Below are 72,089 nucleotides of genomic sequence, written 5' to 3'. Positions count from 1 at the left end.
GCACGCGCACTGGTGAAATTAAAGGGCACGTAGGGTGTCGGCTCCAGAAATAAACTAAAATGATGAAAGAGGATTGGAGAAGATGAAGAAGAAAAGCTGCTGCAAATGAATTTTTGGACTGAAGATTCCAGAAAATAGCGGTGTCACTTAATAGGACAAATAGGTTTGATCTTACCAAATGTCTATTTTTCGTACTTTTTCGACATGGGACTTCCACTTCTAGCGCCTAGCGTGTGGACCGCAGATTTTCAGGCTAATGGGGACAAAATATTTTCCCCATACATGTGATTTAGAAGCTTTGTGAGCTTGTCAGCATTGTTATGTGCTCATGATTTCCTCCTATTGGTTTCTGCAGTTGACTTTTAGTACCATTTTAATGTCGTAAACAAAGTAACTGTATAATTATAGTAAAAGCTGTTTTTGCATCATCGAATTTAATTTTATATTTTATTTAATGTTGGTCCCGTCGTAACCTCTATACAGCTAATTGTTTTATTGTAATTAACAACTTTGGGTGATAGCATGCCCCACATTTTACGCTTTTGAACCACCATCACAAGTTTCAGAATCAGTTTTCAAATCGATTGATGAAGAAACCTCGATCACTTACAATCTGTAAGGTAGTGCACACCATAAAACTGTTCAGCTTGGTTCAAATGGCTCTGAGCACTATGTGACTTAACTTCTGAGGTCATCAGTCCCCTAGAACTTAGAACTACTTATAACTAACTAACCTAAGGACACCACACACATCCATGCCCGAGGCAGGGTTCGAACTTGCGACCCTAGCGGTCACGCGGTTCCGGGCTTTAGCGCCTAGAACCGCTCGGCCACCCCGGCCGGCTGTTCAGCTTGTTTCAGCATGTAAATTGTATTGGATTCAATCAGAAATATAGGTGGCATTTTTATAGGAACTTTCAAAATGTTTCCGCACTGTTTCGGCACATGACTACTGTAAACTGCAATAAATCGTCAAACACACAATTTCAGTCCGTTTTTCTTCTTAAAGGCAAGTCATGTAGCGCACAAAAGAGTATTCAAGAAACATTTAATTCCGATTAGTTCGATTAAGTGTAATAATTTGGCAAGCTTCTCATTGATGAATTCTTCTACATTCTTAATTCTGTCTGTCGTAATATTAATAAAATTACTTGCCTTGTCAGCTGCATGTTCACGCCATTGAGAACTCAGATACATATTACAGATTGCTGAAACTTTTAGGGATTGGTGAATCGCCGTATTATGAACGCACCACTATGACTACCATGCGTTATACGTGGTCGAAAAAGCACTCACAGCTTACAAAGCGCAACTTCCACAGCTGTAGAATGAACGAACCACAGACGACGGAGGTATTGCAGTCGAAATGATCTCTGTATGTCATCTTCATGATTCTTGAAATTATAATTTTTGTCAGCTTGCCATGACAACAAAAATGTCTTATGCTTCAGAGAATTGTCAGTGTCTCTTACTTCAATTTAATTTTCAGCATCGGATATACTGAACAGAAGACTACTGAAGCGGCTCGGACATGCAATGACTTACGTCGAAGGGTGTGAAAGTCGTTCTTCTGATGCTCAGGACGGCGACATCCCTCCCACCTCTCCGGTGTCGGTTCGTAGATGGCTTGGCAGACGGAAGAAACGTTGTGGGCACCCGTAGGGAAACAAACGGTGAACATGAGCAGTTCTTTATCAAATCACTGGCTGAGTTCCTCAAGTAAGTCCATCTCCTCCTTTCCCTTCTGTCACCTGCTCAGCCCCTGCAAGTTCATTTCCTCTTCCTTCTCTAGCTGTCCATATCCTGCTCCCCCCTCTCACTGTCCCTCTGCTCCTACTCCCTCTCTCTCTATCCATCTCCTCCTGTCTCCTCATCACCACTCACTCTATTTCCTCTTTCCTTCCCGTTTTTTTCCCTCTCCCCCTCTCTCTGTTCATCGCTCCTGAACTTAATGCATGCATCATCTTTCCCCTCTCTGTCTGCGCACATCCTCCTCCTTCCTTCTCCCTCCACTTTATCACTCCCACCCGAACAGGAGATTGCTGGTTCTTATCCCCACACTGTTTCTATCCAGACAGTAAGTAACATGCGTCCAAGTTCGGATGGAAACGGAAACGACCCAGACGTTTGTGAGCAGCTTTTTACCCGCGGCTTTGCCCACGTATGCACACGGTACATATATTTCATATGTTTAACTCATATTTTTACCGATATTTCACCCGTATCTCTAGCGTATTTCAACCTGCACATTCGTTTTCATGCAGCTCAGTGTTTAAGGTATCATATCTCGTGGACTATGTGTCGTAGAACGATATAATTTTGCAAGTACATCCAGTGGTATATGTGGATTGTGTGTGCGAAATCTATTGCGAATAGAAATAGTAGAAAAGATAAGTTGAAACCCCATGCATGATGCGGCAGTTTACTGCCTCAGTGTTAACGACGACATGTCTCTGGATCTGAGGTGACAAAATACATGAAATACCTGCTAATATCATGTTGGGCCTCCTTTTACCTGGCACAGTGCAGTAGCTCAGCGTGACATGGACTCGACAAGTCGTTGGAAGCCCCCTGCAAAAATATTGAGCCATGCTGCGTCTATAGCCATCCATAATTTGCGAAGAACCTAACGGTACTCCGTAAGCATAAGCTAAACACAGTTGGAGGTAACGTGTTTGTTGCTGTTAGAAGAAGTTTATCTAGTCGCGAATTTGAAGTAGATAGTTCCTATGAGTTAGTGTGGGCAGAAGTCATTGTGCTGCGCGGAGTGGCCGCGCGGTTACAGGTGCCATGTCACTGACTGCGTAGCCAGTCCCGTTGGAGGTTCGAGTCCTCCCTCGGGAATGGGTATGTGTGTTTTTCTTAGCATATATGTCTAGGGACCGATGACATCAGCAATTTAGTCCCTTAGAAATTCACACACATTTGAACATTTAGAGGTCATTGTTGGCAAGCGGAAAAAAATAATAATTGGAACCTCTTACCGACCTCCCAATTCAGATGATACAGTTTCCAAAAGGTTATCAGAAAACTTCAGTTTGATTTCAGACACGTACCCGATTCATATAATTAAAGTTAGTGGTGACTTCAATTAACCCTCTGTATGATGGCGAAAATACGTGTTTAATTCCGGAAGTGCGCATAAAACATCATCCGAAATTGTGCTAAACGCAATCTCTGAAAATTATTTCGAGCAGTTATATCATGAGCTCACGCGAATAGTAAACGGCTGTGAAAACACATTTGACGTCTTAGTAACAAATAATCCTGAGTTAATAACGGGCATCAAAACGGATGCAGGGATTAGTGACCACTGGGCTGCTGTAGCGAGATTGAATATTGTAGCTCCCAAATCCTCCAAAAGTAAACGAAAAATATACCTATTAAAAAAATCAGATAAAATTCACTTGATGCCTTCCTGAGAGACAATCTCTACTCCTTCCTAATTAATAATATAAGTGTAGACCAGATGTGGCTTGAATTCAAAGAAATAGTATCGGCAGCAATTGAGAGATTTATACCAAGTAAATTAACAAACGACGGAGTTGATCCTCCTTGGTACACAAAACGGATCCGAACACTGTTGCGGAACCAACGAAACAAACATTCCAAATGTAAACAGAGGCAAAATCTCCAAGATTTGTGATCTTTTACAGAAGCTCGAAGATTAGAGCAGACTTCAATGCGAGATGCTTATAACAGTTTCCACTACGAAACATTGTCTCGAAACCTGGCAGAAAATCCAAAGAGATTCTGGTCGTATGTGAAGTATGTTAGAGGCAAGAAACAGTCAATGCCTTCTCTGCGCGACAGCATTGGAAACACAATCGAAGACAGTGCTGCCAAACCAGAGTTACTAAACACAGCCTTCCGAAATGCCTTCACAAAAGAAGACGAATTAAATATTCCAGAATTCGAATCAAGAACAACTGCCAACATGAGTACCTTAGAAGCTAATATTCTCGGAGTAGTGAAGCAACTTAATTAAAGCAAGTCTTCTGGTCCACACTGTATACCACTTAGGTTTCTTTCAGAGTATACTGGTGCATTATCTCTATACTTAACAATCATATACAACCGTTCGCTCGATGTAAGATCCGTACCCAAAGACTGGAAAGTTGCACAGGTCACACCAGTATTCAAGGTAATAGGAGTGAACCACTTAATTACAGGCTCATATTATTAACGTCGATATGCAGCAGGATTCTGGAACATATAATGTGTTCGAATATTATGAATTACCTCGAAGAAAACGGTCTATTGACACACAGTCAACAAGGGCTCAGAAAATATCGTTCCTGTAAAGCAAAACTAGCTCTTTATTCGCATAAACTGTTGAGAGCTACTGACAAGGGATTTCAGATCAATTCCGTATTTCTGAATTTCCGGAAGGCTTTTGACACTGTACCACACAAGCGGCTAGTAGTGAAATGGCGTGCTTGTATAATATCGTCTCAGGTATGTGACTAGCTTTGTGTCTTCCTCTCAGAGAGATCACAGTTCGTAGTAATTGACGAAAAGTCATCGAGTAAAACAGAAGTGATTTCTGGCGTTCCCCTAGGTAGTTTATAGGCCCTTTGCTGTCCCTTATCTATATAAACGATTTGGTAGACAATCTGAGCAGCCGTCTTAGGTTGGTTGCGGATGACGATGTCGTTTATCGACTAATAAAGTCATCAGAAGATAAAAAAAATTGCAAAACGATTTTGAAAAGATATGTGAGTAGTGCGAAAATTGGCAGTAGAACCTAAATAACGAAAAGTGTGAGGCCATCCACATGCGCGCTAAAAGGAATTCGTTAAACTTCAATTATACGATAAAACAGTCAAGTCTAGAGGCCATAAATCCAACTAAATACCTAGGAATTACGATTACGAACAACTTAAATTGGAAAGAACACATAGAGAAAATGTCGTGGGACGGCTAACCAAAGACTGCGTTTTATTGGCTGGGCACTTAGAAAATGTAACAGATCTACTAAGGAGACTACCTACACTACGCTTGTCCGTCCTCTTTTAGAATACTGCTTCACGGTGTGGGATGCTTACCAGATAGGACTGACAGAATACATCGAAAAAGTTCAAAGAAGTGTGTCCAGCGTACGTAAACATATGTGCTGTTGTGTACGTATTTGTATTATGTAACAAGCATCTGTGAGAAATATGTCTATGGTCATGTCTTTTTTGACAATATGCTGTGTATTTTTAAATATTTTAGCGATGACAGACGTTCACAATGTGCTGATTTTTATCCACATGACGTCTTGTGCATAAGATCAGCCTAAAGTGAGCAGATTTTACTACAAAAAAGATGGTGTAAGACCCGCAGATGACAGCTAAGACTGTTGAAATAGTTGCCTTCAGTGAAAATAATTTTTTTTGCGATCTTGGCTTTTAAATGGTTTTAATTTTTGCATTTCATTCATTTTTCAGTTACAAAAGACTAAATAACATTGTGAATTTTTCAGTCTATTCAGTATGTTTTCGCGCCTCACAAAGCACAAAATTGTAGATAAACTACATTTGCGCACCACCGCTCACTTATACCTTATTGTCGACTGCAGAAAACTTGGGAGATAACGTTATTCGCTACTGAGATCTTTCGTGCCTCATACCTGTCAGCTGGATTTCCTGATAGAATGTTACAGAGACGTTCATACTCAGATGTGGTGCTTATTTGCAGAGTTGCAGTACTGGTTACGGAATTAATTAAATGAAGCCTGTTGTACAGCAATTACTCAGTGAGTGCCACTCACTATTAGATCGCGTAAGTTGGCAGTAATTTCAATTCTGATCACTGATATTCCTACTGACAAGTACCGATCAATAGCCACAAAGTACAAATGAACATTGCCTTCAGCAAATGAAAAGAAGTATAACATAAAATGCTCCTTAACATTAGCGACTGACAGATGCTAGCTATTAGTTGAATTTTGGAGTAAGCACTTGTAGAATTCGTTTTCTTGTGGAACTGTTTTGTCACACCAATAGCTACCTGATGCTCATGAAGTTGTCCACACCTAGTGACATAGAAATTGGGAGGATCGTTTCTCCGTTTCCTACGAAGGGAACAATACCGACATGCAACTCTCGCCATGACTACCCTTCATAATGGAATCACCTATACATGTAGTAGCTTCGTCACACAGTCAATCGGCAGATTCATTTCATTATATCTTATTAGTTTTGCATGGTGTTTGCTGACATGTAATCATTCTTTCCTTACTAGTCATGCATTAAGTACTAAATCCCAAATGCACTGGCTATTGAAATGTAAATTTAATTTTGCACTTTTCGTTTTATAGGCACAATATTTTATTTAATTTTTCAGGGATGAAATAAATTCTAACATTTTATTTCATTTGTATATGTTTGTATTTAATGTCGATTTATGACACAACAAATCATTCTTTCAGTGTTGGAAAGAACGAACAATGTACGTGCTTTTGGGAAAAATACAACAACATTTCTCAAGAATGTATTTGTAGATGTTGAAATTAAATTTATGGTTCGTCTGCTTGTTGTCATTGTCACGTTACTTCCGTTGCCATCTTGCACCAGTTACGGGTACCGATATAAAAATATCGTGGTTTTGTATTTATATTGCATCAAACACAACGCCCGTTTGCGAAATATCGATATTCATGTGTCGATCCTGTAGATTTGGTTATGAATCAAAAGGAAAATATCAAAGTGTCTCAACATACGTTCTCTCACTTTCGAGAACCTCTGAATGCTGACAGCCATATGCTACAATAGTTCCAAGGTAGTTACGCTGCATTTCTCACACATCTTCAAAGAATAACATTTCTTAAAGCAGAATTATATCCTTTTTGTAATTTAAGATCCAACAATCTTATCGAGTTTTTCAGTATTCTAGTTTATTTTACAACTCATTTTACATACGTTTTATAATATTTACACGTAATTTCATCAATATTATCAGGTCATTTTGGTGCTAATTTTCCAGGTATTTGAGGACATATAATTTCGGGCCTTACAGGAACAGGTCCTTTTTCATATTCGTAAACTAACTCAATTCTCACTAGGGTCAATTGCCCCCACCGTTCCCCTCCTACCTCCTTACGCGCACCCAAGGTGTGAAATCCTAAGTTCTCGTCAGCTTTCCTGCATGAGGGCTTCTGACCTGTTAGGTCTAGTAATTGGATTGGTCTCCGTAAGAGGAATCGTTCTCTGAGAAGTCTAGTAAGCATAATGGCACGCGCCTTCTCGGTATTTCCAGAGGTACAACATTTATATGTCCGGATCTCCGCCATAGTAAGGGCAGTTAACAGACAAACTGTGTCCAGGTACCTGTGAGTCTAGCAGGAGAAAAGTAGAAAAACAGAGTGTCGTTTCGGATCGCATTGGAGCGCTTTGATGATGTCTGCTGTGTATGAGTTGCACAGAACTGGTCCTAATACTGAAGCCTGAGATGACCCCTGCAATGTTGCATCTTTCATAAGATAGGGATGAGTAATTTCTCAGAGAATATTCTACCGAAACTTCATCTGGATTGATCATTTTTTCGCGAAACCCTTGCAAGAACGTTTTGCAAGGTATTCTCTACAGCTACATACACACCTCGAAAGCCTACATACTACTAGTCATTTCCTTTTGTGTTCCACTCGCAAACAGAACGAGGGAAAAACGACTACATATATGCCTCCGTGTGGGCCCTAATTTCCCATATTTTTTATATTCATTCTCCTTAAACGAAATGGATTTAGCCGGCAGTGGAATCGTCCTGCAGTTAGCTTCAAAGCCAATTCGCTAATCTTTCTCAATAGAGCTCCTCGAAAAGAACGTGGCCTTCCCTCAAGGGATTCCATCTGAATTCCCGAAGCATCTCCATAATACTTGCGTCTTGTCCAAAGTTACCGGTAACAAATCTAGCAACCCGGCTCTGAATTTCTTCGATGTTTTCCTTTACGACATGGTACAGATCACAGACACTTCTGCAGTACTCAAGAACAAGGTCGCACTAATGTCCCATATTCTGTCTCCTTTACAGATGAACCACACTTCCCAAAATTCTCACAATACACCTAAGTCGACCATTGGCCCTCACATATTCGTTCCATTTCACATCGCTTTGCAATGACACACCCAGATATTTAAAAAACGTGACTGTGTCAACCAGGTCACTACTAATGCTGTGTCAGAACATTACAGGTTTGTTTTTCCTACTCATCTGCATTAACTTACGTTTTTGTACATTCAGAACTAGCTACAATTCATCACACCAACTAGAAATTTTATCTAAGTCATTTTGTATCCTTCTACAGTCACTCAACTTTGACACCTTCCCGTATACCACAGCATCGTCAGCAAACAACTGCAGATTGCTGTCTGCCCTATCCCCCTGATCATTTATGCACACATAAATTAATTCCCTGGGCCACTTGTAACGATACCCTAATCCTTGATGAACGCTGTTCGTCTATAATGTTAAATAGTATCTTCAGTTGTTGAAGCACATTGAAGAAGATTTATGAACGCTGTTCGTCTATAATGTTAAATAGTATCTTCAGTTGTTGAAGCACATTGAAGAAGATTTGTAAAGAACCCATCTAAATATAATAATTTGTCAAAACTGTTGGATACATCGAGTTGTAACTTTGTAGGTATATTTAGCAATGTGTAGATATTGTATGTTTAAAATTTCTGACCAGATGATTAATTAGTTTCGTTTTTACCGGACTATCTCGTTAAGTATATTACTAACCTCATTTGTGCAACTACTCACTACTTTAATTTTTTTTTGTCTGGTCTCTCTCCATATTCTGTAGTCAACGGATTTTTCATTTCATTCATCAGGTCCTGCAATTCTTCCTCAATTTCACTGCGGACATCTATGTTTTAAGCGAACGTTATCGTCGATAACCCCTCACGTTGCATTTTAATCCCACTCTTAAACCTATATTTTGCCATCATTGCTTCTTCCATGTATATATGTCCCCGTCTTTACACCCTTTTCGTCTAAGTACTTAGTATTTAGAACACATTATTAACTCAAAATACTCAGAAGGTATAGCCGACCAGACCTCAAGGACAGTGACCCAAGCTTGTTATCATCTTCTCGAAAACTGGTCTGTGGGATTTCCTGTTAAATGTAGCCTAAGAAACTTGCACTCAGGGAAATTTGCACACAAATAAGGTCCTATTTACTTCTAAATACAAGTTACAGTTTTTAGTCTTAACCATTTCTCGGTAATACACTGATTTCTGTTTTACATCTACATCAACATCTACCTCGATACTCTGCAAATCACGTTTAAGTACCTGGCAGAGGGTTCATCGAACCACCTTCACAATTCTCTATTATTCTAATCTCGTATAGCGCGCGGAAAGAATGAACAACTGTATGTTTCCGTAAGAGCTCTGATTTCCATTATTTTATCGTGGTGATCGTTCCTCCCAATGTAGGTCGGAGTCAAAAAAATATTTTCGCATTCGGAGGAGAAAGTTGGTGATTGAAATTTCGCGAGAAGATTCCGTCGCAACGAAAAACGCCTTTCTTTTAATGATGTCCACCCCAAATCCTGTATCATTTCTGTGACACTCTCTCCCGTATTTCGCGACAGTTCAGCTCAACATCACTGTCCTGTCTTCTTTGGCTCTCCATACGATCTACGTATTTAATGGCCTCATGGATTATCGTGGATGGTAGTTTGTACATGCAGATCGAATCTGTAACCATAGACACACACAGGGCGCACGAACTGAGCACTATGAAAGTTAGAATTGTACTGACAGTAAGTGTTCAGTCGGTCATCAACTGGGGAGGACAATGGTGACTGTCGGAGTCCTGGTAGACGATGTCTCGCAGGGAGCGTTTCCGGAGCACGATAACTCTCTCAGTGTACCGGGTGATCAAAAAGTCAGTATAAATTTGAAAACTTAATAAACCACGGAATAATGTAGATAGAGAGGTAAAAATTGACACACATGCTAGGAATGACATGGGGTTTTATTAGAACCAAAAAACAAACAAAGTTCACAAAATGTCCGACAGATGGCGCTGGACAGCTAAACGTCAGTGACTGCGCATGACAATCGTCATGCTTAGCCTCCCAGGTCACAGACCTCAGTCCGTGCGATTATTGGGTTTGGGGTTACCTGAAGTCGCAAGTGTATCGTGATCGACCGACATCTCTAGGGCTGCTGAAAGACAACATCCGATGCCAATGCCTCACCATAACTCCGGACACGCTTTACAGTGCTGTTCACTACATTATTCCTCGACTACAGCTATTGTTGAGGAATGATGGTGGACATATTGAGCATTTCGTGTAAAGAACATCATCTTTGCTTTGTCTTACTTTGTTATGCTAATTATTGCTATTCTGATCAGGTGAAGCGCCATCTGCCGGAAATTTTTTGAAATTTTGTATTTTTTTTTGGGTCTAATAAATCCCCATGTCATTCCAAGCATGTGTGTCAATTTGTACCTCTCTATCTACATTATTCCGTGATTTATTCAGTTTTCAAATTTGTACTGACTTTTTGATCACCCGGTATATGTAGGCTGTCACTTAGTGAGTAGGTAACTTCTAGTCGCAGAGTTCACAGATTTTAATAAGAACGCAAATTTCACTGGGTGCAGTTTCGATATATCCGATGGCTCTATGTGATCCTCATTGTGGATATCGCCGGTGGTCAAGCTTTTGCAAAGTTTAAGGGGTCCTCCATTCGTCGTCGGCGGCCCTCTGTGTCGAATTGGGGGCCCGCCCGATCGGCGGGCGTCGGCCGGTGTACCGGAGGAACAGCACGGCACAGCACGGCGCTAACCACGGCCACAGCGAAGGCCGCAGGGAAAGGGCGCCTGGCCGGGCCCGCCGAGGGCAGGATAAAAGCCTTTCGCTCTAACGGAACGGCACAGCCAGGGCGAAGCGGATCGAGCCGGGCCGAGCCGAGCGCTCCCGCCGCCAGCCATGCTGGGGCAGCGCCGTCCCCGAGCGTCTTCAGAATTGACAAGTCGAGCGGAAAGCGACCGGTCGCTAATGGCAGGAATTCCTGCGCCGCCGCAAGGTCACGTGTCTTGACGTCGGCCCGCGCCCGCCGCCTGAGCTCACACCGGCGCACGACACAAAGGAGTCTCAAGGACGGACTGCCACCTCCAGAGGAGAAAGGGCAGCTCCGGATCATGCTAATAGATTCGGAACGTACCATTTCGCCTTGAAGTTCTACTGTGGTACGTAGGTCGCGTTCCCAAAATTGGGATACCGACTATGATGTAGATTTCAACACATGGCTTAATTGTTTCATTACTGTGGAACTGAACCTTTCGCTTGTCAGTTCTAGTGAATTTTTCAACAGAGACCTGATGAACAATAGCACTATGTAAAAGCTGATCAATGTATCAGTAGCCATAGTACCAAACCATTCAGGCATTCGACAAGTCCTCCGAGTTGTGTATGTGGTGCCAGAACTTCCCCAGATACAGATAAGATTCCTTAAGGAATTTAGCGAGTTAGTGTGTAAAGGTAAGCATGTATTAGTGATCATTGGGCACGTCTCAATTATGCAAAAAAATGGCTCTGAGTACCATGGGACTTAACACCTGAGGTCATCAGTCCCCTGGAACTTAGAACTACTTAAACCTAACTAACCTAAAGACATCACACACATCCATGCCCGAGGCAGGATTCGAACCTGCGACCGTTGCGGTTGCGCGGTTCCAGACTGAAGCGCCTAGAACCGCTCGGCCTCGCCGATGGGCTCAATTATGCACCTTGGATCGTCCACACATCCAAGGTAAATTCAATGGCCTAATATTTCACCGCTCCAGCGATATGGATTCAGGGAGCGGCAGTGATACTCTATGCCTAGCAGACAGATCCACATGAGAACGGCCGTTGGCCTCCTACAGCAAAACAAATTCGTTTCACAGCATTGGAACCCCTTCATTAGTATAACATTCGCCAGATCTCCACTTTGGGGTTTACTACTAACGATCGCTTTTACCATCATCACATTCCTCTTCTTCATCACCTCAGTCGTCATCAGTATGAGATCATCACCTCCTTCGTCACTATTGGATATCCATTAATCACTGTACCAGGGTAATCCTCGTAAGTCATGGCAATCACCATTAAAGACCCACCCAAATGATCCTCCGCCATTCTCGCCAATGCCACAGCTGCTGCCTGTTCGTCCCTCTACCACTCCCCTCCCCCCCCCCCCCCTTCCCACATACACACACTGCGATTATAGAGTCCTGAACTTTGCTGTGACATGGAAATGACAGCATCTTCTACAGTAATGTATCTTCCTGATCTCAGTATCTTAACCTTCAGTCACCAATGGTATTTCCAAAATAATCGACCACCCTATCTCATCTTCCCCGGCATTTTATTAGGCACAGCAAGATGTAATTTCGCAGCTTCATCATCAGATGTGAGTCCAGCACTATACACAGACAAACACATGCGCACACACACACACACACACACACACACACACACACACACGTTTGTATCAGATACTGTACTCTCACCAGTAAATGTAGATGTTTTTTTGACATACTGTTTCTATGAAAACCTTTAACTGTGTGCAGTATCTGTTTGCACAGGTTAGCTCAAGTATTTCAGAATTGATGCTCTTTTGCCAACATTATAAGGAGCCATATTAGTAGTGACCCTCCTATCAAACTGACAGAACAAAAATAAATAAATCTGATGTATTCCCTTTTTTTATTTGTCACACAATACGTACGTTGCAAACTGCATTTAATATCTTTACGCTTTCACACATGCACAAAAATCACTTTTTACTTTTGCTTACTGTACAGAGGCCCATCTCATAGGCTTTCATTATTAATATGTCCTGTTTCCAGCAAAGTATGTAAAACTTTCTTACGAGGGCATCAAGTCATTTGAAACAGATATTACACTCCACTTGTAAATAACAAGGACAAATTCTTCAACGATGAGTCAATTGGTGACCCAATTATCGAATTTATTGGTCTATGAGCTAAAACGTATCTACTTGACACTGAGTCAGGATGCATAAAGTGCACAGCAAAAGATATGAAACAATCTCTTAAAGAGTGAACCATTCATAATTACCAGCAATGCTTGATGAATTCTGATGTTAAAACTACTATACATTAAGTTATACAAACGCAATATGACTTTTAACAGCTGAGTCCTCATGAAGCGATTCTAGACTATCATAATTGATTTTAACATTTTTTGTAGATGGCTCACACATTATTTGCAACTTTGGCTACTGAACTACCTGTAGCAGCCCTCTTCTTCGCCAATATATTGCAAAATAAAGACATAGCAGCATCTGGCACCTCTTTTTTCCTAAAATATGGGGAAATGGCGATATCACAATACAGCATAAATGATTCTGCTTTATCGCCTAGCCTTTCACTTTATCGGCAAGCTGATACATTAGCAGTCTTGAACCATGTCATATATGGCTGACTTGACAAAAATGTATGTATGCTTTTCGCAGATAAGCCAGCACAAATTGCGATCTTTTCCAACAGGCAAAAACACTTCGTCAGTGGGTTCAGATTTGCTGAAGGCTGCCTGCCCGAAACCAATGGCAAGCCAAGCCAAGAGTCAAATGTATTAGTGAGAAGCGTGAGCTGTGTAACGGAATTCCAGTGATTTCCGAAATTGTTTATGGAGACATCCAGCATCAGTTACATCATTAACGTTCATCCATAACATAAGCAATATGATTGTTAATTACGATGATTAATGGAGCACTATTAAGACATCGAACAGATCATTCGAATACTTTCTAACAAATAACTATTTTTCACAAAATTCATATTGTTCAGATACTTTTCAAAAGAGCAAACTGTGCTGTTTCTGGCCAGTTTGCCTGCAGCGGCACAGCAGGACTCAGTTCCATGCACGTCCCCACGATGTTTTCCCATGTGACTTATGAGTTGTGCTCAGATCATGTCTGCCATCTGTGTTTGTAGTGGCCGGCCGAAGTGGCCGTGCGGTTAAAGGCGCTGCAGTCTGGAACCGCAAGGCCGCTACGGTCGCAGGTTCGAATCCTGCCTCGAGCATGGATGTTTGTGATGTGCTTAGGTTAGTTAGGTTTAACTAGTTCTAAGTTCTAGGGGACTAATGACCTCAGCAGTTGAGTCCCATAGTGCTCAGAGCCATTTGAACCATTTTGTTTGTAGTGTCAGCACATACCTTGGGGTATCTTTCACTTACAGTGTAAGTGTCGTTGATGACTTTAGATTGAAAAGAGCACTGTTCTTGGGAGAAACTTACAAAATCAAATCATTCCAAACGCAAAAATCTTATAAAGTAGCATGAACCATTGACTTTGCCATCGGTGGTATAGTCTGCAGGTCATAGATTCAAAGACAACAGCAGCCTTTTCAATAGTTACAGGGACCACAGCTGGATGAGTGAGTGATCTGGTTTCGCAACGTCATTCAAAGTAGCCTTGCCTGTTGTGGTACTAGAACGGCTGAGAGCAAAGGAAAATTACAGCTATAATTTTTTCCAAAGTCATGCAGCTCTACTGTATGGTTAAATGATGATGGCATCCTCTCGGGAGAATATTACGGATGTAAAATAGTCCCCCATTCGTATTTCTGGGCAGGGACTATGCAGAAGGATGCTGTCATCAGCAGGAACAAAACGGTCATACAACAGATCGGAGAGTAGGAAATTAGAGCCCTTAATCACACAGGTAGTTAAAAAATCTGAAAACGGAAATGTATACGTTGAAGTTAGATGTAGTGGAAATTAGTGAAGTTTGGTGGTAGCAGGAACAGCACTTCCGGTAGGGAAGCACAGGATTACAAATACAAATTGAAAAAGGGGAATGCAGGAGTAGGTTTAATAACGGATAAGAAAACCGGAATGAGGGTAAGCTATTATGAATAGCATAGAGAACACATTCTTATAGCCAAGACAGACAGGGCGCCAACAACTATCACAGTAGAACACGTTTATATGTCAACTATCTTCGCAGATGATGATGAGATTGAACAAATGTATGAGGAGATAAAAGAAATTATTCAGGTCGTTAAAGGCGTCGAAAATTTGATTGTGTTGAGGTACTAGAATTCGACAGCAGGCAAAGGAAGAGGAGGAAAAATTAAAGGTGAATGTGGACTAGGGGAAAAGAATGAAACAAGAAGCCGCTTGGTAGACTTTGACACAGAGAATAATTTAATTATTGTAGACACTTTGTTTAAGAATCTTGAAAGAAGTTTGTTTATATGGAAGAGACCTTGAGAGGCCAGAATGTTTCAGATCGATTATATAACTTTAAGACACGACTTTAGGAACCAGATTTTAGTTGTTAAGACATTTCCATGGGTAGATGTGGACTTTGACCGTAATGCATTAGATATGAACTGGTTAACCCCGTCAATCATGAATTACTTTCAAAATAGAAAAAAATATCTTTGCACTTTTTAATGTCTTTGTGGGCCTATTTATGGTTTATTTGGGGAAAACTGGAATTTGTCATACTTAGTCTAAAAAATAAAAAGATATCCAACAATTTGGACATAAGGTCTCATAGGTAGTTGAGAATGAGTAATAAGAAATCAATAGTTACACACTTTACGACAGTATTTACTGTGAAAGTTTTTTCCAAAAGTGGAATTCTTAGAAGATACAGCAATATATACATAATATTAATAATTTTAACTACTGACACTATGATTTACAGAGCAATTAACATGTTGAACAGTTACAGAAAAAATCTTATTAACATTTTGCATCTTTTTTTAGGCAAATGTGAACACAACATTTTGAACAAATTATTATTGATTTCCCTTGACATGGGGTGTTTTTACATCCACTTCCGTCTTTGCATTAATCTACCATTAGGAGACAGTTAATGTCAATACATTGTATATCTGATGGAGGTAGTCTCACTGTTCTGTACCTTCTCTCTTCAATCGGTTTTCACCTTCTTCACTGTTAGGGCTACCTGCTTTTCCCTTTGTATTTATCCTTGCCCTCACAGACTTTCAGCTACACTCATTCGAAAATGCAGTAAGTCGAGCATCTCTTTATCTTGATTTTTTTAGCTGAATTGTGTTTTCGATATTCTAAGTAGCTGTTGACTAAGGCAAAATCAGTAGCATGCATCCGCATTCTTAGAGTCCATTGTCTGGATCTGATAATGATTCTGTACAGCCCAGTCAGCTGATCAAACAAGTCTACTCTGCCCATTGCTTGGTTGTACGAACAACTTCGGGATGGGGGGAAGCTAATTTCTACATATGATCTCGATGATTTATCCCATCGCTCAACAGTGTCTTCTTCAACCACCCTAAGAAAATTTGAACCCAATACCACAGTCCTGTTATTAAGCCACTTTGTCAGCACTGCATTATTGCCTCTACTGACAATCTGATCAGAAAATCCTCTCACATTCTTTCTGATATCAAGTCATTTATCAAAGTAAATGTGCAAAAGTGTTTTCTATGTCTTAATACTTCAGGAAGACGATAAGAAGAGAAGTAACTGTCACAATACATATTTAAAGATTAAAAACACTCTTGATCTCAACTTTTTAATTTTATTGGAGTGATTGGTTTCGATTCTATTTGAGAACCATCTTCAGACTCTGAAAAAAACATATTACCAGATAGAGGGATCATTATAATAGTAAGTATATATAACAAAATGTAGAACTAATAAATAAATATACCCAGAACGGTGGGTGGACTCCGTAGGGCAAGTTGCGCTTACCCTCGACGCTGGAATAACTGCTAATCGGACGAGGAGACAACGGTTATTAAATAGGCTTGGTCATGCCCACCGTCCTGAGTGTGACATCATTGCTAGCCAATCAGAAAGACGTCTATGATTAGATAAGCACAAGAAGTAGATTACAAAGTGAGTTATAGTTAAATTACATCGTAACATCATTATAAATGATTCTTCGTCATAAAATACTTGGTTTAAGGTCAACTAAAAGTATGTTGCCCTCTAAAGTCTATTTTGCGAAGATGGACCAAATGGTGGTTAAATCGACAGGAAGACGCTACTCGAAAAGATACATCGATCGGCGTCCTATTCCGATGCGGCAGTCGACAGAGCTGTAGATGAAAACCAAAGTCCTCTGTCGATATAACATGTTGCAAATAACTTTAGGTGATGGTGGTTTTAACAGTCATTCAATGAGTGCATGAGGAGGCAGTCTTCACATTAGTACATAGTGAAAGACATAGATATTATAGAGCAGCATAAAGTACTATATTCAAGGTCTGTTCTATCTAGTATCGATTACGATTTTATTAGGTAGAATGATGGCAATATTCGTGTACACTAAGGGAAATAATCCTGTAATGAGAGATGATTGACACAAATATGTGACATAAACGTTACACTACGTATAGAATTTAGAGGATAGAACCTCTATAACCAGGAGGCCATTAGCAATATAGGGAAAATGAGATATTATTTACTAGAATTGACATACAGCAAATCCAAGTTTTATCATAAACGTAATGAGGCAACAGCAATGGTTATATCAAAACATAAAATATGAAAGACGTAGAAAGTATAAAAACAAAATTATGTCCTTGATCATAAAATCGCTAATGATCAAGGACATAAAACAAGTTGCGATCAAGACTCTTTTTAATCTTTAAATATTAATTTTAAAGATCGACGATGCACCTAAACCAAATATTTTCTCGTTCTCTTCATCAAGCTCATTAGTACTACTGTGATAAATTAGGAAATCATAAGCAACACCAATTCTACCAACCAAAAGAAAGATATTAATTTCCCAAGGACACGGATTGCCTTCCACATACTGATTGATCAGAAACTGACCTTTGAATAGAACCATCTGTTCGTCAGTACATAAAGATGCTTAAAGGGAGAGTTCTAAACATCTTCTTCTGATGGCGTTGTACAAAGGGAAAACGCTATACAATTTGTCAGTTGAGTCTACAGGGCGTTCGAAATTGTTAACAATATGTAGAGCATAGCACAATCGGAAAAACCACTCTCTCATCGTAGTATCTAAGAATAAACTTGTTCCAACAAACTTGTCCCAATACAACCCAACTTTAGGAAGTCTAAGTTTTCTGTCGCTGCATTCAGACCAGTGACTGATTTTATTTCATCTGGGTTAGTCGTTTTGAACTTTGTATACCGAACCGTAATGCATATATATTTGTGTTTCTCGAAAACATTTCCCATTCTTATTCAATTATGTGTTTCATAAAGTAACTGCAATTCATTATCAATAAGGCACTGTTTCTCAACGTGATCAGAATGAGGTGACCAAGGCTGATGACTATATTTCATTTCTTTTTTCCTGCTGAGATAGTCATATTGTTGTTCACTATCAAGTATGGTCTTTGAATGTACAGGTAGCTCATTTGGCTCTTCCTGGCCTTCACGATCATTATCATGAAATGAAGCTACCTGAAGTGCATCTTCTGTGAATTCCATCTGTGTTACCAAGACATCTTCGGTTGCTGACATTTCTTTCACATCCTGTCTTTGGAGACAGGCAAACAGCCACAGGAATGTTTTCAAGATTAGCTTCATCGTCTGACATATCAGTATCAATACTGAGAACATCTCCTTCTGCTAAGAAGTCCAGGAGCTTCTTGACGTGATCTGAATTTGTTGCATCACAGAGCTTTCTGTGATCTATAAACAAAACCGAATTTTAGCGAAGTACCACATGAGTTGAAAATGACATAAATACAACTCTTATTACCGGACGATGTCCCTAAAATAGTTTGATAGTTAATATTTTATGCTAAGAAGCAAGAAAAGGAATGAGACATTACTGGAAAGAGTGTAACAAAAGAACAGTGTGTTGAAAAAGGCCACTATATCAAAACCTTCGCTGCAGCTTACTAGATAAAACATATTGCCACTAAGTACTGATGTCCAGAATTTTGAACGTCGACATTTAGAGTCGTAATAGCTCAGTTATCTTCATAGTGTCTCGTCCCTTACGTTTAACTCAATCTTTACAAATGACCCTTTCTCAATATATTTCTTGAACATCAGAAAATGTGTACATTGCAGTAATTAATACCGATACGTAAATATATCTCACCTGGAGCATTTCGCAGCGGGTCCACCATCAACTGTTTTCCGATGTAGTACACCATTCCAGCAACAAAGAGCAGCAAGAAGCACGGAAATAAATGTGACAGATGTTCAGTAAACAGGGCACTGGTTTTCAGTGGTGAATGAAATCATTTGCTGCTATGAAATATATAAAAAAAATTCAGTGTCCAATATATTGGACGCCAGATATGAGAAGGTTAAAGCTGAAGAAATTGCAAAAAGGTAGAAAATTAAAGAGATAGGATCTGGATAAGCCGAAAGAACCAAATGTTGCAGAAAGTTTCAGAGGGAACATTAGGAAATGGCTTACTGGAACAGGGGAAAGGAACACAGTGAAAGAAGAATGGGTAGCTTTAAGAAATGGAATAGTGAGGGCAGCAGAGAATCAAATAGGTAAAAAAAATCAGGCCTAGTAGAAATCCTTGCGTAACAGAGGAGATTCTGAATTTACATGATGAAAGGATACATCTTAAAATGCAGTAAATGACGCAGGTGAAACGGAATACAAACGCCTAAAACATGATACTGACAGGAATTGCAAAATGAATAAGAAGGAATGGTTAGAGGACAAATGTAAGTATTTAGAAGCCTATTTCAGTATTGGAACCATAGATACCTCCCACAGGAAAATTAAAGAGACCTTTGGAGAAAAGAGAAGCAGCTGCATGAATATCAAGAGTTCAGAAGGAAAACCAGTGCTAAACAAAGAAGACAAAGGTGAAAGGTGGAAGGAGTATACAGATGGCCAATACAATGTGGGTGAACTTGAAAGCAATATTATAGAAAGGGCAGAGTACGGACAAGAGGTTGAGATGGAAGATACGTTACTGTGAGATGAATTTGACAGAGCACTGAAAGACCTAAGCCGAAACAAGGCCCCACGAGTAGATGACATTCCGTCAGAGCTACTGATAGCCTTGAGGGAGCCAGCCGTGACAAAATTATTCCGTCCAATGCGGAAGACGTATGAGAGAGGCAAAATACCCTCACACTTCAAGAAGATCGTAATAAATGCAATTCCAAAGGGAGCAGGTGCTGATAGGTGCCAAAATCCCCGAACTACCAGTCTAGCAAGTCATGGTTGCAAAATACTAACACGAATTATTTACTGAAGAATGGAAAAACTGGTAGAAAACGACCTTGGGAATATCAGTTTGTATTTAGAAGAAATTTAGGAACACTTGAAGTGATACTGACACTACTATTTACTCTAGAGGATATGTTGAGTAAAGGCAAACCTACGTTTATAGCATTTGTAGTCTCAGAGAAAGGTTTTGACAATGTTGAGTGGAATACTCTTTTTAATATTCTGAAGGTAGCAGGGGTAAAATGGAGGGAGCGAAGAGCTATTTACATCTTGTACAGAAACCAGAGTCAGGGAGGCATCAAAGGGAAGCGATGGTAGAGAAGACAGTGACACAGGGCTTTAGCCTATTCCCAATGTTATTCAATCCATATAGTGAGCAAGCAGAAAAGGAAAGAAAAGAAACATTTGGATTAGGAATTAGAGCTCAAGGGGAGTAAATAAAAACATTAGGGTTTGTCGGTAATATTGCAATTCTGTCAGAGACCAAAAAGTCTTTGGAAGCGTAGTTAAATGGAGTTGAGTGTCTTGAAAGGAAGATACACATTGAACATCAACAAAATGAAGACAAATATAATGGAATGTAGTTGAGTTATATCAGGTGATGCTGAGTGAATTAGATTAGGAAATGAAACATTTAAATGATTTTACAGACGAATGCTGAAGATTAGATTGGTAGATCATGTAATTAATGAGGAGCTATTGAATAAAACTGATGAAAAATGAAATTTGTGGCACAACCTAATTGGAAGAATAGGTCAGTTGGTGAAACACTTTCTGAGATGTCAAGGGATCACGAATTTAGTATTGGAGGGAAGTGTGTGTGTGTTAGGGGAGGGGGGGGGGAGGAGTTAAAAATCGTAGATGGAGACCAAGAGACGAATGCACTAAGCAGATTCAGAAGGATGGAGGCTGCAATAGTCATTTGGAGATGAAGAGGGTTGCACAGAATAGAGCAGCATGGAGAGCTGCTCCAAGCAAGTCTTTGGACTGGAGACCACAACAACAAAAAGGACCATCGACGTATATAGAGCTGTTATGAAGAAGGTAGGCTATGGAGTAAATTTTGCTCCTTCTTCAATTCACATAAATTTGTAGTAATTTGGCCATGACTTCATACTTAAGTCAATAGCGGCTCTTAATCATGCGCCTGATTTGTTGGAAATTTGTTTGAAATTTCTACAATTCACACACATTTTAGGCAGTGGATTGTGGACAATAACATTTCCGAAATATACTGGCCTGCTCAGAGTTGTGATCTTAACCCAATGGATCACCTTTGCGATGAGTTAGAATGTTGACTTCGCTCCAGACCTCAGCATCCAACATTACTACCTTCTTTGGTTGCGGCTATTGAACAAGAGTGGGCTCCTATCCATCCACAGACATTCAGACACCTTATTAAAAGTGTACCCAGTAGAGCTCAAACTGTTATATATGAAGGCGATGGGTGTAACACATATTAATTCTCATTAATTGATGCCTGGATACCTCTGATCAGAGAGTGGAAGGCAGTTCATTACAAGTATGCTGAAACAATGACGACATATAGGGTGAACTTGTTACACATCTCTTCTGATGCTTATCTGTAAGTGAATATACGATAGAGCTGTACTGCCAGATTGGTACATTTTATAACAAGTTATTTCTGCGTAGTAGCCTGCCTAGTGTCATGCGGTGATTCTTATTTTGTGTTTTCCTTAGGGAGGCAATGCAGAAAATTGAAAAAAAAAACAGAGGCATAGTAACAAAACAAATATACACTAAAGCATCTAAATAAGTAATAGCTGGTTCTACACTGCGGAAGGCAACTGGCAAATACGAAGAACACAAAAATTTTCTGTCTTGGTCACGCTTTATTATTTCTTATTTAGATCGCAAATATGGGATAAGTTTCATGACAGTAGAGTGGCTCTGTCAAAGAATCAGAGTTGGTTCTGGTGTTAATAATATCTATAGTTACACATAATTCTATAGTTTTATTAACTAAGAAACCTTATTTTGTATAAACTGATTGAATGAGTATTTTAATGTGAATACATTGAATCAGTATGAAAGAAAGCTGATTTATTTATGTAGTCTCTTACCATCAGTTCATGGCGATATTAATGAGATATTACATTATTCCCAACTTCAGACACTAATGCAACTGTACCTAACATTGGATATAAAAAATCTTTCTAGGTTTTTTTCAGAGGAGGAGATGTGTCAACAGCTACAGACGTTGGTTCATGAAGGACAGCTATTCTCAAAAGAAAAGAAGATGATGAAGAAGAAGATGGACGAAGATTAAGAATGATATCAAACACAAAGAAACAATGTATTTATGAAAACAGAAATGTGAGATGTCAGAGGAGATGAAGAGGAGGCTGATTATGATAAGGAAGATGATGATGGCACAGAGAGGAAGAAAACAATGATTGCGAAGGAGAAGAAGAAGGACAGCATGAATACGATGGGGAAAATGATGTCCATGACTGGAAGATGGTCTCCAGCAAAGTGACAGCAGATGTCAGTAGTCTCAATGGAATAAGGTGAATGAATTTCTGGAGTAATTTTCTTACTAGTTCTGAAAGTGGTGGGCATTAATTCACATGATATAGACATAATACCTATCAAGGAGGAACTTCAAGTACCATTGATTACTTTTTGAAGTTTCTGATGGTTCTCAAAAATAATAAAGTGAAGTATTCAGCTCCAGAATGGTAAGCTGCATATCAGAACATTCCACCATTTGAAAGTCATCGACAAAAGGTGTATTTTGCACATTCGAAAGTTTTGGAAGCACTTCAAGTAATTATTGCATATCATTTACATGTCAAACAGCAAGAGGGCGAGAGACGGTTTTAGATTTCAAAGGGGAATCGTATATACATGCAGAACTGTAATACAAATATTTCAAGCTGGTCACCACATAAAATATTTCTAGGTTTTGTCAGAGGAGGACATATAGATCGAAAAAGTGTTGAAGATCACTAGAATGTGTGTTAAATTTGTGTTTTTCCACAACGTGATAGCATAAGATATCAAATGATTTATGCTGAAAGACAGAGTTAGCTGTTATTTTACTGTAAGTGTGAAAAACGTAAAAAATATTTAATGTGATTTATTGCCTGAAAAAATGAAAAAAACCTGGTACAAATGGCTCTAAGCACTATGGGGCTTAACATCTGAGGTCATCAGTCCTCTAGACTTAGAAATACTTGAACCTAACCAACCTAAGGACATCACACACATGACTGCCCGAGGCAGAATTCAAACCTGCGACCGTAGCAGCGCGGTTCGAGACTGAAGCGCCTATAACCGCTCGGCCACAGCGACCAGCACGACGTCGATTTTGGTCCCATGAGGGCATATGTCACTGGGGGGTAGCAAATGTACTGATACCGATAAAGAAAAGTACCTTGTAATAAAACTTATATCTTGACCTTTTTTTTCTTTTCGTCCTTCCATTCTCTCTGGTTTATATCATAGTGCTGATGCCTCATTGAAGCAAAGGTCCTTCTGAATTTTTGATGTTGTAAATATTCTAAGTTAGACTACAAAATAACTTTTGTTGCTGTTACTGATTATGCAATACACTGATGAGGTACAATTCTAGGTGCTTATGTATTTTTATTAGCTAATAGATGTCTGTAAGAAAGAAAATGTGAGATATTAGCAATACTACTTGACATAATCACATTTTACTGAAATATAAAGCAGAGAGGGGGATGAAATTCGTTAACGTAATTTTTTCATGTGGATACACTGGTTTATAATTCGACACTACTGAATATGGCAGCCTGTATACCAACTCACTGTTTTGCTTTACATGATTGATGCTGTGTTGTGATCGACTATTTTATTTTTAATGCTTACTAAACTTTTTTAATTTTGCCCACGTATCATCTTTATTCCATTATATGGTGTGGTAAAAATAGTGCACTGTCATCGGTAGTTCATTTTAATGAATACGAAAAATATTTTTTTAAATGTTCCCATCACCACTATCTTGCAATTGCTGTAAGAAATGTTTTTTTCATGACCCCATCACCTCTATCTTGCATTTTCTTTGATTGGCTGTTTCACTTTTTAATGCACGCTAACAAAATTTAAGTTGTCCTTCCAGCACCATTTTGTATATTTAATTTCCGTGCCAGTGCCACGTGCTCTTTTTTTAAAGGGGATGTCACTTGTGATCTCATAACAATGATGTTATATAAAGGGCCGTGGCTTGTTATGTCTTGGTTAGGGAGCTGCTCACGTGGCAACGCAATTGGAAGCAATATGACCCAGGATTGCCATGGATATACAACTGTCATACGTATGCTTCTGTTGTGACACCTTCCATGGTAGAGTACCCAAGATAACTCACTTTACAAAAACGAAAATTATATAGCTCGAGGAAGGACGAGGTGACTAACAACACCCATCGCTGCTACCGCTCATGCTCCGATGCCTAGTTCTGGAAGTGCTCATCCTTGTAGATCCTCATACCAATGTATTCCAAAATTTGTAGTCTGACGTAACATGTGTCTTCAGTGGAATGCTGGAAAAGCGCACTGAGAGAGGCTTGTTCCAAAAGGGAGTAGTGAGTATTGTTTTCTTTGTCTGTCATTTGAATGTAAAGGTTCTGATTTTATGTTTCTGCTTAAATCCAATCCACGTACTACCGATGTTAATCTTCCATTGTCTGACATCCCATATTTCTGGATTGTGGACCCATGTCTTCAATGCTTTAAATGGCTCTAAGCACTATGGGACTTAACATCTGAGGTCATCAGTGATCTAGACTTAGAACTACCTAAACCTAACTAATATAAGGACATCACACACATCCACGCCCGAGGCAGGATTCGAACCTGCGACCGTAGCAGCGCGGTTCCGGACTGAAGCGCCTAGAACCGCTCGTCCACCGCGGCCGGCTCTTATTCTTTATACTAACCAGTCTCGCACCCACCTCAATAAATCTGTTCTTAGCATAACCTAGTCCCACACAAAATTCATTGTTACAAAAATTAAATTATAAATGTGAATTCTATTGAGTCAGAATTGCAGAGATAACTTTTGGTGCCCAAAGAATGGACCGAGACAAGAAGTGTTCAAATTGGGAAAAACTCACACGTAATGCATCTACAGAAGAAAATTTTAACTGCACTTATCATTTTCTCTAATTTACGAATGGTTCTCCTTCTCTCACACAAAGCGTAGAAACAGGTTGTCTTCCACATGAACATAGGCGCGGGTAGCCGTGCGGTCAAGAGCCTTGTCACGGTTCACACGGTTCCTGGGTCGGAGGTTCGCGTCCTCCCTTGGGCATGGGTGTATGTGTTGTCCTTAGCGTAAGTTAGTTTAAGTTATATTAATTAGTACGTAAGCCAGGGGACCGATGATGTCACCAGTTTGGTCCCATAGAAAAGTACCACAAATTTCCAAATAATAAACTGTATGTCTCTTCATGCATTGTTAATGTCTCAAGTTTGTTACTTTCATTATCAGAGTTTAATATTTTTTTGTGGTATTCAAAAAATTTAAAAACCTCTCTCACACCGGCCTGATTTAGCTTCCCTGATCAGGATAGTAAAAACATGCGTACGTTAAGGGAATTTTCATTCACAAAGCTGGCGTATCACATTCACACAGTTCAATACTGTTCTATCCTGATTAAATTGAGCTTAACTTAAATTCCATAAGGCAGTGAAGCAATTTCGAAGTCTCGGTGCGACGAAAATTGTCAGTCGATCTCCTGAAAACATTTGTAATAATTATTAACTTTCGGTGATCACGTGGGGAAGACCGGAGATCTGCTGGTAAGACCGTGTTAGCCTATTTATTTGAAGTAACTGGATATCTTGAGCATACAAAAAGGAAGGTTCGTCCAGTGTAAATCAGACGTTCCCCACTGATCCCGTACAACACAGCGTAGTAAGCAGACACTGTCAATAATAATCAGTTAAATAACACGCGAACACACTTACTTTAGTTTAGTTCATGTATTGAATTCCTTCTCATACAGAATCTCATCAAGATGGCGACTAGCTCAACAATACATACACGTACATCCTCCTTCTTTCACGGCTCATCGGCAAGCATTCCCTCATTCTTTTCATAAGAGAAAACAGATATCAGAGAAGCTATTCCATGGAGTAAATGGGCGCTACAAGGAATAATAGGGCTTGAAACTACTTTGCATTCATAATCATCGTATATTAAAGTTTAGGAATCCGTAAGACAAGAAGAAATATTTCGAGGTATGTACTGAGTTATATAATTTACAAAATTTCTGAAAATATCGCGGAGAGACCGCTGCAAGAGACATTACAAGAGCGCATGCAGATAATAGAGCTATTATTTTAATTTTTTATTTTATTTTATTTATTTATTTTTGAGATAAGTAACCATTTTCCTTCCAAGGCCTTCGATGTGTGTCTGTCAGTACGATTTCGATGTGTGGGTGAGTGCTTTCAAATGCACTGACGTAGATTAGAGAACTTTTTCTCCTCGAAACTTAGCAGTACAAACCTCCCTGTTTCCGTTCCACACAGTCCCAGTAACATAGCATGCTGCAAGCCTAGGGTTTTCACACTTTTTTTTAGTGCTTTCTCTAGAGGCTATCGAAGCGGTATGCTCCCCCTCCATGCAAAAAGAAATGTGGTTGTTGGACGTCTCGAAGATATTGTTTTGAGACACACTTGCGACAGTCGCCATTGTATGAGGGTGTCTATTCCAGCAGGACATGGTTTAGTCTACGTCGGGTTGTTTTGTGTTGGTTAAAATGTTCTATCTATCTATCTTCTCAGCGATCACAGGCCCTGTAGACCACGCGCTGCATCAACGATCTGCTTCCACCGCCTTCTCTCGCAGCCTCTCTCCACCCTGCGGAAATTCCTAATGCTGCGATGTCCTTCTCTATGTCATCTTTCCACCTTGTACGAGGTTAGCCCAATGGTCTTGTTGCCTGGAGAGTTCCTTCAAATGCTTTCTTGGTGATCCCGTCGTTTTCCATTCTGGCCACATGTCCAGCCCATTGCAGTCTCCTACTTTTTAATTTATTAATCATAGTGGGTTGCTTCATTAACTGATAAATTTCTTTGTTCTTTCGAATTCTCCATGCACCTTCTCCAACACAGGTGCCCAGATTTTTCTCATTACTTTTCTTTCGAAAACATTCAGTTTTTCTCTTTCATTCTTTGTAAGCGTCCAGCTTTCTGAGCCGTATAGTACTATGGGGCAGATAATAGTGTTGTATATCTTCATCTTTGTGGTGACTGACAAAGCTTTACTTTTGAGTGGGTTGCTTAGTGAGTACAGACATCTTGACCCTGGGGCTATTATTTCATTTATATCCATTGTTATGATATTTTAACTGTTGAAACGTGATCCAAGGTATTTAAACAGGAAAACTTTCCTGAATTTAGAATTTTGGTCAATTTCAAAGCAAGGATTTGGATTTATGACTCGACCTATTTCCATATATTCGGTTTTCTCTTGGTTAATCAAAAGCCCGATTTTGCTGGCACTGTGCCTGAGAGATGGTTAAAATGTTGTCATGGATAAAATTGCCAGTACTCTGATGTGCAGTTAATAATTAATAAAGTTTCTTCCCCCTAGTGAAGCTCGGGTTTCAGTAAAAGTAAAAATTAGGTTACACTTACTTTACTTTCCGTGTCCGGAAATGGACTTCAGAGTTCTATAGGTTATAACACAATGTCTTCTGATCGTACTTTGTCCTTGGCAGTATCCGTCCATGTGGACTTATCAAGTTAATTTGTTGCTTAGTTCAGTATTTTCTGTCTTGCTGTGGTTATTTAATACCTTAGGTTTAATAGAGTGCTAATTTGGCGTTTGTTAAACTTGAACGACCTATTCCATTGTAAGATAGTTTTGCATACGACGGGGTGATGCTTCTTTGCGGGTGAAATAGCACGTATTATTCTTCCATTAAATGACCTTTAGGGAGGTTTACAAGTACCATTCAAAGCACGGTAAGTTGTGTTTGCTCCCCATGCTATATCTATGGTAGGTTGAACCTATCTTTTGAGTGATTTTGTATCAGCGGTATACGGTTCGGCACCCTTGCTATTACAGGCAGCTAAATTCACTCACAATGAGTATGATGAAGCAGAACATCCACGATAATAACTTTATCTACCAGATTTTGTTGGGATTATTATGTCGTATTTCCGCTCGTTGGGGCTGGCTCCCTTATCTATTCGGGCTGCTCTCCCTGGTACTAAATGTTCTGAATATAATGAACAAATATATACATGATAATCTTTCCCTGGCAGAGGCTCTACGGGAATAATTGGGTTTTACCGGAAGTGCTGGGTTTAGAAGAATTTCTCCTTCCCGTTGCGACTGATTATTTGGAGTGATTCAGTATTACCCTTTTTCATTAATTCCAAAGCATCATATCCCACACCTTTCGGATCAGTGATTCTTGATGGTTAACTTAGTCAATTAGATAAATATTTCTTGTGTATAATGAATCATAGTGAATTAATGTTCGTTTCTGACGTACAGCTTTTTCTTTTTTCAACTATAGTTCTCTGCAATAAATGTCGAAATGTCGATTTTATTATTGGAGTTGATCCCCAGTTGATTCACCCACTTTCCACCCTTTATTCCAGTTGGTATTTTATATGTATTTAAGAATTACAAGATTCCACCTCTAAGAGACCTTCTTATAATAAGAGCGTCAGAGAAGTGTGTTCCTTGTCGATATGAGTGATGACACCCATTACGTATTATGGAAACATTTCTATGCGTCTTTCTTGCATTCACAGCGCCAGGTTTGCACCTGATGGCCAAACGGGCACTAATTTTTATGCAGCGTGAAACAGTTCGGCAAAAACACATTAGAACATGTACCAATTACAGCCCAGCCTGGATCTTTATGGGTAGCTGCAGTTTAATTATAACCACTCGGTATTTGATATATTATTGTAATAAAACATTTTATTAATTGTCTACAGCAGTTTTTAGTAAATCTCTTCAACATAATTACCGGTAAAAACTGGGCAACTTGCCTTCCGGGCAAGTGCCACTCCAGCCCTCCCTGGAAGGTGCTAGACGCTGCCTTACCATCAATACGAGAAAACACTGTGCCATCGACTGGCAGTCAGTGATTTCAACTGCTGACGGCGCCGGCGTAGACAGCTGTCTAAAGCTCGAGTGTTTTATTCGATAGGACGTGGCTTGTAAACTTATAGGATTTTATTGAATAACTGTGAATAAATTAGTGATCTGAGGAAAAACTGAAATACCTGAATAACTAGCTGTGTAAATGGAATACCACAAATTTCATCTATTTTCACACTGACGTAGAAATTAGGGAATTCGTTCCTTCTTATAAAAAATGATATAAATGCAGAGTTAAAGCATAATCTGAAACTTTTCCGATTTCTCTCGCTCTAGGCTATATACTCTTAACAAAAATATAATACTGTTCTATATTTAAGTGAATAAAACATGAAATTTAAAAATCTAAGAAAAGAGCAGTCAAATGTTTTGTGAAATGAATTGTAAAAGTAATAAATGAAATAGATAAGATAGGCATTTGAGGCATCCCATTTGCTGTAGGCCTACATGATTTCAACCATCATTTAGAGGTATGTAAAACGTTTCAATAACTTGTTTTATTTCTTTCTTTTCGACGAATCATTTCATTTGACCCTCTTTTATTCGAAATCTGTCCATGGAATTGTCTTAAGATCTATAGTAGCACCAAACTCTCTCAGCCTTGACAGTTTCCTAACTTAACAGGGAATAAAATCGAAGATGTTCATACCATCAACGGTATTGTGCGGTAAGGTCTGCATGCTACCACTACAAGAGCACACAAAGGGGCGGAATGCTGTACCTTTCCGCCGTTTCCACGTAAGATGTGGAAAATCATTTCGTCTTTATTAGCAGATCATCCTTCCCTCTCTGCCTTGCCTTTCTTCAACTGCCTGTGTTTTCCCACTTCGGACTGTTGACTAGCGAATCACGTCGGCAGCAGGTACAGCCAGCCTGTGATCGGTTGCCTCTGCCTGGCTCGAATGTTTACTGTATCTAGTGCAGTCTCAAACAAATCCAGGACGTATAACGCTCAGGAAAGTATCTGAAAATTTTTGTACATTTTTAACTACACCATAAACCCGGCAGAACACGAACTGAACGGTACTCGGCAGGTACTCTGCCCCTCGGTCCCCAAGGGAGAGCAGCAACTCAAACAAAAGTAATGCTTGAAATCTTCATGAACGCTGCAGATGATCATTCTCCGTTCTGGTTCGTTATGCCCCGACAATCAGTGCCCTTAACCGTACGTAGAAAGCAAGCTAATAAAGAGTACCAACCACATGAGTCTTGGGTCGTATTGCCACCCAGCAGATGTGAAAAATGCAGATATGTTGTTAGTACCTAACCCATCATTGCGATGTATCAGAACTGTCGCCGTAGTTGAATTAAGCCCAGTGAGGGCAATAAGGGTAATTAATTAACCATGCAACATAATATGTTAAGTGACACTACGAAAGTTTCTACTATCCTAAGTCGAAACAGCAAGTTAAAAAGCAGTCATATCCTCCCCCTTGTTCTACAAGCATGGGACGCTAGGATGAACCATAACTTCAGCGACTACACTGCCTGACAAAAAGAAGGAACTGTTGAAGGGGAGAGGGAAATGGAATGGAACATCTTACGTTGAGAGTGTGTGTGGTGTTATTGCAGTTATTGCTAAATCGAGACAATTGTCAAATAACTTAGAAGTATGAGTTCACTTGTATGTACGATACTGCAGCCTTTCTGGCCAGGATGCTTGCAGTGATTAGGATTGGAAGGGGGTCAAAGCCACTGTATGCTCTACTGGGGTAAGCTGGTCCACAACTGTTATAAATTGCGTCGATATTCTGGATACTGCTTGTGTGACGAAGTTGACATCAGAGATGGTCCCAACCAGACAGATTCCCTCGGGAACAGATCTGGAGACATTGCTGGCCATGGGAGCCCCAGCATCACACAGACAGTTCATAGAGAGAAGTGGCACATGTGGAAGAACAGTGTCCCATTGATAAATGTCACCACGACACTGCTGCATGTAAGATAAGACATGAGGACGTAGTTATCATCGATATTTTGTTGTGCATTCAAAGTCCCCTCAATCATTACCAGCTACAAACTACTTTAATACACGTCTCCACAGACCGCTGCCATACTCGCTAACTAACGTCATCCACTGCTGCAACGCCATTTACCACCAGCCCATGCTTCCTGGTTACAGCACCACTCCAGACGTTTGTGTTGTGATGTTGACGGCAGCCTCTGCGTGGATCGGTCATTTCCCCTACTACGAATCTCCAACCAAGAGAGCAGGATTACATAGACTGTTGCTGGGTGTACATTACTTCGTATGGCAGGCACAAATGTGATGGGGTTACATTGTGCTTGGTTCACAATGAGGTGATACTTCCTTGTGATGTTCAGACATGAACGACTAGAACCCTGACAACGAGTAGCTTTATTTCTCCATGCTGCCCTATGTTGTACCATTGTCACATCCCAATGTCATACTGATATACGTGTTGTAGTGACACACACACACACACACACACAAAACCTTTCACATAGGTATAGCCACAACAGTTTAGAATTCGTAATTTTTGCGTAAAGGTTTGTCTTACATTAAGTTGTATATAGTTGCAGACGATAAACTGTAAAGAAAAAGAGACACTATAAAAACGTTAATACAGCAAGAAAACCGCACCATGTGGTAAGGAGGTATGAATACACAATTTTATGTGCACCTCAAATACCTTTAATTACGATTTAGAAACTAATATTTGTATGTATTTAAACAGTAAAGAACATTACTTACGATTAACAGCCATAACAATAAAAAAACCACTGCTGATGCTGTAACTGCAGTGAAACATGTCTGGGACAAAAAGAAAATAGTGTTCTGCTAAAGGTGGACCCCACTCAAAAACATATGTTATTATTAAAGCAAACACAGGCAAAAGAGCTTCAGTATCAAGATGATTATTTCGACGCCCTGTCAGGCATTTCCAAGCAAGCTCTACAACTAATTCCGGAACACCACAGAAAAGTTACATCAAACTATTTGAAATATAAAATTCAACATAACTATTTGAAATATAAAATTCAACAAATTCACATAATGTAATACCTGACTATATACATGTAAATGTAAACAGTATATCAGCTGCAGCCCAACGTGGCAAACACGAAGGTGAAATTGAGTGGCTGAAGCATGAAATTAGATACCTACATACAAAAAACAGGAACTCAATGCTGAACTAGTCAAAATTCACCTGGAACTAGGAAATCACATCAAACCTCAGAAATGTTTAATAATATCATGAATAAAGTCAAACAAAACACAGAAACACAAATAAAAACCAAATGGAATAAACAACAAAAGCTAAATGCCCTCTTACAACAAAATGAAATCATTACACATAAAAATAGAAAGCAAAGAAACCTCACATTCCACAAGCGTCTGGTCAACCTTACTGACATACAACTATCTAACCAAGAAATAAATTTTCAAGAAAAAGGCCAAAAATACAATTTCAACACACACATTACGCACAAGACAGTGGAGAATCTCATCACAGAAAGTGAATACATAAAAAAAAAACAAGAAAGAAACAGTAACCCAATCGTCAATGCAGGTCTGTCAAGAGAATTAGTTGCAGAAGAAATAAGATAAATAATAAAGAAAACAAGAACAACATATTGACAGGAACAAAATCTGAAGATGAAGAAATTTGCAGAAAAATAAAAAACAAACTTACAAACAAAATCGAACTCATTACAAGAGCAAACAAGGGCAGCATGATGATAATTATAAAACAGGATGAATTCAAAGATAAAACCCTAAAAATTTCTGGAAGACAACAACATAACAAAGCTAACCAGTGACCCAACACAAAGATACCAGGAAAACACACAAACATTTCTAAAAAATATCTCACACATATTCAGAAAACAGAAAGCCAAATGGCTGAAACAAAAGAACCCCCAAGCACTCATACTGAACAACCTACTAAAGCTCCACAAGGAGGACATTCTGATGCACCCCGTTGTCAACTTCAGAAGTCCACCCACATACCACTTAGCCAGAGAAATGCACACATACTAACAGAAACACTACACATACACAAATTACAGAAGCGTACACAACACTGAAGAGGTGATATGAAAAAATCAAAGCCATCAATGTACCCACAACAGCCACACTAACATCGTTTGACATCACATCCATGTACACCAATATCCCCACCACAGAAACCATCAAAATCATAAAACAACAATTAGAAGAATGGACAGAAATTACCAAACCCCACATAAAATAAATAGCTACCATTCTAAAACTAATCACATAGTAAAACTATTTCTCATTCGACAATCAGTTCTACTCACAAAAAGACGTACTTCCAATGTGGTCACCAGTCAGTGGACTTCTAGGCAACATTTTTCTTAATCACATTCAGATTAAAATATCTAAAACAACAGGAGGACCCAAACAATACTGGATATTATATTGGTATCGTTATGCAGATGTGTCATATGCCTTCTAGATGAAACACCAAGTCGCACCCAACAACTCCGTAGTGATATGAACTAAGTCCACCTAAAAATAAAATTCTCCTTAGAAACAGAAAACAACAAAATGTGAAATTTCCTTGAGATCACAATACACATAGACAACAACTAACACCAATTCTCCATATTCAGAAAAGTAACCACCACCAGCACAGCCATTAACAAACATTCCAATCATCCAACTACACACAAACTAGCTGGTTTCCAATATATGCTACACAGACTGAACAAAACTCCTAACTGAAAGCAACTATGACAATGAATTACAGACAATCAGACAAATAGCTGTACAGAATGGATATGCCACCATCACTATAGATAAACTGAACTGCAATATTGAAACAAAATTAAAAAAGATACCTAATGTGGTGTCACCGCCAGACACCACACTTGCTAGATGGTAGCCTTTAAATCGGCCGCGGTCTGCTAGTATACGTCGGACCCGCGTGTCGCCACTATCAGTGATTGCAGACCGAGCGCCGCCACACGGCAGGTCTAGAGAGACTTCCTAGCACTCGCCCCAGTTGTACAGCCGTCTTTGCTAGCCATGGTTCACTGACAAATTACGCTATCATTTGCCGAGACGATAGTTAGCATAGCCTTCAGCTACGTCATTTGCTACGACCTAACAAGGCGCCATTATCATTTGCTATTTATCTTGTGATGCATATACCGTCCGACCGATGTTCATCAATTATGGATTAAAGTTAAGTATTCCAGCAGCTTCGTTCTTTATTTGCTAGTCTCAATTACTTTACCTGTTCCAGACCTCACGCCAGCCTGCGTGAGCTTAAACGCGTGCCTTTTGGCTACCCGTCACTGTGGATTGGCTGTCTTGCCAGTCCACAACACCTAACACACAAAAGCCTTCTCACCAACTTACAAACACACAGAACACCCGAACGAGCTCACATGAACAAGAAACAACCACAACGACAAACATGTGGTTCACTCTCACCTACAAATAAGTAGCCCACAGAATAGGAAACATACTCAAAAAACAAGGGCTAAAAATAGCCTGTAGGACAGTTAACTGAACACAGAGGAAACTAAGGACAACCAACACAAGCACAGACAAACACAACGCATCTAGTATTTACCAACTAACATTCAGGACTGCAAATCAGTTTATATAGGACAGACAAGGAGAAACTTTAATATCAGATACACAGCACTCAGGAGAGCATTAAAAAGGAACAGCTGTCACTCCACATTTACTGAACGCCTTATGGACGATAAACATATCCCAACAGACATCAACACTGATTTGAAAATTCCCAAATGCAGCAACAGCCACCCACAAAAACTAATAATTGAAGAAAAGTTATAGTTGAAGGAAAGCAAGTAATAAATGAATACACAGCTCTGTTCAATGGAACTCTGTTCTCTGCCCTCAAAGAATTAGTAGATAATACCAATCTATAGAATCCCCTCCACTCCTCACATGCACACACAGAAACATACATACATACACACACATAAAACTAAATAAATAAATAAATATATATAATTATAATAATAATAATAAATCCACAAACCTACTCTCTCACTCCCTCCCTCCCGCTCTCTCTCTCTCTCTCTCTCTCTCTCTCTCTCTCTCTCTCTCACTCACTCTGTCTCTCTCCCTCTCCCACTCTCTCACTCTCTTTCTCTCTCTCTCTCTCTCTCTCTCTCTGAGAAATTCAAAACAACCGCCAATGACATCTTCAACTGTTCCACTGTTTGCAATCTTGTTTTCACACCGTCTACTGTTCCACTGTCCGCCATCTTGTTATCACAGCTGGTAGACAGTGATAGTGCCAACTCGAAACACAGAACTTGGAAATGAAGAAGATGACGAAGAAAGAAACCATAAGTGAAACATAATATAAAAATTACATTTGAAACTACTCGAAATTCTTTGTGTCTTTACAGGCAGAGAGCACCTTGCGTTTCAGCTATCTTTTTGTAGAAGATGCATCGTGACGTTGGCAGCAGGTCGGTGATGCTGGCGGCGAAATTATTGTAGCACCGTCAACGAAGAAATTACAGCGCATACATCCTTTTTTTCTGTGCGTGATTCTTCACACTATGATATTATCCTCTGTATCATTTCTTTAATCATAGGTCGGTTAGATGTATTTGTTGCTGTATAAATCCACGTCCGTACGTGTACAATTAAGGCTTCCTTTACACACAAGTTTATGTTTCTAAAGAATTAAAATTTCTGGCGTAAACTGTACCGCACGTCACAAAATATAAGAAAGTCTCCTCGGTGACAGTTATGTCTTAACACGCGCGGCAACTCATTAAGTTGTACACGAGATAATTAAGTCAAAGTACATTAGTTCTTGCAGCTCAGTGACATGTGAAACAATCCGGTTCTAAACGCGACAATCACAGACGATATGCGTGAGTATTGTCATTGCTATTAGTAGTACGCAATGAAGCTCACAGTATAAACAGTCTAACATTTAGTTTTATAACGTCAACGTCGGAAAAGAGGGGCTACAAATTTTTAAGTGCTTCTGTCTAGTACTATTACACAACACACACACATACACCATGACGCTGCACTCATACTCAGTATCACTGTTCGACTGCAAACTAACGATACCGCTCTCTCATCGCAGGTCAAATGGTAGTCAATAATTCAATAACAGTCTTAATTTGCATTTATTATTGTTATAATACCGCCAACCGGTTTCAACCCGACGTAGGTGTCATCTTCTGGGCGTTTACACCATTGGTCGACTGCTGATGGTGTCACTCATGTCTACATAACGGCAGGAAACTATCAGACATGAGTGACACCACCAGCAGTCGACCAATGGTGTAAACTCCCAGAAGAAGACACCTACGTTGGGTTGAAACCGGTTGGCGGTATTATAACAATAATAAATGCAAATTAAGACTGTTATTGAATTATTAATTAATCATACTAATCGCTGCTTATCTAGACAACCATGTTGTCCAAAAATCAAACGATAGTGTTGCATATTACATTTGATTTCACACGGCACATTTCACATAAGCATTACAAAGAACTATGTACAACTGTACATTGACGCTATTGCATATACAATTAAAAGAGATTCCTGTAGCAATATTCATAAAGCAGACACACAGTTCCATTTCATAGCAACGAGCAAAATAGCAAACTTTCAGATCTGTTCAAGATATCTGTAGAGAATAAATGAAGCAGAAGTAAAGAATGGAAGAAAAGAAAAAAATCTCATAATCAGCATAAAATATATTATGAATTAATATGAAATTTACCGAAAAATAATAAAAAATCGTAACCTATAGAGAATTGGTGCTCAAGAATTCAACGAATGAAGAAATAATTTTTTGTTATCAAAATCAGCAATAATTAGTGTTTGAATTGCTGTGGTTAGAAAAAAAACTAGAAAAACAAATAATTATAGTATACTTATATCTTAAAACTGTAGACACATTTAGCTAGTTTCCAACTACAGTAAATCTCACTTCTTATTATGCAGTTTCAAGTGTGTTTATAATCTGCCCATATTTGGTACTATAATCATTGAGTACCAAACATAGTAAGCTTCCATGTGCACCTGAACATGCTGAAACAGTAAGTTCCATTACACTTTGTCATTGCATGTATGTCCTCTATTTCATCTCATGTCTGTTAGAAGTTACTGCTCAAAAAAGAATAAGCTGAGAAGAGGTTGTGCTACCTGAAAAAGAAAAAGAGTGAAATGAGGGCATATGTTCCAGAGAAGTACATATATTTTAAGGAATATACAACAAAATTGTTGGATGTGAACTGGTTCAATGACAGACAGAGTGATATAATGAAAGTTTGTCATACAGATACAGATTCTGATATGAGGTCTAAGGGAAATATGCATGAATGTAGTGAGTAAATGATTAGCAAATGAAAACATTCAAGCATTATATGAGAAGATGTAATTTTGTTGATGTGTTGATAGAGAATTTACATTATCAGAGGAAGTGTCGGTTGGTAGGTCAGAACTACAGTCTAAAGGATTTCTTGAACAGAGTGATGCATATTGGTAAACGGGAGGCTAATTGTTTCCAGAGGGAAATCAAAGCTTTGATGAAGACCATGAATTGTGGAACTCAGGAGGAATGATTGAGAAATGATCAGTGAGACAAAGAAAACTCCAAGGGGTTCATTACTCTTTAGTGAATATGTGCAATGGCATGCCTAGAGCCCCAAGCTGTTAAGAGTGCTGTTTCTTTTTCTTTAATTTTCTGCAGTGCTTCCTACTTTTCTACTACCTTCTATATCTGTCAAAACAACTATTGAACTATCTAGAGCAAGAATGAAGGAGATAAAACTAGATAGGAAATATTCACAAATGAGACATAATTTTCTGATGATAATGAACAGAAAAATTAGTGATACAGGAGAATAACATGTATAAGCTAAGTGTCTGTGAGCAGTTTTATGTAGGAAATTTGGGAGCTTTGATAAAGAGCGAGATATAGTAGTGTGGCAATATTTGAATAGCTAAATTTGGTTTCAGCTTTGTAATTTGAACAGGAGTAACAAAGAATTTTGAGTACTTTGTTACTGTGTAGAAGTAATGACAGAAAATGGAAGGAATTAATGGCATATAGTAAGTGTGTGGAGGAGAGTAACTGAGAAGTGATATTGTTTTGTTGATATGTGGGAATGAAAGAATAAGAAATGATTGCTGGATTAAGTCACGAATTTTTATGGACAACAGTAAGAAAAAGTATTAGATAATTACTAAAATAAAGTAGGAGTAGATGAGAATAATAATTAATGAGGAAACAGATAATGTAAGATGAGATATAGGGAAGCACAGAAGAAGGAAGTTGGATAAGAAAAGAAGTAAGGACTGTTATAAGGTGAAATTGTTAGGGACTTTGCCATAATGTAGTCAAGAGGAATGACTGAATTCAGTACAAGGCTGTAGTTGACATCTTATAAATTGTGGTACATATGTTGCATTACATCAAAGTTACTTACGAATAATATGATTTTACAGAAAATTACGTATGTAGCTACCAATACCTGGAAATATATCAAACAAAATTAATGGAGTACTGGAAAACACCAACATACGTTACACTAACCGAACAAGACATAATATAAAAACAAAATTATACTTAAGAAAATGCAAACCAGCAATATATTCAAATTCAGGAACAAAAAAAATTCACTGCAAACACTGGGAAAAGTTTTCCATAAGACAGACAGGCAAACACTGCACCACTAGCTATCGAGAATATGTTAGACTGACAACAAATCATCCACTTTTTTCCACTACATTACAAGTGAATGGCACTGAACAGTCTAACTGGAAAATGCTGTCGATATGTAACACCAAAAGGACCGCTACTGGATGCACTGGAGGAAATTGAGAAACATTTACATACAGGAAATTATCCACGATTAATCCTCGACAAATAAACTGACCTAAAACATAAAGTATTTATCAGAAACTTTATTGGCGTTATCCACCAATATCCAGGATAAACCATAATATAACGAGAGTCAAAATAACAACACAACAACACAGATATCCATTCAGCATAACACAATAACGTAGCTGTTAGAATTGTCAAGAAGCAGATGCAACCATGCAATATCGCTGATCATCCGACATGTCTGCTGTCACGAAATATCAGCTGAAAATTAAGTTTATTACTGGGTATTACAAATGAAATGTCAGAACACAGCAGACAAGTGAATACTATTACAATAGAAACGAAAAAAATCTGTAAACAATACAGAGGAGCAGCAATGACAAAAGCACTTATCATCCTTCGCAGCTGCTGTCACTAAATGTGAACTGCAGTTTAAGATTTATTTCTGAACACTACTAAATGGAAAGTCAGAACATACTGAAAACTTATTATTATTGGTACATTAACGTAAAATATAATCAGTAACGAATAGACAGCAACAGAAACAACGATACTGCATGAAGTCAGGACTCGAAAACATTTGTAAAATCACATTATTATAAATAAATTAAATGCCATGCAAGAAATGTGCCAAAATATATAAGACGTTCTGTAACAGATAATCTAATGATTGCTGTATAGCCGAAATAGGGTTATACTTCCAATAAAAATAATATTGGTAGCTGCATAAATTGATGAAAGGCATTTATTATGTAGCAGGCTCAGAAGATTAGAAACTGAAGAAAAGGTAGTTATAATGTAACATGAAAATTATACACAGCAATAATACCAATAAAAAAGTGTGAATAATAACTTGAGAAACTAAATAAGAAGGGGGTTGTGTGACGTTGCCCATACATATATTACTGTATTTGCCCACTACCTATGTCCAGAAGAAATGAGTTGAAGTAGAGTGTGTAGTTTTCCTTTTTAAAGGCAAATTATGTGAATTTTATGAATGTGGTAGTTAATGAATGTAGTACTTGTGATCAAGATGCTGGACCCATTGCCAATTTGGTGACTTAATACGATTTAAGGATTAGTGCCTGTGTGTACGAGTTTGTAGCACTCTAGATTCAAATATTGATGTGGTAATGGAAAGGTAAGCTGGCACATGGTGTGGGATGAATAGTAATATGAGGATACAGCCAATTAATAACATCGGTAAACAGATTTTAATTGCTATAGCACACTACTGAGTCATTTTCTTCACAACAGGAACAATGAACTGTACGATTCTCAGCAATATAGGTGGAGAATCTAAGGTCCATAAAGCGAAACATGTCTCCTCGGACTTAAATCGGACCATCTGAAGGTGAGTAAATTTCATGCGACGTCCATCATTCGTATGAAGCAGGGACACGGATGTTACCTTGCACATTTGCATCGAATGTCTGGAAATGCGACTGATCTGTGTCGTATAATACTGGCGTGCACAAAGTACAAGGAAGCAGAAGCACTTGTACGGGAAATTGATGGCAAGGGGTTTCCCTATACCAACATGTGTTCTCTTCTTATGCTACAGATTCAATATAATTTCTTTGAAACACCGCCATTCTCTCCCACTGCTATCCAGAAGTTCGAAATTTGGCTTGGAGGTGCCTACAACATTTCATTGTAATAGCGCAAAAGCGTGGCTGCCTGTGACATACCCTCAGAGTCGACGACACTTCAAACAACCATTTGTCATCCAACCAGGGAAAAATGCCAGAGCTCAGAAGTTCATGTGAGGTATAAGGTGGGTTAATGATATCACGTTGGTTCCACAGTTCAGCACAATTTGGCACAACGCCACCGTGAACGTGTCACACGATGGGATGGTTGTCTACCCTCGTAACCACATCTCACCCCTTCTCCTTACGCCTCGGGGTATGGTCAGATCCGCGACACCCAGCGTTTTCTTAAGGGCAGACGAGGAAAAATTTCCATACACACTGCCGCTCTGGATCGACACGAGGGGGCCTCAGTGGGTGACAAAGAGGACAATAAAACCAACCCTTTCCCCTTAAGCGTTCATTTACACACATCTCGCGGTGTAAAAGGACGCTTTGTAATGGTACTTTGACTACCGCGCCTCTGCCAATACAAAGATATAATTCACGATCGCGCACGCAGAAGAGCGCTGCGCCAGCGACCGATTTTTATAAATAATTTTGTTCTTTTCATTTTACTTTTACATAGGTGTTTGTTTTTTAACAACTAATTGATTATACTCTCTCTCTTGTCTGTGTATTTTTCAGCGCTGTGTTGAATGTGCTTTTGGATGGAAATTAAAATTATATTACAATTTGATCTAAAAATTACCAACACATTTTTCAAACATAAGGACATTCATAAATATACTTGGCAACAGAACACCAAAGAACTTCGTTCTATAATAGATTATATTATCATTAGGCAAACAAGTAGTTTCAAAGCAGTAGATGTCAGATCTTATAGAGGAGCCCAGTGTGGATCAGACCACTATCTAGCTAAAATGAAGTCTTTCTGGCCATGGAAGAATGCAAGGAGTGATACAAGTAACATAAATAAAACGAACCAGAATGAGAAAGATGAAAATTTACCTTTTAATATTGACAGCCTACAAGACGAAAGTATCAGAACACTCTTTGCGGCCAGGATGGAAAGGAAACTGGTTGAATCATTTGAAGGAAATACAGAAGAAATATATAATTATATAAAAGCTAATGTGAAAATCATAGCAACGGAGGTGTTGGGTAAAAAAGATAGCAACCACAATCGTGCAGCAGAGTGGTGGTCAGAGGAACTAGAGGTCCTCGTTAGAGAAAAACGAAATGCGTTCCTTCAGTGGTTGAATGATAAATCAGAAGAAACAAGATCAATATACAAGGAAAAGAAGAATGAAGTGATGAAAAAAATATGGATGGCAAAAAATGAAGCATGGGAAAGAACATGTGCCAAGGTGAATAGCAAATTAGGATTTGCGAGAGCAAAAGAAGCATGGTCAGTATTGAAAGGGCTTCGACAGGATACAAAAAGCAAAACTAATCTCCAACTGGTAACACAAAAGGAATGGTAAGAGTATTTCCAAAAATTATTAAATGAGGACAGAGAAGAAACTCTAGAAGAAGGTACAGGGGAAGATAAAGGACATGAAGATGATGAGATCCAGATTTTAGAAAGTGAAGTACTTCAGGCGTTGAGAACAGGAAATAATGGTAAATCACTGGGACCAGGCAATATCAATCTGGAGTGTCTGAAATAAGGTGGTAACAAAATTGTGAAACTGATAACACAGCTCTTCAACAAAATGATACATGGAGATTCAATACCCAACGAGATGAAGCTAGGTTACATTAATACAATATTTAAGAAAGGGGATCGCAAAATTTGTTCAAACTATCGAGGAATTTGTGTTACAAACACATTAATGAGAATTTTTGCGAAAGTACACTGCTGGCCACTGTAAATGCAACACCAAGAGAGACAAGAGGTAGCACAACAAAATTTATTTTGTAGATAACATGCTGACCAAGTATCAAATGATTACGTTTACAGACGTCTGTGACATGTGGTTCCTGCCAGAATCAGTAGCCAGAGTAGCCGCCATTGTTGGAGATCACCGCTGCCACACGTCTCGGCATTGAGTCAAAGAGACGTTGGATGTGTTCCTGGGGTACAGCAGCCCAAGCAGCTTCCACACGTTGCCAAAGATCATCTGGTGTGGCAGCTGGGGATGTAATCTGGGTCACTCGTTGAGCAACCATGGACCACATGTTTTCTATCGGCGAAAGATCCGGAGAGCGAGCCGGCCAGGGAAGCAATTCAATCTGGTTATTGACGAAGAACCTTTGGACAATGTGTGCCACGTGTGGTCGCGCATTATCCTGTTGAAATATGGCTGTGGCCGAGCCCTGAAGGTAAGGAAGGACAACTGGCTCCAGCACCTCGGATATGCAGCGCCAGCTATTTAAAGTACCGGCAATGCGTACTAGAGGTGTGCGAGAGTAATATCCAATACCGCCCCATACCATAATATCCGGTGCAAGACCAGTGTGGCGGTGCATAATGCAGCTGTCCAGCATCCTCTCTCCACGGTGTCTCCACACTTGAATCCGACCATCGTGGTGCTGCAGACAGAAGCGTGCCTCGTCAGTAAAGACAACGTGATTCCATTCTGCCGTCCACATCTGTCTGTCATCACACCATTGGCGACGGAAATGTCTGTGTTTCCGCGTCAATGGTAGACGAAGCAATGGACGTCTTGCGGACAGACCACTCTGCTGTAAACGGCGTCGAATGGTACGCGCAGACACTGGATGATGCGTTACAGACGCAATGTGCTGTGCTATGGTTCGGGATGTCACTGAGCGATCCGTCACTGCCATGTGCACAATTTACCTATCAGCACGTGCAGTGGTGCACCGAGGTGAATGCGATCGACCACGTCGGTCCGTCGTACCCTCCTGCATCCAACGCTCACATATCCGCATTACACTTGTTTGGTTTCGTCCAACACGACTAGCGATTTCTCTGTATGATAATCCACAATCTCGGTAAGCCACTATCCTTCCTCTGTCGAACTCGGATACTTGATCAAACGATGTTCGCTGTTGTCTACGAGGCATAACTGATCGCCTTGTGAAACAACCACAGGGTAAACACACGTGCCGAACGTACACTCGTCGAAATCGCCAAGCCTTAAATGGCGCTATGAGGTGGCGCCACAGGCGCGCGTGATGTGCGCCTGTGCTGAAATTCTAATCAGTTGCATATCTCATCGCTGCAAACCCATGGTGTAAATTTCACTTGATTCGGATGCTTCCTTCAGGGTGTTGCATTTACGGTGGCCAGCAGTGTAATTAAAAACAAACTGGAAAAAAATTTTAGAACCCAAGAAGAACAATGTGGATTCACGGCTGGGAGATCATGTATAGACCATATTTTCACATTACAACAGATTTAGGAGAAACATAGGGAAAAATAAAAAATATTGGATTAATTTTCATAGATCTAGAAAAAGTATATGATACTGTTCCAAGAAAATTACTTTGGAGAGTACTACATATGGCAAACATAAACCCTTCCATGATTAAAATAATACAACAGATGTATAAAGATAACATTTGCCAAGTGAAAGTTGGTAATAAACTTTCACATAAATTTAGAACAAGCAAAGGCCTTTTACAAGGCTGTCCCATGTCACCATCATTATTTAAAATCTATATAGATATTTGCCTTAGAACAGGGTCTCGTAAATGTAATAGTATGGGATTAGAAATAAGAGACGGAGTTTACCTACATAATTTATTATTTGCTGATGATCAAGTAGTCGTAGCACAAGATGAGGAGGATGCTAACTATATGTGCAATCAACTAGCAGTAGCATACAAAACTTGGGGTTTGAAGATTAATTACCAAAAAACCGGATACTTGACTAATGATTCAGATGAGCTATACATTGAAGGAAAGAAAATCAAAAAGATAAACACTTTCTGTTATTTGGGATCCATTTTAGAAATCGAGGGAAAATTAGAGTCAGAAATCAATAAAAGAATTAGTAGCGGACAGAGGGTGATTGGGATGCTTAACTCAGTCTTATGGAGCAGGAATGTAATGAGCAGAACTAAAAAACTAATATACAAATCCATATTAGACAGTGTGGTTCTGTATGGAACGGAGACCTGGACAATTAACATGAAGCACATTAAAAAATTACAAGCTCTAGAGATAGACTTTTGGAGAAGATCGGCAAGAATCTCCAAGAAGAAAAGATAAGGAACACCTAAGTAATAAGGGGAATGGAAATAAAAGAAAGAATATATGACGTAATGGATAGCACGAAATTACAGTGGTACGGGCATGTACGACGAATGGAGAAAACCAGAATACCAAAATTGACACTGGAGTGGGAACCGGAGTGGAGAAGAAGAAGACGATGACCTATGACAACCTGGCTCCAAAATGTACAGCACATAATGAGGAGAATGGGCGCAGAGGAAGAGGACACACAAGATCGAAACACCTGGAGAAATATTTTGAGATTATAGTTTAAGAACGTTTATTGTTTGTATTGTAATTTCTAAGTAAATTATTATGTTGGAGATAAGCCTCTGTAATGAGGAAAAGCTCAAAATAATAATAAAAAAACGAGGTTGTTTCAATAGTGATTCGAGGTGATTATCGCCAAATTTGTAAATTGATCATGACAGTGACAACTTGAAGAAGTTTTCAACAGATGGAGAAAAGTGAAAGACGGGTCGTCCTACAATAGAAATTAGGAGGATGGCCATGAAGACTATATTGTAATTAGTACTGCGTTTCTAACAAGATTATAAGGTAAATTTCAATTAGTTTCTGATGCTATTTCCGTACAGTCGATTTTTGTAGTGTTACCGACCCGGTCTGCCATGACCGGTCAAATTACAGCATGATCTCAATCAGTAATACTAAGTCTGCCTTATTCGTAACTTATTCCACCAAAATTCAAAACCCAATCAGATTTTCTATTTTATATTTTCACGGCAGAACCCCAAGGAAAGGAAACACTACAATTGGCGTCCTGGTGACGGGACTTACAATCTCTGGATTTGATACAAGTGCATTTATTATAAATTTTGGACATTTTGTCTGATTTTAATCACTTAATAGCATCAGAAAATGAATTTGGACTAAGTCTCATTCATTTCAATTGTAATGTTACGTGCATGAAATTTACAACAATATTGTTTTCCCTGTTATTAATTTGTGTTAATTTTCATTTTCATGCTGAGGAAATTAATTTGTTAGAAAAAAGGAAAAGGATAACGTTCCATGAAATAATTAGCACTGACGCGATAGAAAAATTTTGGATTGAAAACTATATCTGATGCTACATAAGACGGAAAAAAAGAAAAAAAATTGGTGAGTACAGAAATTTACATTTTTTCCAGTTTCAAGCAGCCATCTGTACTTCCTTTATTCCGATCCATTTATTTCAAAATTATTTTTCCAAATTGTAGTTAAAATCGATTTACTATTATTGCAAATGATAAGTGAAGAGCATATTCACAGTCATTTATTTGTGAGAGGGAAATTTCAGTACCAGTTTAATAATTCAATTTCTAATTAAAAATCATATAGAAATATCCACTTCCATAAGAGAAATTTCAGATTTCAACATATCATACTTTAAAATTTTGTTTGCCATTGGAAAATTTTATTTGCAATTAATTACGAAAATCGCAAGATGGTCGCTAGACGCGTAGAAATTGTTTCCGTGGACGAGCTTAGTGAAATTGATACATTGCAAAACATGTCCGACAGTCAAATGAATATTGAACTTAATTGTGTGGATGTTCAAGACATAATTTTACCGGATCGATTAAGACAACAACCCCTATATTTAAACAGATATACAGGCGAATGGAGAGTGAGTACTACGCGACAAAACGCGACATTGACAACGTCAACTTCAGAACCAAACATCAATCAGACACGAAAAAATGACAAAACTAAGACACAGGACTCTTACATGCTCAACCAGATTCTTAAGTTACTTGGTGACCAAAACAGAAAATTTGACTTTAGACACAAGATTTGACGCTTTAGATGAGAAAAATGACAAATTAAAACGTGACATTGGGAAATTTGACACTAAATTCGATGAACTAACATGGGACATAAAACAAAATTTTTAAAAACAATCGAGACAAATTGCCTAGTTGACAGAAACCACCAGTAGTCTTAGAAGGAAATCTACTGACTTATCAGACAAGGTTACAAGACAAGAAAAGGTATTTGTGTAATTCAGTGACGAGACAAAAACTGACTTACAACGATGTAATGAGAAATTGTTAACAGTAGTTTTTAAACAACAGAAACCAGTACCCATGTTGACGAATTACGACAGTCTCACAATTCTGTAACAACAAACCAATAACACTTAGACCTGACAATTACAGACCTTTCAGACAGATTAAATGATGTAACATTGGAGCAGAAATCCTTACAGGAAAAGTTAGAAAAACTTGAAGACAGAGCAGCTGTAGCATCTTTAAAGAATGACGCAACTCTAGCAGAGAAACTTATACATGAATGCAAATTATGTGATGATTATTTAGATAAGAAGTTTGAGACAATGACACAGATCAATTTAAATAAGACAAAGGAACAAGTAAAGGGAGAAACAGATAATTTTCATAAAGAGGCACGTAAACTTAAAGAAAATGTAATACCAAGTTTGTTAGTGATACCAAAACCCATAACAGGCAACCAAAACACAAATGAGAATCCGAATAGTGCTAGACCCAGCACACAGCCGAAAATAGGATTACCAATGAGTGATACAAGTACCAATGAACCATTTTCAATGCTACCACAAGATCAAAATTACTATCAGACATCACCACATACTATGCACAGTTTGACACAAAATGCAGGATCCATAATACCATCGGGAGTAGCTGATGAAACATTAGTACGACATGGATACTTCCAGACATTTTCATGTGATGAGAAAGACAAAGTGCATCCGATTGTTTTCATCCACTCTTTTGATGGTATTTTCCCGAGACATTGGTTAGAAGCTGATAAAATTCGATATGTTACAAATTTGTTACGTGGAAGAGTAGCTAAGTGGGGAACAGCAATGAAAAGACGATGTTTAACATTTGAACAATTTGAACAAGCATTTCTTGAGGAATTCTGGTCGACCACAGAACAGCAAAATTTAAAACGAGAAGTACACAATCCAGAAATTTACAACCCGAAGAAAGAGACTTTACATCAATACTTTGAACGATACCTAGACAAAACATTATATTGGACAAAACCAGCAGATTTACCAGACGTAATTAGAACACTTAAAAGCCACTTACCATTTCCTTACCGTGATAAATTGATAGGAGTGTCCGAGGACAGCATGAAGAATTTTTTCAGTTATGTTGATGAGATAGATGTTGTTTACAGAGATGAGATCAGGAATTTCAATCAATTGTATCCAATCCATCTAAGCAATTCGCGTACGCACAACAACAGAAATGACAGAGGCTATTGGAATCCGCCTCCGACACCACAACAAAACACTCAAAGAAACAATTTGCACTACACTGGGACAAATCCCTTCAATATTAGGAGAAACAACCCGCAGCATTGGCAAGGAAACGGTAATTATTACTATAATGGGTATCCGACCAGTAATTACAATCAGAACAATAACAGTTATATTCAAAATAACAACAACAGAGGAGGGAACCGAAATCATAGAGATCAAAGAAGAGGGGATAACAGGTACCATCCAGGATATTTTCAAAGAAACAACATACAACAACATCCAAACATGTATTGCAGGAATAACAGTAATGACAATACCAGTTACAGTCATGGGCGAAATAATGTATGGGGAAATCACAAAGGACCACCACCACGACACATGCAATACAGCAACCCTCAATTCCTACCTAACGGAACTCCCAATGCGACGCAAGGTAATGTCAACAACCAAACAGCTGATACTTGGGTGACACGCGACAGAAATGTAAATATTATTGAGTTGGGCAATGTGCCCAACCCGCAGCAACAACCGAATTTGCCAGAAAACGAACGACGACCAAGCTAAGCGCTCGAGTTACGGTCGATAGGGGGCAGAGCGCAACGGAACCGACCATTTGTTTTCTCCGATATGATGACAGTAAGAAAATAGAAGCACACAAAATGGGTAGAATACCTAGCACCATTTGAACAAATAGTGAACAATTTAACTCACATTTCTACTGGATACACACCAATGGAATTAATTATGGATAAGACAGAAATAAATGAATGGACAGAACCTCTAAATAAATTTACAAAACAACAAATCCTGTTAGTTTAGAAGAAAAGGGTAGACAAGCTTACACAACATTATGTGACAAAGCTAAGGAAAGAAAGCAGAAATATGACAGAGGTGTCAGGAAAGCACAAACATTTCAAGTTGATGAGTTAGTTTTACTAAGAACACATCCTAAACCCACAAAACTGAAACATTTAAACAGGAAATGGCAGGTCTTATACTCTGGACCATACTGAATTGCAAATATTCCACACCCTGGCTGTTACTCATTAGAATATCCATTAACACATAAACCCAGTGGTCTACATCCACACAGACATTTGAAAAAATACACACACTAAAATGTTAGCTAATGAGAAGAAGATAATTAATATGATACACAGTTATGACGAGCCTACATTGAAGTTATACAAATACTTACAATCTAATGAATGCAGGTAAGTCTAGAAAGCAATGTGAACCATCTAATAGCTAATTAGATATTTGGTTATAGGAGGAGTTGCTATTTAGGCATATACACCTTAGAGGAGGCAGAGAACTGGACAGAATTATTTTCTTTAGGAGGCATGTGATAATAGTAATGTTGATATGAGTGATGTGAGTGACTGAATGAGATGAGTGAATGCAATTTTAGTTTAATAAGAGAATAAATAGTAATATGGAGAGAGGTAAATGGAATATAAGATAAGAAAAGGGTATTATTATTATTGTTGTTGTTGAAGTAAAAAGTAAGTGATGATGAATAACAGGAATATATATATATATATATATATATATATATATATATATATATATATATATATAATGCCGACAAATAAGTATGTTGTTTTGTGAAGAATGTATAATGGATAGGTGAGAATGTTATGAGTAATTGAGAATATGTTGAGAGGAGAGAAACTAGATTTGAACGCTATATCACATTTACTAATGGAATACAGAATGAAAGTAGTGGAAAGAGTATTATTTATTAAAAGATTGGTATGCCTGAGATAATAACTTATGTGATGTCTTATATATTCTTATAACTAAAGGTGAAAGTATAGATTTATGTGGAAAGAATATTTACAGCAGCCACTGTTGAAAATATACCAGAAGGTTTAAATCTATAATACTTTAACACTAATTTAATGGGAACTTGTAGTGAAATTTTTGGAGTTATGTAGGCTTGACACTTCAGATTGGAAGAATTATTTAAGAGAACATATTTAGCAGTCATCTAATGGCATAATTAGAGCTCATCTACTGTACTGAACTAATTCACAATAGAAACGTGAATAAGGAGAAAACAAAACGTCAGTCCTCTGTTGCAGCTCACACTCTCATCCCTCCCTTAAAAAAAATTATACATGTTGATGTAATATTTGATATTATTTAATTTGTGATTATCTGACAGTATGGAGAGACATACACACATATTTATTTATAAATAGAATTTTACAGGTACCACAAGGTAAATACAGAATGGATCTACAGCATGGAACGCAGCAGCTATTATCTAAGAAGATTTATTTATTTATTAAGTAAAACATTTATTTATATTGCTTGATACTCATGAAAGGAAGGAGATGAACTACACAAACCTTATAGGAACATGATTGACTTGAACTAGATATATATATTCACTTACCACACTGATGTACATACTTGTAGGATCCTAAGATATTTAGAGGGGCACCGCTCTTAGAAACGGTAATAGAGGGGTACCACTCTTAGAAACAGCAATAGTGGGGACACCACACTCAGAAACGGTATTAGGTATACGAACTTTTATATTAAGTTAACATGTATTTTGTTTATCATATTTTATTTTGTGTAGTCCACTGTAGGAGATGACTTTACTAGTACTTATGAAGTAGTTAGCAACCATCCCATGAACCTATCCTCCTACAGAGAGCTGTCTTGAAGCTTGAAATATGTGTAAATTTGATTCCAGGAGGCAAGATGAATTTTAAGTTGAATATTCTAGCGAGTTGCCACAATTATCTTAAAATGGCGCAAGTGTACCGAAAGTGAAAGGAACAAAAAAAAAGGAAAGAAAGGAAAAAGAATGAGCTAACAAATAAAATAAATAAAATGTATATTTCAATCTGAATGTAATGTAATTCACATGTCAGCACAATGATACTGAATGTAACGTAAAAATTTACTATATCTTTCATTTAATTCTGTATATGTACTATATGACAACAATGTAAATATCTCATGTAATGATTAATTGTAAATATTTGTATATTTATGTACTTATTATATCGAGAAATGTATTTTAAGGAGATGTTAATGAACTGCAAAGGACTTGTGCATGTAGCACATGATTCATATAAATGGAACTGAAAATGCAAAGAAGAAACCAACGTGATGGAACACTGGTCAAGAAATATTTACGTAGTGTCAAGATGCCTTGAAGTGTATGGTGTAGTGGAAGCTGGCAGGTCTTCAGGTTGGTGTAAAGGACAAGCTCATCACCTGTCGTAGGCAGTGAGGTGTTTCCTGTGCCCTCATTGACCATTTATACCCCGGTGGACGCCACCAAAATTCGATTGCTAGGGATCACAATTTCGTGTTGACACATTGAACAAACTTTGGATTTTCTTCAAGTCACACGCAAGAGATCCAGGCAGTACACACACACTCAGAAGCCGATACTACGTTTAAAGACATTGGAGCAATATAATAGAAACATCTATTGTTCGAATTAATTCCATTGTAAACACGAATCATGTGAACTGAATTCAAACGCTGTGCTAAGCACCAATAATACGCCGCAATTCGAAGACATTAATGTTAGGACTCCTAAAGGAGATACACACCAAAAAGACTGTATACGGAGACTGATATGAAAAGAGCATTGTGCTCAGAAATATTTTTTGTAATATGTAAATTTCTTATTTTTTCGTATATATGTATGTATGTAAATTTTTTATACTGCCACGCTCGCTTGCGGAGCGTGTCAGTAGAGGAGGTATTGTAATGGTACTTTGACTACCGCGCCTCCGCCAATACAAAGATATAATTCACGATCGCGCACGCAGAAGAGCGCTGCGCCAGCGACCGATTTTTATAAATAATTTTGTTCTTTTTTTTACTTTTGCGTAGGTGTTTGTTTTTTAACAACTAATTGATTACACACTCTCTCTTGTCTTCATACGAAAGACGTGTATTTTTCAGCGCTGTGTTGAATGTGCTTTTGGGTGGAAATTAAAATTATATTACAAAGCGAGGTTGTTTCAATAGTGATTCGAGGTGGTTATCGCCAAATTTGTAAATTGATCATGACAGTGACAACTTGAAGAAGTTTTCAACAGACGGAGAAAAGTGAAAGACGGGTCGTCCTACAAGAGAAATTAGGAGGACAGCCATGAAGACTATATTGTAATTAGTACTGCGTTTCTAACAAGATTATAAGGTAAATTTCAATTAGTTTCTGATGCTATTTCCGTGCAGTAGCTTTTTGTAGTGTTGCCGACCCGGTCTGCCATGCACGGTCAAATTACAGCACGATCTCAATCAGTAATACGAAGTCCGCCTTATCCGTAACTTATTCCACCAAAATTCAAAACCCAATCAGATTTTCTATTTTATATTTTCACGGCAGAACCCCGAGGAAAGGAAGCACTACAGCTTGCTGTGCGACGTGCAACCCAATGAAGTTCTTCATAACCATAGACATTGCTGACACCCCCTCCCCTCCTATCCGCAAAGACTAGTGACTAGTCAATCCTTCTCTAACAACATCGTGGGGCTGCAACCCCACTATGCGCGATCTCACCCCACTGGAGTGTAGTGCGGCTGCGTTTAGACATGAGCTATATCACAGACACAGTCCCTTTGACTGTTCAGAGATGTCACTAAACCCGCCCAAAGATGTAAACAACCAGACATGAGCAGCCCCTATTAGACGGAGGGTGTCCGAGAGCCGATCAGTTCCAGTCATTCCACCAGGATCGAGATACACGGCTCGTGTTATCTGTAGTTCAAACAAGCCTAGACGTTCAATACCGCAGTTCGATCGCGTCCGCATTGTTACTTTGTGCCAGAAAAGGCCGTCAACAAGGGAAGTGTCCAGGCGTCTCGAAGTGAACCAAAGCGATGTTGTTTGGACATGGTGGAGATACAGAGAGAGACAGGAACTGTCGATGACATGTCTCGCTCCGGCCGCCAAAGGCCTACTACTGCAGTGGATGACCGCTACCTACGATTTTGGCTTGAAGGAACCTTGACAGCACCGCCACCATGTTGAATAATGCTTTTCTTGCAGCCACAGGAGGTCGTGTTACGACTCGTACTGTGCGCAGTAGGCTGCTTGATGCGAAACTTCACTCCCGGCGTGCATGGCGATGTCCACCTCTGCAACCACGACACCATGCAGCGCGGTACTGATGGCCTCAACAACACGGCGAATGGAGCACTCATGTTTGTCATCACGCTCTCTTCACCGATGAGTGTCGCATATGCCTTCAACCAGACAATCGCCACCGACGTGTTTGGAGGCAACCCAGTCAGGCTGAACGCCTTGGACACACTGCCCAGCGAATGCAGCAACATGGAGGTCCCTTGATGTTTTGAGGTGGCATTACATGGGGCTGACGTATGCCACTGGTGGTCATGGAAGGCGCCAAAATGGCTGTATGATGCGTTAATGCCATCTTCCGACCGATAGTGCAACCATATGGGAAACTTATTGGCGAGGCATTCGTCTTCATGGACGACAATTCGCGCGCCCATCATGCACATCTTGTGAATGACTTCCTTCAAGATAACGGCATCGCTCGACTGGAGTGGCCAGCATGTTCTCCAGACATGAACCGTATCGAACATGTTTGGGATAGATGGGAAAGGGCTGGTTATCGACGAGGTGACCAACCAAACACTCTGAGGGATCTATACCGAATCAACGTTTAGGAGTGACCATATAAGTGGGCAATATTCTTGCCCAACAGACTAACGGGGCAGATGTACGTCACTTTTATTAGAGATGTTTAACATACCCTATTGGATGCAGTGCTGCTTAACACTCAGATGGGCAGGTAGCTGCAAGGCTGCAACAGGACGGGACTCCAGCACACTTTGATGCCAATGTGCAGAATCCTCTCAACATCAAATACTGCAATCGATGCGTTGGTAGAGGTGGATCAGTTCCATGGCCAGCACGATGGCCAGATCTGATTCCTTTCGACTATTTTCTTTTGGGCAGTATGAAAAGTACGGTATTGGCACCGCTGTAATGTCAGAGACAGATTTTATTGCTCCACGGAGCGACTAAATACTGCGAAGACATTTAAACATATTGGCTAATGTGCACGAGGCTCTGTACTGCCAATGTAAGCTGTGCAATGGTGTAGGAGGTAAGCAATTTGAAGTCCGTTTGTAATGTAAGCAACAAAAGATATGCTGCTCATGCTGGGTTTGTTGATATAATGTTAAAGGCATATCCATCTCAGACTTCATCGCTCTCCAGCACCCAAGCCGAGCATTACCAGATTTGGGTTTCATCTAGAATTCATACGGGATACTCTACCTGTGCTGCTAGAACATGTGCCTTACAAGTACGACACAACATGTGGTTCATGCACGCTGGAGCTCCTGCACATCTCAGTCCAAGTGTTCGTACGCTTCTCAACAACAGATTCGGTGACCGATGGATTGGTAGAGGCAGACCAATTCCATGGCCTCCACGCTCTCCTGACCTCAACCCTCTTGACTTTCATTTATGGGGGCATTTGAAAGCTCTTGTCTGTGCAACCCCGGTACCAAATGTAGAGACTCTTCGTGCTCGTATTGTGGATGGCTGTGATACAATACGCCATTCTCCAGGGCTGCATCAGCGCATCAGGGATTCTATGCGACGGACGGTGGATGCATGTATCCTCGCTAACGGAGCACATTTTGAACATTTCCTGTAACAAAGTGTTTGAAGTCACGCTGGTACGTTCTGTTGCTGTGTGTTTCCAATCCATGATTAATGTGATTTGAAGAGAAGTAATAAAATGATATCTAACATGGAAAGTAAGCGTTTCCGGACACATGTCCACATAACATATTTTTCTTTCTTTGTGTGTGAGGAATGTTTCCTGAAAGTTTGGCCGTACCTTTTTGTAACACTCTGTATATAGGGTGGTCCATTGATAGTGACCGGGCCAAATATCTCACGAAATAAGCGTCAAACGAAAAAACTACAAAGAACGAAACTCGTCTAGCTTGAAGGGGGAAACCAGATGGCGCTATCGTTGGCCCGCTAGATGACGCTGCCATAGGTCAAACGGATATCAATTGCGTTTTTTTAAAAATAGGAACCCCCATTTTCATTACATATTCGTGCAGTTCGTAAATAAATAAGAAGGTTGCGGTTGGATCACTTCTTTCTCTTTGTGACAGATGGCGCTGCAATAGTCACAAACGTATATAAGTATATGGTATCACGTAATATTCTACCAATGCGGACGGTATTTGCTCGTGATACATCACCCATGTTAAACGGACCGTTTACCAAATGCGGAAGAAGAGATCAAAATGCCCAATGGGCATGTGCTATGTATGCTGCTCGGTATTCTGGACGACATCATCCAAGTGTATGGACCGTTCACCGGATACTTACGTTATTTAAGGAAACAGGAAGTGTTCAGCCTCATGTGAAACGTCAGCCACGACCTGCAACAATTGATGATGCCCAAGCAGGGGTTTTAGCTGCTGTCGCGGCTAATCCACACATCAGTAACAGAAATTGCTCGAGAATCGGGAATCTCAAAAACGTCAGTGCTGAGAATGATACATCAAATTCGACTGCACCGTACCATATTTCTATGCACAAGGAATTGCATGGCGACGACTTCGAACATCGTGTACAGTTCTGCCGTTGGGCACAAGAGAAATTACGGTACGATGACAAATTTTTTGCATGCATTCTATTTAGCGACGAAGCGTCATTCATCAACAGCAGTACCGTAAACCAGCATAATATGCACTATTGGGCAATGGAAAATCCACGATGGCTGCGACAAGTGGAACATCAGCGACCTTGGCAGGTTAATGTATGGTGCCGCATTGAGGGAGGAAAGATAATTGGCCCCATTTTATCGATGGTAATATAAATGGTGCAATGTAAGCTGATTTCCTACGTAATGTTCTACCGATGTTACTACAAGATGTTTCACTGCATGACAGAATGGCGATGTGCTTTGTAACACCTCCGATTAATTTCGACCTGATCTGATCGAATAGCAGCCCAAATAATTATAATTAATGTGACCGTGTACCTAATGGGGCTGGCAATCGGATTTGACTGCTACGGAAGTTGTTACTTTCCAGTTCGTCCTTCTCAAATGTTGTAATAATGAAACGTCAGGTAACAAGAAAATCACCAACACAGTTTCACTAATTATGAACCTATATTCGTCTCAAAAACATAAAAGGAGGAGACAGCCACTGCCTTCGTCATACATATCTAATTACGGCTAATCTCAGCACAGGCTTCTTCATTTTCCATTATCGTCACACGCTAATCCATCACTGCAATCCAACACTGCAATCCAGCACTGCAATCCAAGGAGATGCCGGCGCAGTAGACGCGAAACCAAAATATCGGCACTAGAAATGTCACTGACCACTTCCGTAATTATACTTCTTCACTTTCCCCGTATTATTCTAGTACAAAGGGGTTAAACCACGGCGATGGCAACTCCCTTTGTCGTTAAAGCCTTGCATTACAACAACTGGCCTCCACACATCTCTACCCGCAACATGGCACTGGCTCAACTCCACACTCGCTCTCGCAACACGACACAATCGATTGTTTGCCCTATCGACCTGTGCCGAGTGCAAATTTATAGTAAGGGCCTTCGAACCCCTTACATCCCCGCCCTCGAAAACTTCTTTGGAGCCTCTGGCGTAAAAGAATCGGCAAGGAAATTAGATATCATTACATCTGAACAAAACACACAGTGTAAATAATTAATGAAATTACAATTCACCAAATAATCCCTCGACTCCGGTAGTGGGCTGCCTCCACAATAATATTCTACAAAAGGTTATTACATCTCACAAACATGGCTTTGTCCAAATCACAATTTTTTATGAAGCATCAATAATCCTATATAGTCCATATTGAATGTAAGACAACATCAATCTATCTTAATTAACATAGCATGGTACATATTTTTATAAACTTATCTTACATTCAATTGCCAAAAATCTTCACTTTCAAAGGAATGTACGAGTTATTAACTACATACTTGTTATATCTTGCTACAGCAAAGACAAGAAAACAAACTAGTTGAATGCCAGCTACCCCTTTGGTATGCTGTCCTTTCAGTGGGGTTCCTGCCGTCCATACTACTATCAGTCTGACTTATAACTCACTTGGCCAACACGCATTAAAGTTAAGGAAGAAATTCACAACTTATTCATTTGAGCTTTTAACACAAGCAATATTGAATATCAAAACTAAATATAGCATTTACTCCTTGACTTATGCAATTATTTTACAATCCCTCATACCTCTACAGATTCCATAATATTAAATGTTCCATTATACCACTAAATATGTCTTACATATCTATTTGCAACACTATAACTAATGTGGTCACCCGATGAAAAATTTTAAACTACTGATCATTTCATTTTGCCACACATTACTGCCATATGTGAATTGTTATCAAGAAAGCTTAGATGAGAGGTACAATATTTGCTGTTATACTGACATTAATCCAAATCTTCTATATGGATATTTACTATTCATTACACATTGCCAGAATTCTGCTTCTAAAGCTTGATGTAAGTACAACCATACTTGAGTTTGATAGCTAATTGGATACATGAATTACTCATTACTCATGAGTTACACTTTCTGTTTTATTCAGCATACTTCAGATAAACATGTATACTTACAAATAACTTGCAAACAGATGTTGCTGATGTGCTAAATGACATACTTCAATACTTCAAACATCTCATACTCCATACATTTCATTACACATAACTCCCTCAACTTAACAGCAACTTCAACCGCAAATAAATATATATCTTCAACCCACATCAATCCTCCATATACTGCAATAACTACATAAAAATACTACTCCAGGCTACTTGGCCTCTCCGTTCATAATATTTTGCATCATTTATTCGATCAACTATCTCCTCATGTATTTGTTTCTTTATATGTTCATCTTAATTATAAGCTGATACATTACTTCAATTTTCTTACAATTCCTTGACCTTTTCATGCCTCATAAAACAACTCTATAAGATTACACAAACTCTTGTTTGACCAATTAGCTTCCCACCACATTTTATAAACATTAGCTTTCTGATCTGGTTCTCATTTTACTATTTCTGGCACTAACAATTTTGCAATATACTGAAACGAAACTGAGTTTTTAACTTATTGATTCTTTGACACCTCACACACTACATCAACAGTAACTACTTATTCTTATTTTAAGTCAACTATAAATTTACTACATGGTTCCTGACTGAATTACTTGGATGACCACTACCAATCCTAACTACTACACTAACTTTCTTAACCTAAGGATAGAGAAAGATGGTAGAGGAGTGAAACTTGAAATGAGAAATGAAGTCTCACCCAGCTGGGAGTGTACCAGTCGCCACTTGGTATACCAGCAAAAGAATTGCTGGCTCCCTACACCTCTCTTTCGTCAATTTGTACCACTTGATCCCTTTGTCTATCATCTCTTCTCTCATAATTCCTGTCATTATCATCATCATCTCTCCCATTATTGTGGTGAAACTGTTGACCATTGCCATGGTTCCTACGTCCATTACCCCCACCTCTACCTCTGTAACTTGGTGGGCCATTAAAACGACTTTGATGGTAATTATTTCCATCTCGGTTCTGATCACATATCTGATTGTTTTCCTGTGCACGAATGGTTTCTAATTGCTCCAATACTTCCATTAAAGTATCTTTATCTTTAATCAGGCTTCCAGATAAATTTTCTTGCATCCTACAGCTTTACCTCCTTTTAATTGCTGATATCATTATGTCATCACTCAGGGTTTGTTCCAAGGTCTCATTCAATTTCCACAAATGTTCGGCAAACTCTCTCAACGTTCCTCTCCATGTATTAAGTGACTTGCGGTGTAGTAGGTCCTCAAGTGCTGCACACTGATGACTATTGGACCAGTATTTCTTCAAAAATTCCCCTTCAAACTGATCATGACTAGTAGTTCCTTCCTTCTTCCTGACTCCCCAAGTGAAGGCCTCACCTTCCATCCCATCTATTGCAAATTTAATCTTGTCTGCGTCCTTGAAATGTGCTGGGAAGACTCCTTTCAACCATTTCATAAATATCATTGGGTGCAACCCTCCTTTCAGTTTAAACTTCTGCCCTGTATTATTTTGGACGTACCGATTATCACTGCTCATCAAGGTAACGACTCTACCTTCCCCAATGGTTAAAGTAGCATTGCTAATTCGTTTATCAATTTCTTCTGTCTTGCTCTCCAATTGTTGCACTCCCTGTTGTAATTGCCTGACCTCCATTGCAACCCTCTTGTTATCCTCTTCTCGTTGCACGGCTATAGCATTTCTCAGATTGACAGCCAGTTGGTTTTGCCTATCTCCTATCCCCTTAACCGCATCATTGCATTGTTTCTGCATCTGCGTCACCTCGGCGATTTGATGATTGCAATTTGTTTCCACTTTGGTGATCCTTTCTCCCAATTTGGCTTTAGTTTCTTCAATATCGTCCTCTATCTTTTTTGTTAACTTTCCTTCCATCTTCTCCACGTCTCCCTGGACTAGGTCTATACTCTTTTGTAGCTTACTCTCTCTCTCTCGTCGATGTCCATCTTCAATCGTTCTTGTAACTCCTGCATTTCCTTCTTCAGATTATATTCTATCTTCATTTGTGACGTTTTGATCTCTTGTGCTATAGTTTCCTTAAATGATTTTTCTAAGCTTTCTCAGGTTTCTTGTAAATCTTCCTTTAATGATTTGCGGAATATTTCTTCCCTTTCTCTAGTTTCTTGTAAATCTTTCACTTTTGTTGCCTTGATTTCCTTTAGCAAGTCTGCTAACATCGACTGTATATCCTCACCCTCTGAAACTGGCTTATCTCTCGTCGTTTGCCCTGGTATCTTGGTGTAACTAGCTGAATGTGCTAATGGGCTTTCTAATGACAATCCATAATCACTGATTCCTGAATCATCTCTGTCTTCCTGTCCTATCCCTTTCCTTTCAATTACTGCCTCACAAATCTGCTTATCTTCAGTAGACATGTTTGGTTTATTTTTAATGCACAGGCAAGCAATATAAAATAACCTCTAGCAACCCAAAACACTCCTAATATCCGCTAAACTAATCGAACAGTAACTGTAGTATTTTCAGTTAATCCCAAAATTGATATTATACATATGAATACTGAACATAACGACTCTCAAAACCTAATAATTTCAAATATCAATTTTCACATACACTGTTTATGTAAAATGTTTTAAATAAGAAAAATCACACCATTCCTTAAATCTATAAATGTAAAATCCCCAAAAACAATGAGCATATCTGTATAATCACCATTTAGACAGCGCAGCATGCATCAATAAGTATGCTATATTTCAGAGTATGTTTCTCAAACTTTTCGGAAATTACTGTAATTGGGCACTCGTCCTAAGGTAAAACACAGTTTAAAACTGTTTATTTATCGTGAAGACAGTACACTGCAATTTAATGTTATGCTAACCAGTTGTCTTCACTCACCAACTGACATTACCACGAGTCGCGATGTTTCGACGTTTGAAGTGGGCATGGCGCTGTACTGCCGCCGGAGCCGCGTGAAGTCGCGCTGAAGATCTGTGGCGATTCGTCGTAGTTCTCAGTCGGGCGCTCCGTGGCGTTGCAGGCGGGCGTAGTTTGTACTTCGTCCGCTAGATGCCGGGTTGGCGCTCGGTGTCTCGAAGTCGCGCTGAAGATCTGTCAGTGTAGTGCGTCTGTGCCTGGCCTACTCCTTGGACAGGTAGTTGGGATGATGTGTGAAATCACCTCGCGGATCGAATCTCTTTGGCGTAGCTGCTGCACGGGTCTGCGTGACGTCATTCAACAATTGCGTCGCCACATATATTGTCGCTTGCATAACAGTTTATGGGTCCACATGAAGTTGCTCGATTTTCATTATTCAAAAAGCAATTTCGGTCATAATATTACTACTAAACACTTCTTTAAAAGCTTTCATGAAGAATTCTTGGCTTGTTTTGCTGTGGTAATGTTCACACGTGTCTTTCTTTGGTGTTCACTTTTCACAGTTTTTCGCACGGATTTACGCGTTTGCACATTATAACACAGTTTATCAACACTATTACTCTTATCTAATATGGCGAGAAAAAACAGTTTATTCACAATCGTAAGATGCTATTACTTCGTATTGTTCAAAATGTACTGTTTCTTGTCGCGATTTTAAAGTTTATGCTCTGTCTTTATCCGAAATTGAAAAAAAATATATATATATTTTCTCGCGTTAAGCAAGATAAAATTACCTATTGTTCTTACTATTTGTCCGAAGATTGCACTTGTCCTTTGACGGTAAGCCAAGGTGTAACACCTCCGATTAATTTCGACCTGATCTGATCGAATAGCAGCCCAAATAATTATAATTAATGTGACTGTGTACCTAATGGGGCTGGCAATCGGAATTGACTGCTACAGAAGTTTTTACTTTCCAGTTCGTCCTTCTCAAATGTTGTAATAATGAATCGTCTGGTAACAAGAAAAACACCAACACAGATTCACTAATTATGAACCTATATTCGTCTTAAAAACACAAAAGGAGGAGACAGCCACTGCCTTCGTCATACACATCTAATTACGGCTAATCTCAGCACAGGCTTCTTCATTTTCCATTATCGTCACACGCTAATCCATCACTGCAATCCAACACTGCAATCCAACACTGCAATCCAAGGAGATGCCGGCGCGGTGGACGCGAAACCAAAATATCGGCACTAGAAATGTCACTGACCACTTCCGTAATTATACTTCTTCACTTTCCCGGTATTATTCTAGTACAAAGGGGTTAAACCACGGCGATGGCAACTCCCTTTGTCGTTAAAGCCTTGCATTACAACAACTGGCCTCTTCACACCTCTAACCACAACATGGCACTGGCTCAACTCCACACTCGCTTTCGCAACACGACACAATCGATTGTTTGCCCTATCGACCTGTGCCGAGTGCCAATTTATAGTAAGGGCCTACAGACCCCTTACAGCTTCCAACATGATGGCTGTCCGGCACATAGCTCGCGTGCAGTTGAAGCATTATTGAATAGCATATTTCATGACTGGTGGATTGGTCGTCAAAGCATCATACGATGGTCCGCACGTTCACCGGATCTGACGTCCCCGGATTTCTTTCTGTGGGGAAAGTTGAAGGATATTTGCCATCGTGATCCACCGACAACGCCTGACAACATGCGTCAGCGCATTGTCAATGCATGTGCGAACATTATGGAAGGCGAACTACTCGCTGTTGAGAGGAATGTCGTTACACGTATTTGCAAATGCATTGAGGTCGACGGACGTCATTTTGAGCATTTATTGCATTAATGTTTTATTTACAGGTAATCACACTGTAACAGCATGCTTTCGCAGAAATTATAAGTTCACAACGGTACATTTGTCACATTGGAACAACCGAAATAAAATGTTCAAACGTAACTTCGTTCTGTATTTTAATTTAAAAACCTACCTGTTACCAACTGTTCGTCTAAAATTGTGAGCCATATGTTTGTGGCTATTACAGCGCCATCTTTCACAAAGTGAAAAAAGTGGTCCAACGAGAATATTCATATTTCTTTATGTACTACACGAATATGTAATAAAAATGGGGGTTCCTATTTCAATAAACGCAGTTGATATCCGTTTGTCCTATGGCAGCGCCATCTAGCGGGCCAACCACAGCGCCATCTGGTTACCCCCTTCAAGCTAGACAAGTTTCGTTCTTTGAAGTTTTTTCGTTCGTCGTTTATTTCGTGAGATATTTGGCCGGGTCACGATCAATGGTGTATGTGTGTGTGTTTGTGCAGAAATTGTGCATCCAATTAACTGAAGTCGTTTAGACAATTAGCCTAGGAAGCTGTGACAGGCGTCAGATTTTGATATCTATTCATTTGGCTGTCCGTCTGCAGGCGCCAAGTAATACGATGTGCCAGTAGAGAGCGGATGATTTTCCTACATGTTTTGACACACCTTCAACTGCGCAATGACGAGTATATATAAGGGACGTTCAAATTGTTTCAGTTTGATATTGTTGTTGCAGTGTATATGCAACGTAGCGCTACTGCGAGGCTGGTATGTAAGCACCGGAATGTGGTCCTTGGATTAGTTGGCATTCGTGTCTTTCCGATGTGTGTACAGTAAATGCGAAACCGTGAATTATGGCAGCTTTTGTACCAAATGCACCCAAACTGGACCGATGTGCTGTTATTCTTTTCTTGACTACCAAGTGACAAACACCAGCACACATCCATAGGAGAATGAAGAGTGTGTATGGGGCAGTATCTTCGTCCAAAAGCGCCATGTGGAATGGTGGTGCGCCAAGTTCGGTACTAGTTGAGGTTCCGCACAAGGCGCAGGTCGATCTGGGGGGGGGGGGGGGACTGCCTCATGCATTATGGACAAATGAGAGACTCGAGCAGCCGCCCTAAAGTCGTGATCTCCCCCCCCCCCCCCCACGCAATTATTACGCCTTTGGTCCCTTAAAAAGAGTTCTGAAAAGTTGACGATTCCTGTCGGACGAGAAGGTGCAGCAGGCAGTTAGGGACTTCTTCACACCGCTGGATGCCGCGCGGTGACGCCTTGTCACGGTCCGCGCGGCAGCCCCCGTCGGAGGTTCGAACCCTCCCTCGGGCATGGGTGTGTGTGTGTGTGTGTGTGTGTGTGTTGTCCTTAGTGTAAGTTATTTTGAGTTTCATTAAGTAGTGCGTAAGCTTAGGGACTGATGACCTCAGCAGTTTTGTCCCATAAGACCTTACGACAAATTTCCAAACACCGCAGGATACGGTGTTTTATCAAATATGGTACATTCAACCTGATGCGTCAAGGGAATCATTTGTCTCAATGCTCACGACCATTTCGCCTGATTGGCATACCGATTCCGCACTGTACCACCTTCGAGAGAAGTCTTTTTGATCGGTTTCCGTGTATACAGGTTGGGCAAGATAAAACCAGTCTGAAATACATTTAGAATGAGACTGATGCTAGAGTGACTTTTGTTATTGTTAAGTGTCGGTTTTCATTAGCTACGCAGTTCGTTTCGCACCGTTTTACCTCTAAGTCCGCGAAGTTTTCTGGAGGTTTCGCTAAAGCACTTCCAGTACTAAGCCCTTGTGCAGACAGTTCAGCACACATTTTTCCTGAATTTTGTCTCACATTACATCCGAAAATGAACAAACGCTGTTTTTATCGTGAGCGTGATTTTCTGTTACATTTAACTGGTCACAAAACAAGTCTATTCCTCTCACTCATTCAAACGTGATGAGACCGTGAAGTGCTCAGGACTGACCATGTGGGTGCATGAGCAAACATATGATGACAGCCGAATTGCGGTTTGCAGCATTTTTTGTGATTGATAGTTCTCCGGTTCATTGATAAGAGTTAGTTCCACGTCTGTCTTATAAATATTTTCCTGTCCAGTCACCGGCCGGGGTGGCCGAGCGGTTCTAGGCGCTACAGTCTAGAACCGTGCGACCGCTACGCTCGCAGGTTCGAATCCTGCCTCGGGCATGGATATGCGTGATGTCCTTAGGTTAGTTAGGTTTAAGTGATTCTAAGTTCTAGGGGACTGATGACCTCAGAATTTAAGTCACATAGTGCTCAGAGCCATTTGAAGCTGGCCAGTCTTATTTTGCCCCTTATGAGAGTCGTAAGACGCATTTTCTCTTATGCATTAGCAGATACTTGAAATTTAGTTTACGCAGTGCTCTGCTCAACTCATGTTTGATACGATATCCAGTGTCAACGGAAAGCGTCGGTTTGTGCCCTGTTACAAACAAAATTATTTTTCAATGATTACACTTGCTCATTTACTTCCCATTTAATACACGTTAATTAGAAGAATATCTCACTAGAATGGTCTTGGACCGCTCTGCAGAATAGGAACGTGAAATTCTGCTTTAAAAATCATTGTTTGTAATGGGAACGGAAGAGACACTGGGCGTCGCGTGTTGGAAGTGACGAGTAGTGTTTGTTTGGGGTGACCCAAGCTACACACTGCAAGAACTAAACTGCAAATATTTGGCGAAACACCAGAGAAAATGCGCCTAATGTCCTTTAGGAGGGACAATACGAGTGCATCCTACATCAAATCAATCTAAGAATGTAGTTGCGAGTAATGTAATTACGACTATAATTGAATCTGCTTAGTACACTGGCGTCCGAAACCAAAGCAAGGAACCACTATTTCCCTGTCCATTGTCTAATTCACGACATAATCATATAAACTGTCAACATGTGTCCGTACGATGGTGTCCTGCACGGAAGATGGCGTACTGGTCAACGGACAACTACGCCAACGATCACGTCAGGGCACCTATCAAACGGGATGGTGTTTGCCGGGTAGTCTCACATCCATAATCCCTGTGTACCAGTTTCAGAAGGCGCAGACAAGACGCCTACCAGGCTCTCTGCTGTGGAGGGCCATGGGAAGAATGGAAGTAGGATAGTCGCAAAATGATGTGGCCCCGATGGCTTAATGTGAATAGTTCTGTTGTTTTTCGGATGTGGCGACAGTGTACAGAGATCGAAACTGTATCCCGAAGACCGTGGCGGGCCGACCACGTGTAACATCAGAAAGAGAAGACAGTTATTTGGCTGCAAGGGAACGACGATACCGCCTTAGTAATGCACGGAAAATGGCATCCAACCTCGCAGCATCCACTGGACGTGTTGTAGCGAGGCAGCTGTGTACAGAAGGCTTCGGTAGGGCGGCCTTTATTGTCGGACGCCTGCTGTGTATGTGCATCTGATGCGTCTTCATAGGAGGGCCCGTCTAGAGAGGAGACGTCAACACGCAACAGTGAGCCAATGTTCTTTACACGTATAAGTACCGATTTGGTCTGAACAGTGATTCTTGAAGTATTCTCGTCTGGAGCGAACGAAGAACACGATTGTGGGACCCAACCGTTGTGGAAAGTGACTGATATCGGAGATGATCCTTGATGGTGCGCTCAGGGATTGTGTTGACCACTCGAACGCCTTTTCATGAAACTGCACGGTGTAAATCGACAAGGTTTAACTGCTGTCATGTATCGTGACGAGATCTTGGTACCTCACGTGCGGTTGTTACCAGGTACTTAGGCCCAGACTTCTCATTGCTGGACGATACCGCTCGACCTCATAGAGCACGCGTGGTTGATGTTTTCTTGAAAACGGAAGATGTTGCACGTATGGCGTTGCCTGCTCGCTCTCCCGATTTGAATCTCATAGAGCACGTCTAGGATGCACTAGGATCACGTTAGCATCCGCCAACCTCTCTCCAAGACTTGCGAGCAGCGTTTGCAGGAAGAATGGGCGTTATTGCCTCAACGTGAGACTGATGACTTCATTCAGAACATGCTGCGTCGTTTGTCAGTCCTGTATTGCTGTCAGAGGTGGTCGCACCTCATACTGAGATCATTAACTAGCTGTCGGAATGTGTGTGTAAATCTGTAAAGTTGGAAAAAAATGACGAACATTTTTGTCATGTTAGGCATGCAGCAGTTGTTTACGTTCTGTGTTCTTTACATTGTTTCTACTTTACTATCACCTGACTATACTGTTTTGTGACAAAATACACGCAACGTTGTAAAATCACCGTTTGTTGCTTTGATTTTGGACACCATTATGCTATCTTTACTTTAACTGAAACTTCTATGTTAGCTCTTTATACTTATATCTACTGCTGGCTGTATGGTCAGTGTTGTATAAAGCCAAATCAGAAATAATATGTCATTAATATACTGGGTGATCAAAAACTCAATATAAATTTGAAAACTTAATAAACCACGGAATAATGTAGATAGAGAGGTAAAAATTGACACACATGCTTGGAATGACATGGGGATTTATTAGAACAAAAAAAAGTTCACAAAATGTCCGACAGATCGCGTTGCTACCGTGATGGGTGAGAAGTACGCCGATACGTTACAGAATCGCTTCATCCCCAGCCTGGCTGATAAACACCTGCTGGAACGTACGATGTTTATGCAGGATGGCGCTCCACCCCATATTGCTAGACGCGTGAAAGATCTCTTGCGCGCTTCGTTTGGTGATGATCGTGTGCTCAGCCGCCACTTTCGTCATGCATGGACTCCCAGGTCTCCAGACCTGAGTCCGTGCGATTATCGGCTTTGGGGTTACCTGAAGTCGCAAGTGTATCGTGATCGACCGACATCTCTAGGGATGCCGAAAGACGACATCCGACGCCAATGCCTCACCATAACTTCAGACATGCTTTACAGTGCTGTTCACAACATTATTCCTCGACTACGGCTATTGTTGAAGACATATTGAGCATTTCCTGTAAATAACACCATCTTTGCTTTGCCTTACTTTGTTATGCTAATTATTGCTATTCAGATCAGATGAAGCGCCATCTGTCGGACATTTTTTGAACTTTTGTATTTTTTGATTCTAATAAATCCCCATGTGATTCCAAGCATGTGTGTCAATTTGTACCTCTCTATTGCATTATTCCGTGATTTAGCCAGTTTTCAAATTTATACTGACTTTTTGATCACCCTGTACATCAATAACAATCTAGCCCAGAACACAGCTTGCGCCAAATGTAGCTGCAGAACTGAGGGACAGCGGCACGCTGATGAGGCAGCCTGCGGAGTGGGCACGTGAAGTGGAGGCCGGCTTCCGCTACCGCTGCTGGCGGCCATGTGGGCCACGGGGTCGCACGTGGTCCGCAGAGCGGACACTCTGACGTCACACGCCTCTCGTCACAGATCCCAGCAGACGCTCTGGCGACCGCGGCCTCCGCTCGACGTGTGGAGAGCTGCTCGGTGACGCTCTACGCTCTCTCACCAACTGCGAAACAGCTTCCTTGCTTTTATTTGATGGAACGTAGTGATACCGTGGTTAACGCGCAGACACAGGCACCGAGGTTAATGTTGCGAACTACGAGTTCCGGAAGGCATTTCATACGGCTCCGCTCTATCGTCTGGTTAACAGGGTACGAGCTGAACGACACTCTCATCGTATCTGTAACTAGATTCAAGGCTTAGGTATGATAGGACCGTTACCGTATACGTCATATGCAAATGATGTAGTCGTTAACGTCGGAAGCTTCATGAGGCTATTTTCGGGTAATGCGGTTGTGTTTAAGAAGGTAGCAAAGCTAGAAGACCGTGGGGAATTGCGGAAAGAGCTGTAGAGGAGCTTTGATTGGTGCAGGGACTTTCAGTTGACCCTGAATGTAAATAAATGTAACATAATGTGAATAAATAGGTGAACTATTGTGCGATTATCCTATTGGCGTTATCATTCGAAGCATCAGCTACCGTAAAATTCAAAGGATCTGGAGCGACACAGAGTGAAATGATCAGAATAGCAGGTAAAGCAAATGCCAGGGTGACCGTTAGAGGACTCTCAAGCACATGTACGAGTAATTCACCCACAAAAGAAGTGGCTTAAAAAACTTTTTCGACCAATTCTTTGCCCTGGATCATCCGTCTCGGGCTCTTACCAGTTTGGAGTAATAGAAGACGGAGACAAGATACAAAGCTGACTCGTGTTTCTCGTCAGAGGATCGTCTAATCGAGACAATAGCATTACGGAGACACTCAACAAACTCCAACGGCAGACGCCACAAGAGGTGAATTGTGCTCAACAGAGAGGTTTCCTATTGAGTGCGTTTGTGAAAGAGTAGAACAACATTTTACTTCCTCCCACGTACGTCTCGTGAGATGAGCACAACGAGAGAATCAGAGAAATTAGGGACAATACTGAGGTCTACCGACAGTCGTGCTTCTCAAGAGGCATTTGCGAATGGAACGGCAAACTGGAAAGAGGTAGTGCTACCAGAAGTACCCTCTGCCACAGGGCGATGGAGTGTTTGCGGAGTATAGATACATATACAGGGTGGTCGAAAATTCCCGTTACAGACTTCTAGGGCTTGTAGAGGGGAGTGAGTACAACGTATTTTGAATAGGACTCCATGTCCGGTAACGTCATCCAATGAGTCTACAGAGCGTTAAAGTTATAGCCGTGGGCGTCTGTAAATGTACGTATATACACGGGGTGATTCCGTGATGATGTTACAGACTTTCTAAGATGATGGAGAATGATAAATGTATTAATTTGAAATAAGGATCCCTGTTCCGGAAACGAACGAGTCGAAAGTTATAAATGAATACCGTTCTGATACCTCTGACAGCTGAATACATGTACCGGTTCTTGTGTTGCGAAGAGTGTAGGGCTGGTAACTTTCAGTGATGGTAATGAGGACAAAAACGAGAAAAAAATGTCGAATAAACGTGGGCTCTAAAGTGCGTACCCTAACAGCTATGAACACTTGCTCAGTATAGCAGATGTGTTTCACATCAGCGAAGATGAACGAATGGTCATAGCCCCTCGGGTATGCACGTTTATTGGACATTTTTTTCTCGTTTTTGTCCACACTACCACCACTGAAAGTTACCAGCCATACACTCCTCGCAACACAAGAACCGGTACATGTATTCAACTGTCAGAGGTATCAGAACGATTTTCGTTTAAACTTTCGACTCGTTCGTTTCCGGTACAGGGACCCTTACTTCAAATTAATATATTTATCGTTGTCCATCATCCTAGAAAGTCTGTAACATCATCACGGAATCACCCCGTGTATATACGTACATTTACAGACGACCGCGCCTATAACTTTGACGCTCTGTAGTCTCGTTAGATGACGTTTCCGGACATGGGTTCCCATTCAAAATACTATGTTCTCACTCTCATCTACAAGTCCTAGAAGTCTGTAACGGGAATTTCCGACCACCCTGTATATAGATGTGGCTTCAGGAGGACATGGGTTCATTTCTTCACATACTGATCCGGATTTTCTCCATATAATAAAACTTCGTTACCTTAACAAAAGTCTCCTGCTTGAAATGCATCCATGTATCCACGTTGTCACATGCATGCAACAGCCGACGAGAACTAAGGGGAAGATTGTGAAAATAAGGCCACGCGGGATTAGCCGAGCGGTCTAAGGCGCTGCAATCATGGACTGTGCAGCTGGTCCCGGTGGAGGTTCGAGTCCTCCCTCGGATATGGGTGTGTGTGTTTGTCCTTAGGATAATTTAGGTTAAGTAATGTGTAAGCTTAGGGACTGATGACCTTAGCAGTTAAGTCCCATAAGATTTCACACACATTTGAACATTTTTTGTGAAAATAGGACCACCACGCTAATATTCGTACATTGCACCCGGATCACAAGAAGTATGGACACTTCATTTAAAGCTTATGATTAGTCATATGTATGTATTTTAGTCAAACGTTACAAACCGTATCAGCATAACAACAGAACCATACCACAAACTTCTGCACTTTTAATACGTTGCGGTAACAACACTTACGACATGTAATAAGTCCTATGCACAAATATCTCACATCTGAAGCTGAAATGTAAATCGGAGTTTAAAAGTTATTACCACTCCCAGTTGCCCAAAACAGCATATCATTCCGTAAATCTGTGAGTTAAAGCCTACAGGGTATTCAATAGAAGTGAAGGCCACCATATGTAAACGAGAAGTCTCTGCTGGAAATAAGATTTTTATTTCATTACATTTAGTTACGTACTTATTTGCTGTATGAACTTTATGATCTGCCATCTGGATACTATGACGTACCATAGATAAATATCATTAACGACCAACTAATATCATAGAATAATAAGTTATATATAATTGGTCATTAAGTTGCAGTTATTACACAGAGAGTAACGGGTACCAGTGCAAATATGTTAATGTATGGTATCTTAACATGTAAACACATTAGCGAGTTGTATGTTTTTTCTTCGCGTCTAACAGTCTTTCCACAAAAACGTCGCGAACCTTACAACCTGTTTTCTGCACGGTCGTAGCTGCACCACGAAGTGAACTCCGCCTGTCAGTATAAACCAATCGTTTATCGCCCATGTGCCCACACTTCAACACCTGACCTTCTGAGCAGGGGAAAATAAGCGTTTATAGCTTGCTCTTGCCGCATGTACTTGGAGGTACGAACGAACCTAAAGACATACTACTCCTAATAGCTTAAATTATTAGTCTGCACACAAACTAAATACTGATGTAATGTTTTGCAGCACATACACATTACACCCTGTACACAATGTAGTTTGAATGTGTAATAATTGTCTGAAGAATAATAGTTGTGCAAGAGGTTTAAAACGTGAAATATACGAGAAATTGAAAAACTCTGACTGGGAGGTAGTTAGATAAAATAATGAGAAGAGAATCTATCAAAATATCATAAATTAAAATCCATCCTCTTGCTCACCCCCGTTTCTCTGGCTGTGTGTGAAGGTTAATTTCAGGAATTACTGTAGGGATTTTAATACGATTTTCACGAGTAGACTGATCTACGAGGAAGGTTTGTGTGGTATAATTTATAAATCTTTCGTTCGTAGTTGCAGAACTATGATGAATTAATTTCCTTTTCCACCTTTACCTGTCTGTATGTTAAGGCCAATCTCAGGAAACAGTGCTGAAATTTTGATACAGTTTTCACTAATTTGTAGTTCACGAGGGAGGTTTGTTTTGATAGTTTATTACCGCAGGCTCCGGGCAAGTGTTCGGTCGTAGATACTTAGCGATACCCGTGAGTAGTCGGGTCGGGTCCGTAGTAGGAAATTAAATAGGTAAATCTCTATCCGCCCCCCTCCCCCCCCCCCCCCACACGCACACACAGCGGAGTTTGTGGCCTTGTAACAAACGTCGAGTCTGCATCCGATGGCTACTTGCCGTGACTCTGTTCTGTTTTTGTGATGTCCTTATCGCTGAGGCTCTGAATTTCTGGCGCGTTTCTTTCCGTCCCGGGTCCGTTGTTAGAACTTACTAAGGAACTTTACGTTACTGCAGAACAACTGCATTTGTCATTAAAAATATCCTATAGCTTCTGTTATTGTAACTATTATATTAATCTAAGTTTGGTGATAAAGTGTTTGACCTCAACCGGTTGCAGGAAAGTACTTCTGC

The sequence above is a fragment of the Schistocerca serialis genome, chromosome 1 (genome assembly GCF_023864345.2).
Source record: "Schistocerca serialis cubense isolate TAMUIC-IGC-003099 chromosome 1, iqSchSeri2.2, whole genome shotgun sequence".
NCBI lineage: Eukaryota > Metazoa > Arthropoda > Insecta > Orthoptera > Acrididae > Schistocerca > Schistocerca serialis.
Note: the sequence above shows the minus strand (reverse complement) of the source record.